The sequence below is a fragment of the Benincasa hispida genome, chromosome 9 (genome assembly GCF_009727055.1).
Source record: "Benincasa hispida cultivar B227 chromosome 9, ASM972705v1, whole genome shotgun sequence".
Lineage (NCBI taxonomy): Eukaryota > Viridiplantae > Streptophyta > Magnoliopsida > Cucurbitales > Cucurbitaceae > Benincasa > Benincasa hispida.
This window is the reverse complement of record NC_052357.1, coordinates 51,015,575-51,079,480: the sequence shown is the minus strand read 5'-3', so window position 1 is coordinate 51,079,480 and position 63,906 is coordinate 51,015,575. Positions and strand designations below refer to the sequence as shown.

The window sequence follows — 63,906 nt, the reverse complement described above, 5'->3', positions numbered from 1 at the left end:
ATTAATTTTTTTAATTAATTAATATCAAATTATTTTTTTAATTTAATTCAAGGTAAGAAATTGAATTTTGAAATTATAATTTAAATTAATTTTGAATTAATTGAAATTAAAATTATATTTGAAATTCAGAGTGGAAAAATCCAATGTTCCACCAACTAGTAGGTGGAACTCTACAATTCATACATCTATCCCAATTTATCTTCAAGCTTGAGGTGTCTTTGACTGAATTCAATGATGCCTACATGTAGTTGAAGAATAAAACCACTCTAATTTGTGTGAATCCGAGAGATAGAAGATGGAAGAACTAGGGAAAAAGGTTCCAGCTGAGTTTTTTTCCTTGATCTGAAAACTCATCTCTTTTCCTTCACAAATTCAATCTATTTGTGAGTTCCACCACTCAAATTCAAGGCTTAGTAGTAAAGAAGATCTCATAGTGGTTCACTGAAGATTTTGAGCTGAGGATTCATAAGGAACAGCTTGCATTAGAGGGTTATCAAAGGTATGTGTTGAAACCTTCTTAATTACTTATGAACATGCTTATTTTGATGTCAAAATTATGGAATTAGAATGCTTAATAATCCTGTTTTCTTCCGCTGCTTGTTTCTGTATTCCAATAATTCATTTTGACATTTGGGGTCTTGCTCCTACTACTACTGTTAGTGGTTATCTATTTGGTTCTATTTAGTGATGACTACTCCTTTTCTACCTGAATATACTTTCTTAAAAATTATTCTTCCATACCTCAAATTTATATTGAATTTGCCAATATGGTTCATATTTAATTTTTTGGAACCATCAAAATTCTTCACACAGATAATGCAATGGAGTACAAAGACTCCCATCTTTTTTCTTTTCTCACATAATAGGGCACACTTGTTCAACATCTATGCCCTCACACTTCTTAACAAAATGGTCGAGCATAATAAAAACATCATCATATTTTGGATTCTATTCGTGCTCAAATTCTTTTTGCTTCTTGTCTTAAGAAGTTTTGGGGTGCAACTACCCTCATGTTTGTGTATGTTATCAATCGTCTTCCTTTCTTAGGTATCCACAACTTATCCCATTATGAATGATTGTACGATACTACTCCCCCTTACTCCCATCTTGAAGTATTTAGTTGTGCATGTTTTGTTTTACTGCATCATCATAAACATACCAAACTTGAACCTCGTGTCTGCTATGTTACTTTCTTAGTTATGGTACTGAAATTAAAGGTTTTTGTTGAAAATAGGGTTTTACCCTAGGGGTATTATTGTAATTGTCTCTTACCCTACGGCTCTCTACTGTCTATTTATTCACCTTGTTCTCTTGTATTCAGTGTATCAATTAAAATAATAAGAAAAAGATCTGTATCGTGGTTTTTCTCCCTGTTCTAGGGTTTCCACGTAAACTTTATGTTGGTCTCTCTCTTTTCTTATTTTTCATCATGGTATCAGAGCTTGGGGACAAAACCCTAGCCGTTATGGAAGAGAACCATCCACAAATGTCTTCTACTGATAGATCTTCGAGTTTTGACATGAAAACTGCTATTGAGCAGTTGTGAAAGAGTGCTTTCAAGCTGCCTTACCGAAATTACTTTCTGCCATCCAGTTGCAGTCAACGGAGAGCTTCCGTCAGTAAAAGCCACCTCACCCAATAGAATCCAGCCGATCTCATGAAGATCAGACCGACGGATCTGATCCCTCCCGACTTGCACTGCCGTCAACAGATCTGATTTCGATCGGGTACATTCGAAGCCCTTCCGACTCGCGTGCCATCGCCATCAATTCGCAAGCCCTCAAAAGAAAAATGGGTCCTGCGCCATTGCAACCCTCTCGTTTCGTGTCGATTTTCTTTGCGTCGGCTTGCCCTAGAAGATTCGCTTCAGATCCAAGAACCCATCCGTTCTGCAAGGGGTTGCGCTGCTTCCTGCACCGGGTGATTTGAGATCTGCTTCAGATCTGGCCCATTCCTTTTTTGCCCTAGGAACTTTTGACCAGCGACAGACCAGCGGCCACCTCGAGTAGCCCAGCCGGCTGGGATTCTCATATATGCCGGCGACCTCTCAGCCGCGACGTCTGTTTAGTCAACAGTGGCAGCCCAATTTTCAGCCGCTTGTAGTTTGGTCCATTACCCAGACGATGTGAGACAACAGTTGGCCTCTTTGCAACAGCAGATCTCAGATTTGGATACAATGTTTGGCGCAAATCCCCAACTAGTTCAACCAGTTTGTTCAGAGAATCCAGTAAACTTGTTCTCTATTTTGCCCAATACAACTTACCTAACTGGCTCAATGGGAAATTCTGAAGGATTTTTGGTTGGAGAGAAACTAAATGGGGAGAATTATTTCTCCTGGTCCCAGTCGATTAGAATGGCCCTAGAAGGAAGGCACAAATTCGGATATCTGACAGGAGAAATTCTGAAACCTATCCCAGGCGATCCTCAAGAAAGAATCTGGAAAGGGGAGGATTCTCTATTACGATCTGTTCTCATCAATAGTATGGAGCCATAGATTGGCCGACCCTTACTGTATGCAGCAACTGCTAAAGATATCTAGGAGGCAGCCAGGGACCTATACTTGAAGCGACAGAACGCATCCTGGTTGTACACGTTACACAAATAGGTCCATGAGTGTAAACAAGGGACCATGGATGTTAATTCCTACTTTAATACTATCAGTGTTTTAGCAAGAGATGGATTTTTGCTGAGAGATTGTCTGGAACTGCGCATAAGATAGGGCGCAAAACTTGAAGCTTAAAGAGGCAGATCAAGTATATGTGTTTTTGGCTGGATTGAACCCAAAATTTGATAGTGTTCGGAGTCACATATTGGGTCAACGACCTAACCCTTCTCTCAGAGAAGTTTGTTCAGAGGTTTGAATGGAAGAGGATCGATCATATGCTATGAACAATCCTATGGTCGTTTCCACTGATGCATCAACCTTTGTTACAAAGGCGTCCAGTTTCGACAGTGATAAAATGCCCACACCTATCTGTGAGCATTGTAAGAAGCAGTGGCATACAAAGGACCAATGTTGGAAGCTGCACGGCAGGCCTCCAAACAGTAGGAAATGACAGTCAGATGACAAATCAAACTCTGGGAATACACAGCATCAGTCCTCAGCCAATAGTGAGTCCAATTTGAGTGCTATCGGGGTGAGTGCCATTGTGCAATTAGGTACATTTCCATCTTTTGGCCTTATTAGCATTAATGGCAAGAAACCCTGGATTGTAGATTCAGAGGCCACAGATGATCTCACTAGTTCTTCAGAATTGTTTATTTCATACTGTTCGAGTGCGAAAAATGAACGTATTAGAATTGCAGACGGATCTTTTGCCCCGGTTGCAGGGAAAGGAAATACCTCTCCTTTTGATGGTTTAGTATTATGTGATACACTTCATATGCCTAAAATCTCATATAATCTTTTATCAGTCATTAACATTACAAGAGATCTAAACTGTAAGGCTATTTTCTCACCCGATTTTTTTGTGTTTCAGGATCAGAAATTGGGGATGACGATTGGCACTTCCCGGCACGATAGGGGGCTCTACTTCCTTTCTGACGATGCTTCTTCTAGGGAGGATCATAGAACTGGTTTTATGTCTTTAAAGTTTTCGACTTTCGAAAATGACTTTATGTTATGACATTATCATTTAGGACATCCAAACTTTCAGTATATAAAATATTTATTTCCGCATTTATTCCGCAATATTAATATAGCATCTTTAAATTGTGATGTATGTATTTGTGCCAAAAAAAAGTCGTATTCCTTTTTATTCTCAACCTTATAAGCCGTCCAGTCCCTTCTCCCTCATTCATAGTGATGTCTGGGGACCCTCACCTATTACTACCTCCACGGGTAAACATTGGTTCGTCACCTTCATAGACGACCACACACGCCTCACTTGGGTGTCTTACTTGCTGATAAATCTGAGGTGTCTTCTATCTTTAAACAATTTTATACCATGGTTGAAACCCAATTCTATGCCAAGATTGGGATTTTAAGGAGTAATAATGGACGAGAGTTCTTTAACACCTCTGTCCATAACTTTCTTGTGTCTAAAGGAATTGTCCACCAGAGCTCGTGTGCTTATACCTCCCAACAAAATGGAGTAACCGAGCGTAAAAATGCCATCTAGTGGAAGTTTCTCGGTCTTTAATGTTGTCTGCCACACTTTCGTCCTACCTGTGGGGGGATGCCATTCTTACAACGGCTCACCTCATCAATCGTATGCCCTATTGTGTACTTGACTTTCATAATCCCTTGAACCTATTCAAAGAATCCTTTCCGACTACTTGACTTTCATAATCCCTTGAACATAATCCCTTGAACCTATTCATTGAATCAGGCGATTTCTGATGTCCCCCTCCGTGTCTTCGGTTGTGTCGCGTTTGTCCATTCCCATGGTCCAAATCGCCCAAAATTCTCCCCTCGTGCTCATAAATGTGTTTTTGTTGGGTACCCTCTATACCAACGTGGGTATAAATCCTATCGTCCATCCTCTCGTAAGTATTTTGTCTCCATGGACATTACTTTCATTGAAGATCAACCCTTCTTCCTCGTTAATCATCTTCAGGGGGAGAGCTTGAGTGAAGAGCCTAACTGGTCCTCCTATGATATCCCCTTAGGGGAATCTGCTCTAATTCCTTCTCCTAGTTCTGAAAAAGTCTGTCCTGTCCTCCCTACCAACCAGATTCCTTGGATAACCTACTATAGGAAGAATCTTAGAAAGAAAGGATTGCCACCTGTTGAACAGCCGACTCCGGTCCATGAATCAGACCTTGCATCTGGTTCAGGTACGTGTATTCCTAAAACTAATGATGTTGATATATGTATAGAGATTGACAAGTGCAGGGAAGATAAAGATGAAGGAGGGGGCAATACTAAATATGTGACAGATGAGGAAACAACTAAGAATGAAGGGAAAAGTTCAGTTTGTGACAAGAAAGTGGAAGATACTACTAAAATCCTTGATATACAGGTGACCGATCATGCTGAGAAACCTAGAGAGTTGAAAAATCATGATGTCTCTCTTGATCTTCCAATAGCACTAAGGAAAGGTACGCATTCATGCGCAAAGTATTCTATGCACAACTACATGACATATAGCAATCTGTCTCCCGAATTTAAAGCTCTCTCTACCAGCTTGGGCACTATCATAATCCCAAGCAGTATTCGTGAAGCAATGGAGAACTCTGAATGGAAAATGGCTGTTATGGAAGAAATGAAGGCATTTGAAAAAAATGGTACATGGGAACAGGTGCCTTTACCTAAAGGGCACAAGATAGTTGGATGAAAATGAGTGTTCACTGTAAAATACAAATCAGATAGGACAGTTGACCGATATAAGGCCAGACTGGTTACTAAAGGTTTCACCCAGACTTACGGAGTTTATTACTCTGAAACGTTCTCTCCCGTGGCTAAACTCAACACTATTCGGGTTTTGTTGTTAATTGCTGTAAACAAAGATTGGCCATTGCATCAGTTAGATGTTAAAAATGCATTCCTGAATGGAGAACTTGAAGAGTAAGTCTATATGAGCCCTCCTCCTGGATTCGAGAGTCAGTTCAAGCACAGAGTTTGCAGACTGAGAAAATCATTATATGGACTGAAACAGTCCCCAAGGGCTTGGTTTGATAGGTTCACCACATTTGTTAAAGCACAAGGATACAACCAAGGGTACTCAGATCATACACTGTTTATGAAACGGTTTAGCTGTGGGAATTGTATGTTGATGATATTGTTCTGTCTGGCGATGATGAGGGTGAAATTACGAGGCTTAAAACGAGAATGGCCAAAGAATTTGAGATTAAAGATCTTGGTAAGTTGAGATACTTCCTTGGAATGGAGATGGCCCGATCAAGAGAAGGTATTTCAGTATCGTAAAGAAAATATACACTGGACATGCTCAAAGAAACAGGTATGATTGTGCGTAAACCTGCTAACACACCCGTGGAGTATAATGCAAAACTTGGTGTTATAAACAATAAAGTTCCTGTTAGCAAGGAAAGATACTAGAGGTTAGTTTGGAAGTTGATCTACCTGTCTCATACAAGACCAGATATTTCATATGCAGTAAGCGTAATAAGCCAGTTTATGCAAGCTCCCTATGAGGAACATATGAATGTGGTTGAGCGTATTCTTCGGTACTTGAAGGGGACTTCTGGTAAGGGTCTGATGTTCAGGAAGTCTGGAAAAAGGACTATTGAAGCATATACAGATTCTGATCGGGCAGGCTCTGTCGTTGATAGAAAGCCGACCACTGGGTATTGCACCTTTGTCTGGGGTAACCTTGTCACCTAGCGAAGTAAGAAACAGGAGTGGTGGCTAGGAGTAGTGCTGAAGCGGAGTACAGGGCAATGAGCTTAGGGATATGTGAAGAAATCTAGTTGAATAAGGTGCTATCTGATCTTTACCAGACAGTGAGCTTCCAACGAAGTTGTTTTGTGATAATAAAGCAGCAAATAAGCATCGCAAACAACCCAATCTAGCATGACAGAACCAAACATGTAGAGATCGACAGACACTTCATTAAAGAAAGACTAGATAATGGGAGCATTTGCATCCCCTATATTCCCTCAAGTCAACAAGTGGCAGATGTTCTCACCAAGGGGTTACTGAGACCAAATTTTGACTACTGTCTTAGAAAGTTGGGTCTTATTGATATTTATGCACCAACTTGAGGGGGAGTGTTGAAAATAGGGCTTTACTCTAGGGGTATTATTGTAATTGCCTCTTACCCTAGGGCTCTCTATTTTCTATTTATTCACCATGTTCTCTTGTATTCAGTGAATCAATTAAAATAATAAGAAAAAGATCTTTATCGTGGTTTTTCTCCCTGTTCTAGGGTTTCCACATAAACTGTGTGTTTGTCTTTCTCTTTTCTTATTTTTCATCAGTTTTTGGTGTTGAAATCCTATCTCTAATCGATTTTTTATCTCTCGTCATGTCATGTTTTGGGAACATCGCATGTTTTCTAGTCTTTCTCCATTTCGTTTGTCCTTATATAACCCACATTCGTTCTTCACTGATCTTTCTAATGATCTATTTCTTGCTTGTGATTCTTTACCCAACATCGAGTCTTTCCCATTATCCATCTTTGAGGTTAATCAATCTGCTTTTGCTGATGTGATTCTGAACCTACCATCTACCCTCAGTGTTGAAACTGAACTTGCAACTATTCGTCGATCAACCTGGGTAAGAGAAACTCTCATTCATCTCAAAGATTATCATTGTTTCACTATTATCATGTCTTTAGTTGAATCTTCACCCTATCATAAGGCTTGTACTAACCCTCTTTGGCAACAAGAAACGAATGAAGAACTTCAGGCTTTAGAAAAGACTCATACTTGGGATTTGTAGATCTACACTTGACAAGAAACCTATTAGTTGTAAGTGGATCTATAAAATAAAAACTCACTCTAATGGATCTATTAAAAGTTATAGAGCTCATTGACTACCAAAGGTAGTCAAGAATATGGTATTGATTATGAGGAGACATTTTCTCATGTTGCTTGTATGACTTCTGTTCGCAGTCTTTTGACCGTAGTTGCTGCCAAATAGTGGCCTCTTCTTCAGATGGATGTAAAAAATATCTTTCTCAATGACACTTTAACTGAAGAGGTATATATGAAGTCACTACCTGACAACTTTATTCCACCTTTAAAAGTGGGTATTCTTCGTTATGCACTATATGGGCTCAAACAAGCTCCACGAGCTTGGTTTGCAACCTTTAGTTCAACCATCATTCGACTAGGGTTCACCTTCAGTTCTCATGGTTCAACACTATTTTCTCACTAGACTCTTCATGGTCTTGTTCTTCTTCTTCTATATGTTGATGACATGATTATTACAGGTAATGATTCCCAAGCCATATCTGATTTGTACTATTTGGGCAAACACTTTGAAATGAAAAATTTGGGACCACTCAGTTATTTCCTTGGTCTTTAAGTTGCATCCTGTTCTGCTGGATACAACTTATCTCAAGCAAAATATACCTCTAATCTTCTGGCTTGATATAATATTACTGAGCTTGTCACATCATCAACACCGTTGAATTCAAATGTTTGCTGACTCCTTTTGATAGTGTTTCTCTCGAAGAACCCACCCTATATCAACAACTTATTGGCAGTCTTATTTGTTTAACCGTGACTCGTCCAAATATTGCATATGCAGTTCATATTGTCAGTCAATTCATGGTAGCTCCTCACACTATACTTTCACTACAATGCTTCACATTTTACGCTGTATTAAAGGCACTCTAGGCCATAGTCTTTAGTTCTCTTCACAGTCATCCTTGGTTCTATCTGAATACTCTGACACAGACATGGCTGGAGATCCTACTGATAGACAATCTAACACAGGTTAATACTTTTATTTAGGTGATTCTCTCATCTCCTGGCGTAGTAAGAAACAATTTGTTGTTTTTGTTCCAGCATAGAGTCTGAATATCGTGTGCCATCTGATGCTACTTCAGAGTTATTATGGCTTCATTGGCTCTTTGTAGATATGGGAGCTCCTCAACACTCTGCCACTATTCTTCATTGTCACAATTGTACTACTATTCAAATTGCTCGTAATGATGTTTTTCATAAACGAAAAAAGCATATCGAGAATGACTGCCACTTTGTATGACACCACCATCTTTATAGCTCCACCCTTAGTCTACAACCTATATCCAGTACTGAGCAACCCACAGATATCTTCACCAAAGCGCTATCTCCTGCGTATTTCACTCAGTTACATTGGCAACTCAAGTTGGTCTCAACTATACCATCTTGAGTTTGAGGGAGGGTGTTAATATATTTATGTATTTTAGCTTAATCTTAGGCTAATTAATTTTATTGTTTCTTACTTCCTATTTTGTTAGGATTTACTTCCTATTTTTTGGATGTTTCTATGTATATCAAGGTGTCACCTTTGTTTTTTTTTTCAAGTTAATACATGAAATACAATAAATCTCATAAGGCTATTGTTTGTAACTTTGCTAAAATTGAAATATCTTGTATAGCTTCTCCAATATCATTATTGTGAAAATGTTTATTGTGAATAGATTAAGGGTGTGTTTAGACTACGTTTTCAATTGTTTAATTTAAAAAATAAGTCATTTGGAAAAAAATTTGAGTATTTGACAACCACTCAAAATAGTTTTGCATATGTATTTTAATCCGTTTTTATTAAAAAAATATTTAAATAAAAATGATTTTTTTAAAAACACGTTTTTCAAGTCAATCAAAAGGGTCCTAATATTAAAATGAAATGAAAAATCGTGTTCTAAATTTTTGTTTGGTGATCTATGTTGTTCAAGCACGATTATGTTGGGTTCCTTGGTGTTTAATTTATGTTTAGGCTTTCATTTATTATGTAGGTTCGTGCTTTCTATGTTTTTGCTTGTCTGGGGTTAGTGTGTTTCGGCTCTTTGTTTTGCTTTGGCCCAAGTTTGAAGTCCTTCTAGCTTTATCATACTTTAATATATTTCTGTTTGGCACGAGATTTCAAGAGATTTTAATATATTATTGGACCCAATCAATTAGATTTATGTCTTATTTGACATTTGGGTCAAATTAAGTATATTTTTCTTAGTTCAACTGGACTTTTAACCCAAATAATAATATTGGATCAAATTAATCTTATTTGATTCAAGTAAAATCACGTGACAGTTGTGATTGGTCCAAAATTTCTCATTCAACAATAACCTTTGAAAAAAAAAAAAAACCTCTATCACTAATAAATAATTTATTTTGTTTCTCTCACGTATGATCCTTTTACATTTATTATTTATAGATGTCTATTACTTATTAACTATTTTTATGTCGAAGGATGATGAATAATATAAAAAAGTAATTATAAAAAATTGGGGAAAAAACCTTACATTCTTTGGTTGCTTTTAGTGTAGTTATAAAACAATGTAATCAAATTCTTTTCCTAAATTTATGTATAAAAATGTAATTACAACCAAAATGGGAAAGTTTTAAACTTTGTTTTTTTTTAAAAAAAAAAAAGTTTTAGTACCGCTATAAATAATGAAGCATAAAAACAAATAATAAAATTCTTTTTTCAAGTTAAAAGTATAAAAAATGTAATTACGAAAAAAAATTGAAAATATAGTTTAAAAAACCTCAACAGTGACTATAATAACCTATAATCCTTAAATTAGCAATTACCAATAAACTTATTTCTTGAAAAAAAAAAATATTTAAGCTATTGAATTATATTTAATTTTTAGTATCATAATTGAAAAATCAATTCAATTAAAGAGTATATGTGTTTCTTAAAAAAAATGTATATGAAAATTTTGAAATTTTTAAAATTTTCAATACTCAAATGCTATTGTTAATTACCTATAAATTTATCATGGTTGTTTATTAATTATTTATCTATATTCATAAGTCTAGTTTATTGTTTATAATTAATAATTGTAAATGGTATATTTTGAAAACATATAAATTAAGGAAGGGACATAATTGTCTAAAAAAGATTGAAACCTTTAATATATTATAAATAATAGATTTAAAATATATAAAAATTTGATACCTTCAACAATTGATGAGATTTATGTGACTTTGAACTTACATTATTAATTATAATTAATGTGAAATAATAATTTTTTTTAAAATTTGTCTCTATATATAAGTATGCAAAACTTCTCACATTTTCTTCATATTCTTCGAATTTGGCATTCTGTAAACCAAAGTAATTAAAAATTGAAAATTATATGCTTGGTATATATAATAAAAAAACATAATGATTTAAAAATATTTTTTATGTAGTTGTTTTTTAGGTTGTTTTCATATAATATTTTAGTATATATTACCACTCCTTTACATAAAAAATACAAGATTCTTACAAATGAGTGCATCCAAATGTATGTTGATGCTCTTATTAAAAACTATATATATATATATATATATGAATGTTGATGCTATACATTTGTGACTAAAATTTTTTTCTTCTATTCACTTTTTTTGAAAAAATGCAACAGCCATTTTTTTAGTTCGACGTTGTGCAATGTGAAATTTAAACTTTTAATTTCTTCGTATCAAGAGAACATGTCTTGTGACTAGTTTTATTTAGTGAAAAAATTGAATTATGTATATTGGTAGTGAAAGAATTCACATTACAATTTCTAATACAATTTAAGTCTAAGAAAGTTGATAATCTAACATAATTCAATTAGTCATAATAAATTATAAAAGTGTAAAAGAGACGTCAACTAAATATATAGTTCAACTAGTTAACAAAATAAACTTCGATCCAAAAGTTAAAAGGCGAGAATTCCACCTATATACATTTGAACGAAACTCAATTTAAGCAGAAAATATTTGAAAAAGACAACTAAAAGAAATTTACAAAAATCTTGTCCAATTTAATAAGAGTAATTGTTTTAAATGCTAAAACTATTGGAAATTACAAATATAATAAAATAGCACTATCTGTCAGTGATAGATGTTAATAGACATAAATAGACATCTATCGCTGTATATCACTGACACTGATAAATATTTATCCGTGTCTATTAACATCGACAGATACTGATAGATATCTATTAACATCTATCATTGATAGAGAGACATTTTACTATATTTGTAAACAAGTTGGCTCATTTTCCTATATTTGAAAATAGCCAATCTAATAATGGTGGAGCTAAGTGTAAAAAAAAAAATCAGTAGTCCTTTATTAATTTTTTAAAAGAAAAAGGTATATAATGGAAATTGCTCTTCTTCTAACGATTCCACGATGATCATGAATCAACATAGGAATTTTAATCAACCCATGGTTCATTAACAATATGTTAGCTACATTCATGGAGCAGAGAGAGAGAACAATTTTACTAGTGACAATTATTTAGAATATAGAATAGAGGTGTGTCTCTAGAATTAGAGAATTTATATAGTACACTTCCCTAGAGAGTTTGTATAGTACACTTCATTAAACCCTAGGATCATAAGTGTAAATAATGCAAATATGACAAATACATAAATAATTTAGGTTTTTGGGGGCATTGCCCCCGTATTTTGGTCATTTGAAGTGCCACATGTCATATTCAAAGTATTCCAACATGGACTTTTAAGGCCAAATCATCGCACGGCTATCATAAGATGTATGATTGTAGAAAACAAAAATCTGAAAAGGTTGATAATCTATCAAATTGGAAAATGGCTAAAAATCATTTTTAGTTCTAGATTTTCATAGAAGTAACGATTTGGTCCCCAAACTTTGGTTTATAATAATTTAGTCCCTATCTTTTAAATTTTGTAACATTTTAGTCACTAAAATTTACTATGTAACAATTTCGTCCATGTATTTTAAAATTTGTAAAATTTAGTCCTTATTGTAGAAATTAATGATAAGATTTAATGAGATTCATACACAAATAAACCTTTAAATTGATTAGAGACTCAATATTTTTGCAAAATATAAAGTTTGCACCATAAAAATATTAAAAATTGACATCAAATTTTGATTAATTTTTTTATGTGAAGGACTACATTGTTACAATTTTGAAAATATAATGACTAAATTGTTATATACTAAAGTTTAAGGACCAAATCTTTACAAAATTAAAAGTATAGGGAATAAATCATTATATACTAAAATTCAGGGACCAAACTGTTACTCTAAAAAATGTTCATTGAATATAAGTGATTTTAGTTCAATAATATGACATTTTTCATTTAAAAAAAATGAAAACAACCATCTTACTTTGTAGAGAATTTATCTAATATATTTTTTACCCTTATATAACACAAATATACGTATACGTATACATATACATGTACATGTACATATACGTATACATGTACTTATGTATATATATACATGTACATATGTATATATCTACATGTACATATATATATATATATTCTCCAAATGTTCAATAATATAGGAGGTTTGATATTTTGGTGGAATATGTTGAGATATACTCTTGTGTTGCTTTTTGTTAAAGAATCTAATACTAGTTAGTTATGGCCTTGCCTATTACGTTGGCTTTATATTCTGCTCTCTTTTCCTTTAATGAATTAGTGGACATTATTATTCCTCATTTTGGTTCTCTACCTAGGGTTGGTAAAATTTTTCGGAGGGTCGGGCCTCCACCTTAATTGAGGTGGAGAATCTCCAATTTGATCGAAGATGGGGTCAAATTGGAGACCTCTTTAGGGTCCCTAAACCGGGGACGGCCCGGGCGGGGATGGGGAGGGTATCCCCAACCATCCCCGACCTTGACTCCGACCCCACCCCGATTAGATTTTTTAAATATATATTAGTTATTTAACTTTTTACATTTAGCCTAGTTTTTAATTCAATCTAATCTAAGCTCAACTAAAGTGTCCAAGCCCAAATTTAAAAAAAAAATAGGAAAAGAAAATTAAAAAAAAAAAAAGTCTCTATAGGGAAACAAAAGGGAAATGGGAAATGAGGGGAACCCGTTTCTCCAACGGGGATGGGATAAAATCCCCAATCAAGGACGAGGACGGGGAACCCTCCCCTACCCCGATCTGATCCTGTTGCCAACCCTGTATCTATGGATTGTCTCCCTCTTCTTTTACAAATCATATTAGTGATAAGAGCAAACATATTTACAAAATGTGCATGAGAAAAATCTACTAGTAGAGAAAGAAAAGGTTTAATATCATTTGTATGAGCATGAAAACAATAATATGAAGTGAAGCATCATTGATAAATACCACTTTTTAATCTATTAAAATCTTGGGGGCAGATTGGATTGATTAGGGAAAAAAAACCTATTTTGAGTAGTTGTCAAAACGCTCTCATTTCTTTTCTTTTTTTTTCAAAGTGACTTATTTCCAAAGTTAAACACTTGAAAACTTAAGCCAAATACACCCTTAATTAGTTGATTTTAGATAAATATGAGTTGGTTTTATCTCAAAACTAATTCGCAATGAGCGAGAGGTAATTCATGAATCTTATAAAGATTGTGATATCTCCTCATCTTTTTAATGTGTGATCCGAAACATGTCTTTTCAAGATGATGAATTTTTAAGTTCACCATTCTTTGATCGGACACTTTTTTTTTTTTTTTTTGGACAAATCATGTATTTGGGTTTCATTAGGTAAATATGTAGTTCAATCTTAAAATTAAATCAATTGACTATGAAAAGAGTAAACTTGTAAATCTTCCAAAGTTGATGAGATCTATATTTTAATATGAAATTCTCACACAATTGAGTGAATCATATTTGATTGAACTAGCTCTAAACCTATAATCAAAAAGAAAGAGAAAAGAAAACCCCAAATAAGAGACAATATTACTCATAGCATGCATGGATAAAACTTTTATTTTATTCTCTCATTAATAGATCATAAAAGGAAACACAACCAAAATATTAGACATAAAGATAGCTTTTATTTTATTGGTCTCCCTTTATTATTTCATAGATAATGCAAGAAGAGAAGCAATAAGTAGATCAGTTCTTGAGGAGAGGTACAAAATATATGAGCTTCCACTTCTTCTCCCATGGCCTATCATTCACCATAGCCTCATAAGTCCAAACCAAATTCATTTCATTCCTTGCTTCAATCCTAAGCCTATAATTTATTCCAGCCACAACTTGTTTCTCACCATTTACCACACGAATGAACTTTAGGTTTGCCCCTGTTTGCTTGTTGTGCTCCATCACTGAAAACCTTCCCATCTCTTGCACGTATGGATCTTCGATGTTCTCGATCGGTTCCCACCGGCCGAGTTCGACATCCTTTGGACCTTGGATCAAGGCTTCGTTTTGTCCCGGGGCAACCTCCACATATGAACTCATCGTAACGTCTGATGAATAGTTTGAAAAAGACTTTGTAATGAGTATTGGTGGTTTGATTTTGATATCGAGTAAGAGTTCGATATTTATAGTTGTAAGTTGATATCATGGAATAACTTGTGGACCTCATCAAAGAGAGTAGAGATAGCTACGAATCCAATTATACAATTATTTGAGACCATTGGTTGATGGGGGAATATCTTTTGCGTAGAAATTAGCATGTCTTCATTTAATATAGACACGTATTAGATAATATGGGTTTTATCTCAACACTAATCGACAATAAGAGAAGTAACTTTTATATATATATATATCTTATAAAAATTACGAATATCTCTTGATTATTTTTTCAATGTGGGATCCTCAACACGTAACTTTATTAGTTAAATATGTGCTTTTCATCTAAAACCTAATTAATTTTGAGATGAAATTCATGTTGATCTAATATAGTATAAAGATCCATTAAACTCAAACGAGTATTCAATTCAAAATTGTGACCTGCTCAAGAAAGGTGAATTTAAAAAGGTACCACTTTGTGGGACTTGTTGAGGATCTCAGTTGAAGAGTCGTCACAATTGATATAAAGATTTTGCACGTGTTACTCCTCTCATTTCTAATTAATTTTGAGATGAATCTCTTGTTATCAAATAAACCTAACTTTCGAATCATCCCCTATCTCACCTAACTTTCTGCTTATATAAATAAATCATCCCTGATTGATTTTGACATGAATTTTGTAGCAGGACTAAACAAGGTATATAATTTTGTTGTACTATTCTACCTTTCTTTTTCAATATTTTTAGTTGTTTGAGTCATTATTTTTAAAGATTTTGCTGAAAAAAAATCCAAACATGTTGATTGATTATTTATTAACTCTGCTCATATAAATTAAATTATTAAGGTATCGTTTGGTAACCATTTCGTTTTTTGTTTTTATTTTTGAAAATTAAGCCTATTTTCTTCTCATTTCTTACAATGATTTGCAACTTTATCAAGTACAATGGTAAAATTCTTAGCCAAGTTCTAAAACAAACAAGTTTTTAAAAGCTACTTCTTTTTAGTTTTCAAATTTTGGTTTGACTTTTTAAACTACTGGTAAAAAGTAGATAACTAAATAAGAATTTTGGAGATGGAAGTAATGTCTATATGCTTAATTTAAAAAAAAAAAAAAAAAAAAAAACTAAATGGTTATCAAACGGGACCAGTAATAAAAGAGTTGTTAAATGATATTTATTTTACATTAACTAAGAATCCAATGTCTTGGACAATTAACTTCCTATACAATTTTTTAGCAGAAAAATTTACTAGAGCTATTATGTAAATTGAAATTAAAAGTGATATATTTCATGACCTAATTGAACAAAAACTAGTTTCAGAATAAGACCCACAATCTAACTCTCACCATATGCATATTATCTATGAAGCACAAATATGTGAGGTAAAGAATCCATATCAGACATGTATCAGATATCAGTACTTCTAGATACTTTTCATATATGCTTCTGATACACGATTTGACATATCTATTTTTACGATTATTTTTTATCAAGAAAAAAGATAAGCAACTCATCTAATCTTTCACAATCAACTCATCTAATTTTTTTCAATTTAAAACTAGACAACCTATTTTAAAAGCTCACTACTTGAGTCCAAAACTAAAAGAAAAAAAAAATAAAAATAAAAGACACAATCCTAGAATCATCTAATCTTCATTTTCATATTTGAGTCCCCACAAAATCCACCAAAATATAACTCACTTTGATATCTTTAACAATTCAACGAGGAAGTTTTCTGTTAATCTGCATACTTCTCCCTCTAATCTTCTTCTTCTTTTTTGATCAATATGAGTCACTTTTCTATTGCATTTTATTGACTATTGGACTTTACATCTTAGATGTTGCTCTTTGTATTGTACTTCAATGTTTGTATTGTACTTTGTACTATTGTCATTAGCTTGTATGCTAAATTTATATATATCCTAGACTCTTAAGAAAACGTATTTTCAACGTATCAGTATCTTAATTTATTAAAAATTGGCATATCGCCGTATTTTATCGTATCCATATCTCGTATTTATATTCGTGTTTGTGCTTCATAATATACTATTATTCCCTTTACAAAATTTTCTCTATAGTCTCTCTTAGTTCTCTTGCTAATCTATATTTACTAAATATGCATCGTTTTTTCTCTTTTTAAATAGAGTTGTTTACAAATATAGGAAGATGAACTAATATGTTTACAAATATAGCCAAATTTCACTGTCTGTCAGTGATAAACCGTAAATAAAATTTAGTCTATCACAGTCGATCATGGATAAACTGTGATATTTTCCTATTGTTTGTATACCTTCAACAATTTTTTTCATTTAAAATAATTTCTCTTCTAAATATGATATGTATACAAAATATGAAGTATACTCATACTAAATTAAAATGAATATGATATATCATCATAATCCTATCATAAGTTGGAAAATAGAACAAATTAACTAACTTACTTTGTATTTGGTATATAAATTGCACAATTAGTGCAAATAAGATATACCATCAAAATTATTTAAAAAATATAACGCATCAAAATCAAATTAATCGAATGAAAATTTCATATCAAAACGAGATAAGAAAAAAGTGATTCACTATAATCGAACAAATATCATCCACTATAATACTATTGAAGTGATGATATACCAATCGTATAAATGATATAGTTTATGCTTAGTATATTACTCGATTTTATATTTGATATATATTAATCGAAATTCAAAATTTTTACTACATTTGCAACTCTAGAAAATGATTACTAGATCTCCAAATACATTAAGAAAAAAATCTTGAAAGATTATATGGCCATGAAATTAGAATTCCACCTGCCCCCCCACTACATATGGGAATAAAGATTTTTCTTTCTTTTTGGAAAGCATCCAAATGCTTTTTGATGTAAAGATTTGAGACTTCATTCTTATTTTATCTTGACATGAAAGCTTTTTCAAGATTTTTTTTTAAAAAATGAATATGTGCCTTTAAATGAGCATATTTAGATATGGATATGTTGGCCACCCAAGGAATCCACATGGCAACTTCTAATACATTTATGTCTAAGAAAGATTCCAACTAATTAAGCATCCAAGCAAGTATAATTTTATGATTAGAAAACAATTTACTTCCTATACTTTTAATTTTATTAATCATTATACTCTCAAAATTGTAATAATTTAATTTGAAAAATTTCTAAACTTTTTTTTTTATTTTTTCCTAAGAGTGATTTTATTTAATAATCTTGTTTGATTCCATTGAATGTAACTCCAACCTAAACCTTATTGGTCCTCGAGAAAGGAATTTGGTCCTTATACTTTAAAATTTCTTATGATTTAGTCACTAACGTAGAAGCTGGTTAAAGCTGGTTAAAGTTTGTGGAACTTAGCTACAGTTCTTAGAATGCATGCTTCAACATGAGATATCTTTTATGCAATAAGGCCATCATATCACCTTGGCATGTGATCAACCAAGCACATACTTGAGGAAGATGCTACACAATCACATGTAGCTTATTTGCTTGAGACCTATGAACTTATCAATAATTATCAAAGAATGACATAGTTTATCCCTCCTCGTAGTCCTTGCTAATATAGAGCCAACTCAATGCATAACATTCTTCGTTAATAAGTTTTACTGAAACTTGACTTCATCTCTTGGAATGTGGATCCTCTATCCATCACCTTCCTAGTCATACTTACCCTAAATGTACGAAGCTAGGGTTCTATCATCAACTGTCTCTAAGCTCGGTTACCACTCCGAGGTATTGAGCTAAACATACTTTACTAGGAGTCCTTCACCTAGACCTCCCACTTAGCTTGTCTTATAGACCCAATCTTCTCTAGTAGCGTACGCTAACCATTCAGATTCTGTCTAGGGCAACATACCTCATAAGCACTAGACATTAGTTACTTAAGAACATCATGCCAAAACCATAACTATTCGTACTCTATAAGTTATTAATCTGCCAAGCATTCGTAAACATCTGCAAGGTAAATAGCTAGGTAAACGTTTAGAGCTGGCTAGCAATAAGTGACTTTTTATAAAAGCATGACTTGTTAAATCATTCATAACCTTTGTAAGCATTAGAGTCACTCACAGCCTTTGAGAAAACCCTTTAAGATTGATGAGCTTCTCTTACTAATGTCAACCCTGTGAACACATAAAAAATTACTTTAATTACTAGTCATGGTTTCCCTTTTTAGACTCGCTTTCAGAATTAAACTCACACTCATACAATTCACTTTCAAATCTTCTTAACTTACCTTAGGGTGTCGCATACCTAGTCAAATTTAAAATGGCCTAAACTTCAGCAGGTCGCCTCTTTTCTGACGCCCACACCCAACACATAGTAGGGATTTTAGGGTGCCAAGCCCACATTTAGCAAGTAGTTGCCTGTTCGCCCAATAAATTTCAGATTCAGTTTCTAATGTCAATAGCTCAAAATCCATAACTCGTATTAAGAAAATTCCTTCTGCTCAAAATCTTGTTGACAATGTTACCTCAAAGTTTTAGTGTAAAACTCTTCATGGTTTGATCTAGAGCTTTAAATTTTCCCCAGTGACCCTAGACCGCAAAGCTGTCTGCTTGTTCAACACTTTCTAAGTTTAGTTTCTAAAACATGTAACTCAAACTTAGGCCTTAATATGCAAAATTTCCTTCTACAAAGTTACTCATAAGGGGGATAACAATGTAACCTAAAATTTTCAGCTTGAAATTCCATGTGGTTCGGTCTAGATCTACATTTCTTCGTTGAGTGCCCGGATCGCCTGAAAAATGAACCTTCGATTCTTTCTTCCTTCTTCGGCCCTTCTTCTGATGAGATCTCCCTTCCAAAGGCTCGATTTCAGAAACTAGACTCATAAAGCTTTCCAATGTTACTAAGTTCGTCCAATTTTCTCGAGAAAATCGCCCCAAATTGAGCCATAGAAGTTCTCATTCCTTTTATACTACCGTCAAGTTCTTTGCTTGAAATCTCTTTAAGCCACCTTACCCATTAGTGGAGATCAAGGGTTGAGATTAAGTTATCTATCCAGATAACTAAAAGAGGAGTCTAAAACTAAGCATTTAAATCTGAGTGTTTCGAACAACTCGTTTCTCGCTGAGGAAACTCGATGGGGAGAGGTTCTTACTCGACAGACATTTCCAAGACTCTACTAAATACTCGTTGGGAGAACTCGCTACTTGATGGGGAACTCAATGCTGGGAGCTCGCTCAACACACACTCCTTACTCGATGCTCGAACTCAACACATGAGTCTTTCTCACTCATCCTCGACACTGGCCTCCTTCCTCGCTCATATATACTCGACACTCGGCAGCCTCTACTCGATGCTCTGCAGCCTTTACTCGATGCTTGCTTAGCGCTCACTCAATGCTCAAACACCCTTCAGCACGACCAACACTTAGCCAAAATTTTTCTTTGTAAGGCTAGATCAGTAAGTAACCGAGAGTTAAGTTCCCATACTTAAACATTTAACCCAACTTGTGCTTACTTAAACCATAGATATCATGAAAAATGGGAAGTTGACGTGTGGGTCTTACAACACCCACCTTCCAATGTGTGCAGAACATCAATTAGTTGGAGGTCATCTATGTTAATTGAAAAGCACTTGATAAGTGCCTTCTTGGCCTTGTATTTAGAGTTCTTTTTACAGTATATTATTAGATTTGATGTTTTTTTCTAGTGATTTTCAAGATTTGATGGAACTCACAAGAACAAAACCAAGTTAAACCTCTAAAAAGAAGGATGAAGATGCCAAAAATTAGGAGGGGCTTGGGGGTTGCGCTCGACGCCCTTTATAGAAAGCAATAGTAGGAGAGCACTATGATGCTACACTACAGCACATGTCTTCGTCTGTGCGTGTCTATAGCCATTGAACCGCAGAGCTGCGAAAGAACGCTTGATGGCACCTTAATGCCAGTCTATTGTAGGAATATGTTGTGCAATTTTTAGATATCTTTTTTGTAAGATATAGGGTTCCTCAGCCAATTTAGACACTAAATTTTGAAACCTTATGGTGATTTTTGCTGCAGAAAATAGTTGAGAGTGAAAAAATTTATTTAGAGGTCGTTCAAGGACCAAGGTACAAATCAAGGTGAGATTGATGGGCTTCAATACGAGGAATCATTCCAACAGTAGTTTTTCCTTAATCTTCTCACTATCTTTACTGTTTTTGTTTGTCAAATTTTATGAGAATATGTTGTTGACAATCATGAGTAGTTAGACTCGTTTGTTCTAGGGTGTTGATGAATTTATTTATGGATATGAGTTCATGCAAGATGTTTTTATGGATTTATCGTGGAATTGAATGTTTTTAATTATTATTGTGCTTATTTTTATATTGGTTGGCCATCAATATATGTTTGGTTGAATGTTCAATTTGATATATTGCATTTTTAACTGTACTTATAGTATTGAATCATTGTTAATCTCTCATGAAAATAATTAGGTTAATAATGAAAGTTGTTTATGATTTTACTCAATATCAAGTTTCTTATTCTGGTTTCTAGATATTAGTAATCAATTAAGTTTGCATGAGAAGTTTATTGTTGAAAAATAATAAATCGAAATTTAATTTCTAGACTTAAACATATTAATAAGACAAGATTACATAGAACCTTTGCATGACTTAATGAAGTAAATAATGAAATGAACACCCTAGGATACTTTTTCTCCAAAAGACCAATCTTTTATTTTTCTAAGCTTACTTTTATTTTGAAACCTCAAATATTTCATCTAATTTTCATCCTGTAGATAAAATTGACACAATTCTAGAATAGGTAAACAAAAATCTATAACATTGATCCATGGGGACGATTCTTGGTCCTTCAAGAACATTTTACTATATCACTTAGCGCATGCACTTACATTCACATCAAGTTTTGGGCGTTGTTGCTGAGGATCAAAATATCGGATTAGTTTAATATTTAAGATTTAGATATATTTTAATTTAAGGTGTATTCTATTTATTTTTGTTTTCCTTTGAGATTGATTGATTATATTCTAGTGCATGCACCTTGTTAGAGATTCTAATCTTTTGCCTTTTGTTCTAGAGATTGATAGGATTTTTAGGAAAAAATTTAAAAGTAGAAAATAATCAACCAGTGAGTTGGTAGAGGAAGCACAAAAGGCAATAAAAGAGTATTTCCAACTATCCCTCCCCACGGTGGTAAAATCAACATCATAATTAACTTCAAAATTCATATATTTGAACTTTCTTAGTGGAACTTTGAACAGAATTAACACCGAGATTCTACATATATCCCAAAGCTTACTCAAAATTTCGAAATTTTTTTATCTTTTCCAAAATTTGAAAATATTGAATCAATTTGGAAAGTCTAATTTGATAATTGTTAAACACATTTGAAAATTTGAAAATTCATAAAATTGTGAAAACACAAATTATGCTAAAGATTTGAAAATTTTCGTAATAATTTAATATAATATTTGGTAAACTTAACCGAACTTAGAGAAAATTTGAAATAATATAAGATTTGGGAAGATTACCAAAAAAAAAAAAATAGCAAATCTTGGTGTGTAATCAAGCGAGATGTATCGAGAAGGCCGAAAACAATGATAAGTTGAATTTTTTTTTATTTTTTAACTAAAATCTCGATGGTCGATCTTATGCGAGATGAACCGAGAAAAACTATTTTTACGAATTTTCAAAAAACGTGCTAGTTTTATAAGGTGAAAACCTAAACATGTTATTTTTCACAATTTTCTCATAAATTTAGGTTAAAAATAGTGTACATAGACTTAATTTTAAAAAATAAAATAGTTACCAGATGGGATTTAAACATTTTAAATTGGTGTGATAATTAAAACCAACATTATACCATAATAAAGGGTATTTTGATAATTTAGCCCATCTTTTAATAAAGCCAATAGTGGGTTTAGTTCATCAAGAAAAAGAAAAATAGTGTTTTTATATTCAAAAGAGGATCACGTGTTTTGTGAAAATATTTTAAAATCTACACGTGATTTCATATCGTTGGGGCCCACCGAATGGAGAAAACAATTTTTCTTTTTTTTTTTTCGAAAAAAAGAATAAATAATGGAGAAAATGACGAGAAGATATGATTCGTGACACGTCTCTATTTATGAGCATCCCTCTATTTTATCTATAAATAAATTAAAAAATGATTTAGATATGTTTAAAAATATTACCACATGACACGTTTCTATTCTACCATTATCAATTATTTGAATTGTACAAAAATAAATGTGGTAACACACAAATATTCTTTCAAAATAATTGTTTAGATAGTAAAACTATTAAAAATATTTATAAATATAACAAAATGTTATTAATAGACACTGATAAATATTTATAAAGGATTAAAATGTAACTATTAATGATAGACACTATAGATAAAATATTATGTCTATCACTTATAAATAGTGACATTCTGCTATATTTATAAATAGATGAATTCATTTTCTTATATTTTGTAAACAAATTTTATTTATTTATTTTTACTTTTTTAACAAAATTAAAATTTTCTTTCAAAAATAAATAAATAAAGTTGAATTAATAATAAACTTGAACTCCAAATTTAAAATATACACTTAAAATCGCCCTTTAAAATAGAATTTATATGCTTCTTTTCCAATATGGTCGAATTTATTGTAAAAAAAATTGTCACACTATCTTCTCAAATTGTCTTTGAATAAATTAAATATGAAATTAAAAGCTTGAACTTATCGATTAGTTTATTTTGTGTGCGCGCTTTGTTTTGTTAACAAATAAAAACAATTTGGCTTAAAAAAATGTCACATTTTGATCTACTTGACAAAAAGTAAAGACAATCATTGCACTAATGCAGGCCTTGTATATTATTTTATTAAGTCCAAAATGTTATCTATTTTTTATTATTGTTTTAAAAGATCAAGTCAAATTTTGAAAATTAAAAAATATATAAAAATTATTTTTTTCTTATGAAATTTGGTGGAAAATTCAACTTTTATACTTCAGAAATGTACAAATCAATTTAAGAAATAGAGAGAAAATATATTTAATATTCAAAAATTAAAAACATAAAATGAAATGGTTACTAAATTTGATTGTAATTTTTTGATACAATTAAATGACACAACTTAACTCAAAGAAAAATTTTCACAGATAGAAAAAATATCAAATTATCCAACAAAAATATTGATAGATATTGATTGACTTCTACCAACATCTATCAATGATAGATTTCTATTAGTTTTTATTATTGATAGACACTGATAGACTTCTATCAGTCTCTATCAAATAAAATTAAAATTTTACGTATGGATAATTTTCCTTATATTTCTATTTTTGAAAATCATCTTAAGTGAATTTAAAATAAAATAACAAAAAAATCATAACAATTTACTAAAAAAGGGATGATTATTGGCTAAGTAACAAGCCTCTTACATTACATATGCACAAACTATTTATGGGCAATAAAAAATGAGTCTATAATATATCATTCAATTTTTTGGAACGGACAAAGATTAAGCTTTTGCATCTTTATGGGCAATAAAAAATGAGTCTATAATATATCATTCAATTTTTTGGAACGGACAAAGATTAAGCTTTTGCATCTTTATGGGCAATAAAAAATGAGTCTATAATATATCATTTAATTAATCATTTTATTTTATTTTTGAAGTAGAGACAATTTAGAGTTTGTTCGATATAGAGTCAGAAAAGAGAAATTTAAAAACAATCAATTAAATGAAAATAGAGTTGTTTTATGTTTTCATATATGGTTTAGTAGTAGAATTTAGAAATTTAATTCTAATCTAAATAATTGTAAACTAGTTATAGTTATCCACTAAATATTAGTTGACAATAAGTTATTGTTAATTTATTTACAAACATGTTTTATATTTTAAAAAAATTGTATAACTATTGTTTAGTAATATTATATATTTTATAGGAAAAATTCAAATCCTATGATTCAAAGTAAGTTAAATTTTAAGTCTTATGGCTTATAATTATACCTTCTATATTTAATAAAAGCTTCATAGTGAGTAGTCCCTATGCTGGGGTTATTTAAGAGAATTAAACAAATTATATGGATTATCAAACCATACGAACTAAATTTTAGATTTTAAAATCATATGAACTAACTTTTAACTTTATCCAAACCATAGAGACCAAACTTGAAATTTAACTCAATTTAATTTATATTACATTATATAATATATATTTTAATTTTAAAAAAATTGAGCTGGATTTATAACATGATATACTATATTTCTAAATATTTTTATCCTTATTTAATATAATTATGCATTTTAAATTTTAAAATTAAAATTTTGGATACAAATGAAACATAAAAATCTAGTTTTTAGAATTTGTACGGTTTGAATCACAAAATATGGAAAACAGTTTCTAGAAACAGTTAGATTGTTTGTCAAATATATTCGCTGAACTTAGTGAATCTGAAAACATGAAACAGAATTAAAAGTACTTTAGACAAAATAATCTAAAAATAATGTCTTCTGAGCCCTTTTTAATGTAGGGAGATGAGATAAAATATGACAAAATTCTCATAATTATCTATACATGTGATTAGAGATGTCCATGGGATGAAACGGGGCCGGGGATGCCATTCCCCATCCCCGTCCCTTTTCCCATTTCATTCCCCATGTCGGTAAAAATTTCTACGAGGATCGGGACGGGGATTCCTTGCGAGGAATGCACGGGGATCGGGTTCCCCGCGGAGAATTTTTTCCCGTTACTTTCTTTTCTTTTCTTTTGTTTAAAAAAAAATCAATTAATTTAAATTAGTAATGTGAGAAAATTTTAATTAAATAATTAATTTTATAACTAAATTGTTTATTATGGTTAGTTTTGAATGACAATTTGAATTTAAAGATAAATTACTCAAAATTTGGTCTAAAAAAGCTAATTAATTTTTTTAGTAGAAAGAAATAAATATAAATCAAATTATAAACATATATAATCTAAATTTAAACGTATTCATTATCTTTTCCAATAAATAATCAAATTTGAAATTTAAATATAATATTTATATAATAATAATAATAACATATCATTAGATAACTATACTAAATAAATATGTAAAATCTAATTGGGGCGGGGAAGGGGAATGGGGAATGCATTTTCCGTTCCTGTTTAGCTCACGGAGAATTTTTTCCCCCACTCCCTCCCCATTCCCCGCTTAATCGGAGGTCCCTATCTCGTTCGAGGTGAGACCCGTCCCATGGAGAAATTGGACATCTCTACATGTGACAAAATTGAAATCTTAACATTTTTATCTTAAACATTAAAACATATATTATCATCATTTACCTTTTTTTGTTTCTTTCACAAAACATACATGTAGGATTGACAACTTGAAAACCTATGGTTAACTTATTGTAAAGAACAACGATTAAATAATATCCTTTTATTTATACACTAAAAATAAAATAAAATGATTAAATTTTTTTAAAAAAAAACTATCACCTGTGACATTATTATCGAGTGCGATCTATTTAAAAAATGTCACGTTCCAATATTTTTTTTCTATCATAAATTTGTAAAAGTGAGCTAAGTAAATTGAAATCATAAGTTTAATCTTTCCTTAAACTTTACTACAAAGTAACCCACAAAGATAATAATTGAATTTCGTGTTAAAAAATAAAGGAAAGAGAATGATATCCTTCTCAAAAAAGACAAAAAAGGAAAAAAGGAAAAAAGGAAAAAAGAAAAAAAGAAAAGAGAATGATATCATTGAATTCATCTATAAATTAATATACGTGAGCGATAATTCACAGGCGAAGCTCATCAACACTCTCACAACCTACAGGCTTTTCTTCTTCTCCGTCGCTCCATAGTCGCCGGCGACTGAGCTCTAAAACGACGAATATGACGACTGGAGCCAAACTCCGAAATGCGTTCTCCATCTCCATGCTGCTTCTTATCTCACTTTCTGTCCTCCTCCTCCCTGTTTCTTCCGCCGGCCAAACCTCCTCCATCAACCACCGGAAGATATCCGCCATTGGAACTTCCTCTTCTTCCACTTCAAACTCCACCTACGCCGTCATCTTCGACGCCGGAAGCTCCGGCAGCCGCGTCCACGTCTTCCATTTCGATCAGAACCTAGATCTCCTCTTCATCAGTTCAGAGATTGAGGTTTTCTCACAGGTACTTATCTATTCACATTTCTCTCAAAGTCTAATCTCTAATGTCCTCGATTAATCCATCTCCATTGCCCTTCAGATAAAACCAGGACTGAGTTCATACGCCGACGATCCTCAGAAAGCCGAAAGCCGCGGATTCTCTAATTCCTTTACTGGAGAAAGCAAAAAACACAGTTCCTCAAAAACTGCAATCTGTGACGCCGGTTCACCTCGGGGTTCGTAAATCCTCTGTTCTTAAGTTCCTCTGCTCGAAATTGATCGAAACTGTTGTGTTAATCAAATCTTCGTGGTTTTAGGCGACGGCGGGGCTGAGGTTTTTGGAAGGTGACAAATCTGAGAGGATTTTGGAAGCGGTAATTGGTGATTCGATTCGATTCGGTTTGGTTGGCAATGAAAATTGATGGTGAGTTTGATTTTGATGTTGTTTTTCATTTCAGGTTAGGGTTCTTCTAAAAACGAAGAGCGGATTCAAGTACGAAAAGGATTCAGTTTCGATTCTTGATGGAAATCAAGAAGGCTCTTATCAATGGGTACGTTTTTCTGTTCGTTTTCAAGTCATTGTCATTCTGATTTTTCCTCAAATGAATTTGAGGCATGAGTTTCCAATGTCTATTTTAGGCCGTTTTTTGCTTGCATTATCACAAGTGAAATTATGGAATCCATCCATCTCAGTACTCATTAAACTTTCTTTTCTTCTTTTTATTTGACATTTTTTCAAATCTCAAAATTTTAAAAAGGATGAGGATTAATTTAATGAATCACAAAAAGAGACTATAATTGAAAGTAAGGATTGGGTATAGGCCATGTACAAAATGGGGTCGATTTCATAATTTTAGTTCACAATGACGTAAGTAAAATGTTATAAAATTTATATTATAAAAAATTGGTTAGATTTCATTTAGACGGTAAAAATTGGATTTTTTTTTTCTATTATTAAAGAGTTCAAAAAGTTCTTTTTTTCATTACCAAGGAAGTAACAATTTAGTCTCTCAAATTTAAGTCATAATATTTACTGGTGTACTTTACAATTTAATGGTTTATTAGAGAGAAGGTCAAACACTATAATGATCAAATTGTAATAATTTTAACCTTAAACTTTCAATTTCATTAAATTTGACTATAAATTATAAGTGTTGCAATTTTTACTCTAGATTCATTTTTTACTAATTCACCCACTAGTTTTTAATAGAAAATAGTGTAAAACTTCTCATATACTCAATGATTTCAATAAATAAGTCTGACTAATACACAAATTAACCATCGGTAAACTTAACCAAAATTCATAAATTTCAACAAAAGAAAAAGTTTGTCATTTTTCTCAATTTTTTTTAAATTTTATATCATAGGTATGTTTTATAATTTAATCAATAAATAAGAGTTTTTTTTTTTTAACGATATTTAGAGTAAGAACTTATTAGATGGTTGAAATTGTAACTCATTTAAAATTTAGATTTAAAATTACAACAAGTTTGGAAGTTTGAGGTGCAACGTAATGAAATTTAAATTTTGGGGTTAAAATCAATACAACTCAATGAGTACAAGATCAAATTTGATTATTTCTCCAAAATATTACTAAGAGTTAATGAAATTCTAAATCAATAAACTTTCTTATGGACCAAATATATTTATAAACTAAGTAGTTACATAGTAAAAAAATGATTTTTTAACGAGATTTTTGTATAGATTTATTGTTGCCAATTTGGTTAATTTTAAAGAAAAATTGTTATGAACTAAATTATTACAAATTTGAAATGAAAAATTAAATTGTTACAAACTAAAAGTACGATTAAATTACTATAAATTTTAAAAAAAAATTGTTATGAACTAAGTTTAAAAGCTAAGATCCCGTTTGGTTTTTTTTTTTCTTTTTTTCTTTTTGAAAATTATATAAACGTTACTCTCATCTCTAAATTTCTTCTTTTGTTATCTTATTTTTACTAATGGTTTAAAAAATCAGGCCAAATTTTAAAAACTAAACAATAACTTTTAGAAACTTGTTTATGTTTTTTGAATTTGACTAAAAACTCAACTATTATATTTAAAATAGATACAAAAAGGGTAAGAAATGAAGAGGAAATACGCTTGATTTTCAAAAATCAAAACTAAAAACTAAAATAATTATCAAACCGACTTAAATTATTAGATTATGCAAATTTAGAGATTAAAAAGAAAAAGAATTCACACAACCATCTTTCAATAATGGAACCTAATGTGAGCAATTTCTAAAACTTCCCTAATACTACAAATGTTGCTTTTTAAAGAGAGAGATATCAAATCGAAACTTATGATAATTCCAAATGTTGCTTTTTAAACAGAGAGATATCAAATTATTATTATTATTTTTGGAAATACTGTTTTTATTGGAAAAAGGATTCTATTAGTAATTTTGGCAAAAAAAAAAAAAAGTAATGAATTATTTCTTACAAAAGAAAATTGAGATGTTTTTAGGATGAGTTCCGATTCTTCTGAATTACTTGTTAAACTGTTAAATTATAAAAGTAATAAATTACTCTTCTTAATTTGGATTTAGTTTCAATTTGATCTCAAAGATTTAAAAATTTTGAGGAAAAAAATACATTTTTAGTCTCCGAATTTTTTAGAATATGTGCATTTTGTTCCTCTGGTTTCAATTTGACCATTATAGTCTTTGAATTTTACAAAATAGGTTTAAAAAGTTATTATTCTCATTTTCTAAATTTATCGGATGTTTTTTATATTTTTTTAAATTTTGATATGACATTTTTAAATAAAAAAATATTTTCTCTCTCCTCTCTCATCCCATCCACTCTCCATTTCTTTTTCCTCCTCCCTTCTCCAATGAACACATTCCCTTTGGCCTCTCATTTTCTTTTATTCTTTAAACCTTTTAAACTTTCATGAGATAGACCATGTTGTCAAGTAGAGAAAGATTAAACTTCAACAACGTTTAAGTTTCATGAGAATGTTTGTGCCTATATTAATTATTTCAACAAGCCACTGATAATTTCGATTATCATATTTGCACTCTATAATATAAAGATGAGTAGAGCTTGATACAAATGGAGATTATGAAATTGTACAGACTCTTTGAAATGTTCTATTTTTTTTCTGTCCATGCCAATGTACTGAATAAAAAACAAGTTCTCGCCAAGTTGGTGTTATCGAATTCAATTGTGGTGGTTTGCAAGATCTCTAATATTCCTTCCTTCTAGATCAACTTCTTTGCATAAACGCTTTGCTGTTGAAGAAAATGGATCGATAAAGAGAGAAGAATGGTGAAGGGAGGGAAAGAAGGAGAGATAAGAATGAGGGGAGGGGAGAGGAGAGGAGTGAGAAAGTTGAGTGAATGGGAAGAGAGAGGAGAGAGGAGTGAGAAAAGTGAGTGAATGGGAAGAGAGAGGAGAGAGAAAATATATTTAATGAGCCTAAAACGACCAAATTGAAATTTGATCAAATGCACATATTCTTAAAAATTCGGGGACTAAAACCAAAAAAATGTTAATTTGTTCAATGTGCAGTGAGTGTGCATCGAATACGCAACCTTCATATCTTCAGTCTGACACTCTCCCAACTGAACTACCCTGCAACCATGACAATTTAATTAACTAAATACTATATCACTATATTATATTTTATAACATTTTTTTACCGAAATAATAAGAAAAAAATTAAAAGCAGCTTTTACTTGGTAATTATAAAATTAACTTCATGAAACTTTAGAGCAATGAAATCCAAACTTTGAGGTTGTGATTTATTTAAGGAATTTTGTTTTCAAGTGTTTTAAAAGGGTGGATTTGGATTTTGCAATAGTTTTTTCTTTTTTAAAAGTTAAGACTCTATTTGGTAATCATTTCATTTTTTTTCTTTTAAGTTTTAAAAACTAAGCTATTTTTTACCATTCCTTACAATAATTTGTATCTTTCTTAAATGTAATGATTGAATTCTTAGCTAAATTTTAAAAATAAAAATAAATTTTTAAAAGTTATTTTTTTAGCTTTCAAAAATGGCTTATTTTTTTAAACTATTGTTAAAAAGTAGATAACAAATGAAGAAATTTCGAGATGGAAGTGACATTTATAAGTTTAATTTTCAAAAACAAAAAACGAAATGGTTACTAAACGAGATCTAAATTATAAAATTAATTTTTATGCTTTCACCAAAGTTTTAGATCATTAGTCTTCATGGTTTGAGTTTAACTTTGATATGGTTGCTAGGATTTTAAAATATTCAAATAGGTCTAATTTTGTTAAAGTTTAAATATTGTCCTAAAATTATGTTTAAAAATCTTCATATTTTCTTTTACTTTTTACTCCGTTTTTAATACAATCAACTGATATGGGTTAAAAAAAAAAAAACTAGTACATTAAAAAAAATATAATAGAAGTTGACTATATATGATAATGACAAAGACAAATGTGAAATTTGACTTGATTCCATTTGGTAATTATTTGATTTGTTGTTTATATTTTTTAAAATTAAGTTATAGACACTAGTTTCACCTCTAAATTTCTTCATTTATTATTTGCTTTTTATCAATAGTTTAAAAAAAACCAAGCCAAAATTTAAAAACTACAAAAAAAAAAGGCTCCGTTTGATAACCATTTAAGTGCAATTGTTAACCATTTTGTTCTTTGTTTTTGTTTTTGAAAATTAAGTATATAAACATTACTTCCACATTTAAGTTTCTCTTTTTCTTATCTACTTTTTACTAATGGTTTAAAAAACCAAGTCAAATTTTGAGGGAAAAAAGTAGCTTTCAATTTTTTTTTTTTTTTTTGGAATTTGACTAAGAATTCAACCATGGTACTTAAAAAAGATGCAATCCATTGTAAGAAATATAAATGAAATAGGCTTAATTATAAAAAATTAAAAACAAAAAACAAACCCATTACAAAACAGGGCTCTTGTTTTTTATTTTTTGTTTTTGAAAATTATGTCTATAAACACTAGACTCACTTCCAAATTTCTTCATTTGTTACCTTCTTTTTAGTAATGGTTTTAAAAAGCCTTGAAAGCCGAAAAAAGTAACTTTTAAAAATTTGTTTATGTTTTTGGAATTTTGCTAACAGTTCATCCACTATACTTAAGAAAGATACAAATCATTGTAAGAAATTAGGAGAAAATAGACTTAATTTTAAAAAACTAAAAACAAAATGGTTACCAAATGGGATCGTAGTTTTTAAAAACCTAGTTTTATTTTTAGAATTTAGTTAAGAATTCAGCTATTGTACTTAAATTAAATCAAATTATATAACTATAAAGAGCAACCTGACCTGATCGAACCGGTATTTTTTAAAACCAACCTGACCTGATCCACTTATACCCCTATAAAGAGCAATAACAACCACCGTATCACTACATGTATTATATTTCATAATCATATTTAAAGAAAGAAAAAATCGTTAACTTTTATTTAAAAGCATTATATATGTTAAAACTTTGGCAACTGAAACTAAAGTTTGACTTTTTTAAAAATTGAAAAATTGAATGTTTAATGTATTTTAACAGATTTTTTTTAAGCTTTGGCATTTTTAAACATTAATATACTTAATTTCATCCTTTTACGTTTGTTTAAAATTATTTTTTAAATGATCGTAATTTTTTTTATATAAAATGGGTAAAATTAATTTAATGCATTTAATATTAATTTCATAAAATTTCATAAAGTAATTATTTTAAATCTTGATAGAAAAATAATGAAATAAATCAAGAAACTCCCGTACTTTTTGAAAACTAAACACTTCAACTTTAAAACATTTTTTTTTTTTTTTTTAAATTTTAACGTTTTTTTTTGTTAATTTTAGTGTCTATTAATTTATTTTACTTTTAAAATCAATGAAAGAATCCAAAGTACCAACTTTTTTTTTTTTTTCATTCAAAGGATTTTTTTTAGGAGAATCAAATCTCTAAACTTTGAGATTGATAGTACAAATACTATATCCGTTGAACTATACTCATTTTTGATAATTCATTCTGAATATTAACACGAACAAACCTAATATATATATATATATATATATATATATATATATATATAAACCCTAATATTGTGTTTGGAGATGCAGTTGACAATAAACTATTTGTTGGAGAATTTGGGGAAGAGATATTCAAAAACAGTGGGAGTAATTGATCTTGGAGGTGGCTCTGTTCAAATGGCATATGCAATTTCTGATGAAGATGCAGCTAAGGCACCCATTGCTTCTGATGGAAACACCAAATTTGTTCAAAATTATCATCTCAAAGGTTCCAATTATAACCTCTACGTCCACAGGTAAAACTCCAACTTTCGTAAATGTATCAATTTATTTCTTCTATTACGTTCTCTGTTTGAATAAACATTTTGTGAAACTTATAACTTCGTCAATTAAATCCCTAAACTTTCATAAGTGAATCAATTTTAACTCTCAATTAATATATATTTTTTAAGAAATTATCCATGTATCTATTCGAATTGTCCATTTTATTAATATGATTTTTAAAGAAATCTATACACGTGTAAGAACTAAATTTATTGATGATTTTCAAATATGATTTAAAAAGAGTCTAAATTGGTCCACCCATAATAATTTAGAAGTTTAATTGAAACAATTGCATGTTTTACACAATATTTTTGAAAGAAATGAGAAGAAGGATGTAAATTGATTTGTTTATGAAAGTTTATAGTTTTAAATTGATACCATTATTAGTTCACGATTTAAAATTTATACTACCCAAAATTTATGAGGCATATTAGATGATATATAATTAAATTTACCTTCACCCATCAATTTAAACTTTTGGGTCACTTTGTGATTTAAGATGGTATAAAGCAGATGATGAAGGGAGCATCGTTATTTCCTTCCCGATGAACATTGATTTCCACTTGTTTGACTCTTCTATATATTTTAAGCCTACAAATGAGGGGGAGTGTTTGATATTATAACTAAAATTAAAATTTTCCTAAATTCTCTTACCATTTGCTTTTTTTTTTTTTTTCTTTCTTTCAAGTTTAGTATTTCTAATTCAACCTAAATTTATTTTAAATAATTTACGGAAAATATTGATAATTGCTATCAAAAGTGAGGTCTTTTTTAAATATATATATATATCTTTGGAATGTAAAACATTAATGTAAAAGTGGAATTGAAAATTTGGTAATTGTGTTGTGAATCAGTTACTTGCGTTACAGTTTACAAGCTGGCCGAGTAGAGATCTTGAAGGTGACCAAAGAACTTGGCAACCCTTGTATTTTAGCTGGTTATAAAGGTATTCATAAACTCATCCCTTTCATTTTTTTAGATTATGGATTACTTTTTGAAAGAAATAAACGTGATCTAAATTCAAATACCAGGGACATATGCCTACGGTGGGGAGGAGTACAAAGTGTCATCCCCATGGTCGGGGTCGAGCTTCGCCCGTTGCCGGAAGGTAATTCTAGAGGCTTTGAAAATCAACAAATCATGCGGCTACAACGAATGCACTTTTGATGGCATATGGAGTGGCGGCGGAGGAGCCGGCGTCAACAATCTCTATGTTGCTTCCTTTTTCTTTGACAAGGCAGCTCAGGTGATACATCAAATCCCTCATTGGCTACTTCATATATATAGGCACCAAAACCCAAAAATTTACTATTTAGGGTTGGATCTATTGTCTAACTCTTTCATTTTAGGTCAATATTAACAGCTAATTATTTTAAATGACAAAATTTTTCGAAATATTTTTAAATATAGTAAAATATCATTGTCTATCAATATCTATCATTGACTATGAAGCACAGATACAGATATGACTACACGATACGGATACGATCGGATATGGCAATTCGTCAACTTCTAAAAAACTAAGACACGGATATGTCTAAGAATACGTCACTTTTTTATATATATTTCTAAAAAATGAGGATACTGAAACGTTGAAGATACATTTTTTTTCTTTAAAAAAACCTAGGATATAGATAAATTTAGCATACAAGTTAATAACAATATCACAAAATAGAATACAAATACTGAAATACAATAAGAAAAAAACAACATCTAAGATGTTGAAGTACAATAGTTAATAAAATGCAATAGAAAAGTGACTCATATTACAAAGAAGAAGAAGAAGATTAGAGAGAGAATTATGAAGATAAACGAATAACTTATTGTTGAAGACATCAAAATGATTTATATTTTGGTGGACTTTGTGGGGACTCAAATGTGAAATGGAGATTAGATGATTCTAGTCTATGGTTTGGTCCATTATTTATTTATTTATTTTTAGTTTTGGACTTGAGTAATGAGCTTTTTAAATAGGTTGCCTAATTTTATATTGGAAAAAATTAGATGAGTTACTTGTCTTTTTTCTTAAAAAAAAAAAAGTACGCATAGAAATAGATACGTCAAATCGCGTGTCAGATACGTATCTGAAAAGTATCTGAAAGTATAGATACGTCAAATCACGTGTTAAATACATATCTGTGAAGTATCTGGAAGTATCGGTATTCGATACGTGTCTGATACTGATTCTTTACCTCACATAAAGTATCTGTGCATCATAGATCATTGATACTGACAAATGTCCATTAGTGTCTATCATTGATAGACACTGACATTTTGTTATATTTGTAAATAAGTTGGTTTATTTTCCTATATTTGAAAACAAGTCAATAAAATGTACTTTTGATTCATTTATTTTCATTGAATTAAAAGTAAAGATTTAGGGGATGTTCAAGGTAAGGAGTAAAGTTGTTAAGTTTAGGAAGTTGTTTAGTGGTGGAGCTAATAATGTATGAAGTTAATTAATAAGTCATAGAATGGATGTGTTTTAGTCGTAGGGACTATAGTGGATTTAAAAACTCCTTGGACCAAATAAGGAGCGGAAGAGTTAACAAATCTCCATATAGATGCAACTATCCCTGTCCGATATTAAATTAATTAAATTAGTAATTTTTACTCAAGTGAAGCCCTTGAGGGAAAAAAACATTTAAAATTTTAGCACATGAGACTTCAAATAGTGACATGTCCCATTTGAACAGGCTGGTTTCATAGATTCTAACAAACCAGATGCCATAGTGAAGCCCTTTGATTTCAAGAGAGTAGTAAGGATTGCTTGTCAAACTAACTTTGTTGATGCAAAGGCCAAATACACTAATGTTTACTCAAGTGACTTGCAATTTGCGTGCTTGGACCTCGTTTACGAGTACGCCCTACTTGTCGATGGATTCGGTATGTTCCTTCCCAACTATATCTATTAACATAGGTCTTGAATGATAATGTTACAACGTTGAACCTAAAAACTTAAGCTTAATTAAGTTTTTGGGTTCAAGTTTTGATATAACATGCTATGATCAAAGTAAAAAACAATTTACTTGAGATCCTAAAAAAGTCATTTTTTAAATTTATTATAACTCATTAACTTAGATTTGGGGGTTTAAGTAGTAATTTACATACAATCATTTTTTATATAAAAAAAAAAGTTATTTTGTCATTTTCAATGACTCTTTAAATCAATTTTCAAAATCAAATGTCCCGTTTGATAACCATTTTGTTTTTAAAAATTAAGCTTATTTCCTCCCTGTTTCTTACAATGATTTGCATATTTCTTAAGTACAGTGATCGAATTCTTAGCCAAATTTCAAAAACAAAACAAGTTTTTAAAACCTACTTTTTTTAGGTTTCAAATTTTGGCTTGGTTTGTAAACCATTGGTAAAAAGTAGATAACAAATGAAGAAATTTGGAGATGGTAGGAGTGTCTAAAGATTTAATTTTCAAAATCAAATAACAAAATTGGTTGCCAAATGGAGCCAAAATGAACTTGTTTTTATTTCAAAATTTAATTTAAAAATGTATTTTTAAGGATGATATGAAAAAACAACCCTAACTTTTAAAATTCAAAATAGAAAATATAATTTGGTTAAAAATAGGGTCACACCTAAACACGATGAATTATAAATATGGCATTAAATTTTGTATAATATGAAACAATAATCCTAAAAGTAATTAAAATAGTACATTTATGTGAATAAGTAATTAACTATTTGTAAATTATATTTGTGGTAGGTATTGATTCTAGAAAAAAGATCACATTGGTGAAGCAAGTGGCATATCATGGTCCTCTTGTAGAGGCAGCATGGCCATTGGGCAATGCTGTAACAATCATCTCATCATCAAAGTACTCAACTGAAAATTATTGATGGAGCTAAAGAGGAGCTTTGTTTCCATTTTATTTCTTAAGTAACAATTGTAGGGTTGAGTTGAATAAAGATGGGACTTGATAGAGCCAGAGAGTTGTCAACTTCAACATGGGAACTTCGGTTTAAATATCGAAGAAGATAAACGAAAAGCCTGTTAGAATTATCTAGTTTTTCTGAATACGATGATCGTGTCATGAAATGACTGCCACCTTGAAAGCAATTTCGACATGATCTTGGAGCTAATCATCTCACACTGATTGCTCTATAAATTAACACAACGTTCTTAATAAACGAGTAGTAGTGAAAAAAGAGTTGGAACAAAAAACAACTTTACTTGGAGAAGTTGGAAACAAAACATAAAAAAGGAGGAAGGAAAATAAGTGTAGTTGAAGAACTCATTCAACCCTTTTTAAGGAAGACCAAAGAGAAACATTTTTGGATCTTACCAAATTAGATCCACAAAAAATGTTTAAAAATGATCCACAAATTCAGTGTAATTAAAACAAAAACAGTAATAGAAAACAATGATAGTTAATCGTATCGATTTGTTGTCGCCTACAAACCTCCAAAAATCAAATAAAATTTATAATCACTGACCACTACTACCTATACTACTATATAGTACAAGTGGCAAGACCGAGTCGATCTTTAGGGAAATGCGAATGTAGTTTCAAGCTAATTAGGATTTCTAGTTAAAGTGGTAACAGGGGGAGTTGGTGTAATGACCCCAAATTTTAATACTAAACTAGGGATCATTACCAAAATTTAACCTAAACTAACTTTCACTAACTCTTATATTTTAGAAAAAAAATTGGCAGCATAATGACACTACCTCAACGAAACCAAAATCTTCCTTCGACACCTGTTTTTCAAAAATAGCACTCTCAATAACATTCAAAACGTCAACTTCTTCTCAACAAATTTTCTAGAGTTTCTAGGACACTAATACTCAGATAGCTACTTAATCATATTCGATAAAACTTACCAAACTAAACAAAATTAAACTAATATGGGTCTCCAAACATAATAAGCCGATAAAAATTTAATACAAGTCCTCAACTCAAACAACTTAAAATAACTTGAAACTACAATAGGATCCACCATTCAGAAACAAACTCATATCGAAAAGAAACTAAAAGTTAATCCTAGTCTTTCTCAGGCTTCCTCCTTAGTATCACCAAGCTTACCATGCCCGTCGACACATACAAAATCTAATGGTGGTCAATACACACTTGTACTAATAATAAGTATCCCACACTTGAAGGGCCACCAAACAATATATACATATAGAAAAATATACAACCAAAGTAATGTCGATCATACCATGCCACACACAACAAAAGGACATTCTTAGTTTAAAGCAGAATAATCTCATTTAAACATGCTAACACATGGTTTGATTCACCATGCTATGCAACAACGCACAACACATGATTTGCATGTCATGCTCTGCCACTCTCATGATTTACGCGTCATGCTCCGCTACCCACACATGATTTACGCGTCATGCTCTATAACCTTCACACATGTTATGTTCAAAATGCAACATGCTAATTGTAATAAACTACAAATCATGCACAACCATCACAACGAACATTAAGACATGCTTAACTACTTAAATATGCTCATTTTAGATCCAAAATCGCAAGGCTTATACACGGATACAAATCCATATATATTTAGCAGAAGTAGGCCATAAACATGCTTATATTTGCATCAAACATGCTCAACCAATTCATAATCAGATCATAGGAGTCAAACATACATTTATATATAACAGACATAAATAAAATAACAAGCAACAAATAGTAACCAAGCCCATCACGTAGGAATCTACTTACCTACGCATCCTAAAGCGTTTCTAAATGAATTTGAAGGCTCGTGACCTAGTAACACATGATTCCAAATGTTAGAATTTAAGTCGTAACCTTATTTAGAGTCTTAACAATTATTTAGGATAAGAAATCTTACCTAAAATTGTTTTAAACCTCAAGTTAAGTACCTCGAATCAAGTCTAACTACAATTAAAGAACAACCATGAGTCAGAAACTAAATTACTACACCTAAAATCAGATCGAAATGGTCAAAACTGAGTTCTAAAACCTAAAACTCACCAAGATAGCTTTAGATTCTTGTTGAAAAGTGTTCGGCTAGTTCTGAAACTAGATGTTACTTTTAGTTTCTTTTCGATATGAGTTTATTTTTTAATGGTGGATCCTACTGTAGTTTCAAGTTATTTTAAGTTGTTTGAGTCGAGAACTTGTATTAAGTATTAGTCGGCTTATTATGTTTGAGTCCCATATTAGTTTAATTTTGTTTAGTTTGGTAAGTTTTGTCAAATCTGATTAAGAAGTTATCTGAGTATTAGTATTATAGAAACTCTGGAAAATTTGTTGAGGAGAATTTGATGCGAGGAAAATAAAATGCAAAATTTTGAATTGCCGAAAAGTAAAGTGCAAGAAAAGTAAAAACGCCAAGCTCAGAATTTAGGATCCACCTAATGTTTGATTGATCATAGAATTACTAAGGAACATTTCTCTTGAATTAATTGTTGGAGTTAATGTTCTAAATCAGTGTATTCTGTAGTTTGTAAAGACAAATTATATATCTAACAAAATAAAAGGTATTTTATTAATGTTTAGACTGCATTAACTCAATCCAATAAACTAAAATCCAAGGTTATTTTATGAAACTTAAACATGTATATAGAGACATATATGTACATCATATTTAAGTAATAACCTAAATGGTCTGTAGTAGATGGATAAGGTTGAGTATCTTATCCTCGTGATACTATGAATACGGTCTGCTTTGTAGATGTTACAATTGTTGTAAAGTGCTACAAATGATCTGATCCTAGTCGTTCATTTGGAGACATACGAACAAGGGTATTCTATACATAGAGTTTGTATAAGATCGGACTTGCAAAATGAATAATCTCTATATATAACACCGTTGCTAGAAGAGATTTACATTTCACTAGGATGACCATAGGTAACTTGACCTTAATCTTGAGTGAGTTGTGAACTTCTATCTGTGAAGACAATCCTTTAATTTGTATGGGTGAGAGTGACCTTGTTAGCCTACTCAACAAGCCTACTATTTTGGGGTTTGTCCGAGTAGGGAGCTGGGAACACAACTATACAAAATGGAATCACTCCTTTCTCAACCTTAGGGAAAGTAGATAAATTGCTCTCTTAATAGCTTATTATGAGTCTTAAACATTGATGTCTCAAACTCTCACTGGCCTGATAGGTGTTGTTTATAGTTGGACTGTAAATTGTTTGTTCATTAGAGGGATTAGTGGTATTTAAGGAGTTAGATATAATTACAGAGGTAAAACAGTATTTTGACCCAGCTATAGTTATAAGCAATTTATGAAGAGTCGACTCACTATTGATTGGTTATATCCGTGGACACAGAAATAAATCTACAGTGCGAAGAGTGCAACTATCAGTCTTTATTGGAGTGATCGATTGTTAATGAAAATTGATTAATTTAATTAAAGAGTTTAATTAATTAATCTTATATTATCGGAGCTTCGAATCTGTAGGTCCATAAGGTCCTCTGGTTAGCTCACTAAAGGATATATAAGATGAATGGTTTGAATTGTTCAATTCAATTGCATATTAATGAGATTAATATAGTATGGTTAATTATAGATGTGATCTATAATTAAGAGGAAAAAATATTTGAATAAGATTCAAATATTAAAGAGATGCATATATATGTGTGTGTGTAATAACTATATGTTGATTAATTCTATATTAAATATGATTTAATATAGTTGTTTAATTGATTAATTAATTAATTAACTTTTGAGAAGTAGAAATAAATAAATACGTGATGTTTATTTAATTATTAATTAATTATATATATTAAATTGGATTTAATATGTATAGTTATTTAATTATTGGACTAATTAATTAAATAAAAATTATTTAATTAAATTAGAACTAGAGTAGGAATAGGAAAGACTAGGAGAAGGGGGTCACCTATGAAGCACAGATACTTCATGTGAGGCAAAGAATCAGTATCAGACACGTATCGCATACCGATACTTCCAGATACTTCCCAGATACGTATCTGACACGTAATTTGACGTATCTATATTTTCAGATACTTTTCAGATATGTATCTGGCACACGATTTCACGTATCTATTTCTATGCGTACTTTTTTTTAAAGAAAAAAGACAAGTAACTCATCTAATCTTTCCCAATTTAAAATTAGACAACCTATTTAAAAAGCTCACTTCTCGAGTCCAAAATTAAAATAAAAAAATTAATAAATAACGGACCAAACCCTAGACTAGAATTATATATTCTCCATCTTCACATTTGAGTTCCCACAAAGTCTACCAAAATATAAACCATTTGGATATCTTCAACAATTCAATGAAGAAGTTATTCGTTTATCTTCATACTTCTCCCTCTAATCTTCTTCTTCTTCTTCTTTGTAATATGAGTCACTTTTCTATTGCATTTTATTAACTATTGTACTTCAACATCTTAGATGTTGCTTTTTTTGTATTGTATTTCAGTGTTTGTATTCTATTTTGTGCTATTGTTATTAACTTGTATGCTAAATTTATCTATATCCTATTTTTTTTTAAAGAAAAAAAATGTATCTTCAACATATCAGTATCCTCATTTTTTAGAAATATATATATTTAAAAAATATATAAAAAAATGGCATATCCTTAGACGTATCCATATCTTAGTTTTTTAGAAATTGATGAATCACCGTATCCGATCGTATCCGTATCATGTAGCCGTATCTGTGTCTGTGCTTCATAGGGGGTCACTCCTCCTATCTATAAATAGGTCTTCATGACCCGTGTTTGTGACATACTTGAATTAGGAATTCTCAATCTTAGTCTCCTACTACTTCTCTTAAAATCTCTCTTCTTTTCTCTACTACTTCTTCATCCTCTTCCAAGTCTTGGAGACCCCATATCCAATTCTTGGGATTCTAGAGAATAACAAGGTTTCACTTACGATGGTGTCCGTTGATCATGGAAGAGATGTTTCGGAGAAGACGCAAAGGGAATCGTGAAGAATTTGGGAATCTACAAAGGTAAGGTTTAGCTCTTCCATATTTTCTTCTTTTAACTGCATGCTAATCTTGATTGTTTATCTATTATGTCATTATTTTTATACCGTATTTTGTTTATGTAAAATAAAAAACCAAATTACAAGGCAATCACACGTTTCCGCTTGGGATTTCATCCCTTCATTAATGTGTTGAATCAACTTGCCCAAAAAGTCTAGGCAAGTACCCTAATTACTAATTAATTATTTCATTAAAATATATGCTTGATTAACTAGGTTCAATAGTGTCCATGAAAATCTTACATCAACTCTAATTAATTCTTAATTAGACTAATTGCTTAGTTGTTTGGATTCGATAGCATCCATAACAAATAAACAATTACATTAGGTTCAATGGGTTCAACTAAGACAATTAATAACATGGACAGTCTAGGTTACTAACCGATTTCATTCTTGAATCACCCAATCATGCAATGTTGTAAAAGAGTTGTCATAAACAACCTAGAATTTACAAACAAGCATGCTTTGGACTTTGCCCTAATAAGATAATTCATACACAAAGATGCATTTATCTCTAGCCTAACAAAAATATGATGGATGATCAATCCAATCATAAATCTAAGCATAGAAATTAACATACATTCAAGAATCATAAAAATATGAAAAAGAAATGTAGATTAAGAACACAAATCCTCATAATGGATCCACAGGTTTCTGTAGGATTGTATCAGCAACAACGGAAGTACAAGGATCATCTAAGCACTCTAATTTATTGATTTTGGCAAAATCTAAAGCATGTTCTTGCAGAAAACAAGTGAGTTTCAAGACATACCTCTTGTAGAACTTCTTCAAAGCTCCATTTTCAACTGCTATCTTCTCCGAATCTTGTTGCAGACCACCTCAAGATCTTCCCCACTATTCTCTTGGTACTCTAGATTGAGTTGTGAAACTCAAAACAAGCTTGAATCAAGGGATGAAGAAGAAAAGCTCACAGTAACAATCTTGGTGAAGAACCCTTTCTTCAACTCGAATTTTCTCTAAAATTCTCTATAGATTGCATGCCCGAATTTCACTCCAATCTCTTCATTATATTGCAGATCAACATGCAAAGGAGAGAGTTGAATGAGTTACAGCTCATGCTTGGAGAAGACAAGGCAAAGATGAAAGCTTTTGTGTGAGCAAGTTGAAAGATGGATAATGGAAAATCAACTTTTTCCATTTGTGTTTTGTTTTTCTCTTTTTCAATTTTATCTTAAAAATCAAAACCTGATTTTAAAACTAAAAAATAAAATTAATTTCATAAATTAATTTTAAATAAAACTCAATTAATTTAATATCAAATATTAAATTAATTTTTACACAAATTCATTCTTATATATTTAAATCATATTTAAATATATAAATTCTCCTATTCCGTTTAATTCTCAAATTAAACACGTAATTATATCTCATATAATTACTAATTCCCTTAATTCTAATTTGAATGTTTCAAATTAACTTATCATGCTATTCTAGAGCTAGCCCGTTACGAGCTAGTAAGGGGACCTAGCGGACCTATAGATCATGGGCTTCCAACGATCCGAGATTAATTGGCTAAACTCATTAGACCAGATTAATCCACATTCGTTAACTAATGGGTCACTCTATTAAAGCCCATAGTTGCACTCCCCTCACGGTAGATATATTATGTCCACATGATTTAACCATAATCAGCAAGTCGACCCTTCACAGGTTGTTCGTAATAACGGTTGGATCAAATATCTGTTTTACCCCCGAGATTACATCTTATTCCTCAAGTTCCTACTGAACCTCTAATGAACAACTGGTTTGTGATCCAATCACTAAACCAAACTCTCTCAACCTAGTGAGAGAGTAAGGCCCCTTGTTCAAGACCTGGATTCAGTACTTGAAAGAACAACCTTTCTCCTATCCCTAAATCGTGTAGGCGTGAACTCCGTCATGCACTTTATGTCCCTAGCTATCTATCCAGTCTTACCCCTGAAATGGGAGTCTTATTAAGCCGACGCTGTTGGGTCAACCCTCATTTATGCAAATCTTAGGACAATCACGAATATACAGAAGTTCATAGTTAGCTCAGGATAAGATCGAGTTACCTAGGTCATCTAGGTGAAATAGTCAGTCTTATACAGTAAACAACGTTATAAAATAAGAGTGACTTATTTCTTGGTCCAATCTTATGCAAACTCATTGCATAGGACGCCCCCACTCCTCATGTCATAACATATACAAATTAGGTTCACTTCGTATGTAGCACTTTACAACTCTTTGTAACAACTACATAGTAGACCGCATCCAATGGTGTTACCATAATAAGGTACCTAACCTTATTCATGTACCATAGATCATTTTGACTATTTACTCGAACCTGATCTACTCTTATGTCTCCACATAAAGTTCAAGTACTCATACAATAGTCATGGGTCTTAGTTTATTGGGTTTAAACTTTCATACAATTTATGAAATCAATAATAAGTTTATTGATTATAGAAAATGTTTATCATTCTACAAACTGCGAGTTTTAGGACATAAAACCCAACAATACTACCACTTGGACTAAAACTCCAGTGGATCAATATATACAAATATATACAATGTTGAGTTTACACAGAGAGAATAAAATGTACAAATACAATAAACTATGGCATTACAATACCCATAAATTCTCCCACTTGCCTTAGTGATACAAAACTCGTAGACCTAGTCCTACTAGGTGACCCTTGAACACTTTAGCCGAGGGGGCCTTCGTAAATAGATCAGCTAAGTTGTCTTGGGAAGCAATCTGGGTGACGATTACTTCTCATTTGTGTACTATCTCCCTAATGAGATGGTACTTTCGTTTGATATGCTTTCCCCTTTTATGGTTTCGTGGTTCATTTGAAATTGCAACTGTTCCACTATTGTCACAATAAAGAGTGACAGGCAAGTGCATATTTGGAACTATTTCTAGATTTGTCAGGAATTTTCTGAACCATACTGCTTCTTTTACTGCTTCACTTGTAGCTACATACTCAGCTTCCATTGTGGAGTCAGCAATACAACTCTGCTTAATGCTTCTCCACACAACTGCTCCTCCGTTTAAAGTGAATACGGACCCCGAAGTTGATTTCCTCGAATTAATATCAGTCTGATAGTTAGAATCAGTGTATCTAGTAAGGATCAGGTCCTTAGCACCATACACGAGCATGTAATCTCTCGTTCTCCGAAGATACTTGAGAATGTTTTTAACATCAATCCAATGATCATGACCAGGATTGGACTAAAATTTGCTGACAATTCCTACGGCCTAGCATATATCAGGACGAGTACACAACATTGCATACATCAAACTCCTAACTGCAGATGCATATGGAATTTGATTCATCTCCTCAAGCTCTTGAGGTGTCTTAGGACTCTGTTCCTTAGACAGGTGAATTCCATGCCTGAAAGGTAAAAAAAAACCTTTCTTGAAATTTTGCATTTTATACCTAGACAACATCTTGTCTATATAAGATTCTTGAGATAAAGCCAATGTTCAGTTCGGAATATCCGAACTATTTAGATTCCAAAAACATACTGTGCTTCTCCCAAATCTTTCATTTGGAATTGTGAAGCGAGCAATTTATTAACGTCAGCTAGATATTCTACCTCATTCTCAATTAGTAGAATATCATTAACATACAACACCAGAAAAGCGACAATTTTGTTGACGATTTTCTTGTTACACAGGGTTCGTCAACATTTTGTTCAAAGCCATAAGATTTGATTACAGCGTCAAATCTCATATTCCAGGATCTAGAAGCTTTTTTTAATCCATAAATGGATGGATTAAGCTTGCAAACCTTTTGCCCTTGACCCTGCAGTATAAGCTCTTCTGGTTGAGATATATAAATATTCTCTTCAAGTTAGTCATTCAGAAAAGCTGTCTTGACATCCATTTGCCATATTTCATAATCATAAAATGTGGCTATGGACAAGAGTGTTCTAATAGACTTTATCATGGTAACTGGAGAGAAGGTTTCTTCAAAATCTACCCTCTCTCTTTGGGTAAACCCTTTTGCCACAAGTCTAGCTTTGTAGGTCTGTACCTTACCAGCTTGGTCTCCTTTTCTCCTGTAGATCCATTTGCAACCGATGGATTTTACCCCTTCAGGTTGATCTACAAGATCCCAGACATAATTGAAATACATAGATTCCATTTCAAGGTCCATGGCTTTAATCCATTGGTCTTTGTCTACATCGTTCATTGCTTGGTTAAAAGACAATGGATCCTCTAAACCATCATCTGGTATGATGCGTTGAGTTTCAGTTAAACTCATGTATTGATCAGGCTGTTGCACAACCCTCCTACTACGACGAGGCATTCTCAACTCTTGATAAGGATGTGAAATCTCAGTTTCATCAATAACTCTTGTTGAAGGACCTACTCTATCAACAACTCTTGTTGATACTTTTGTCATTTCTCTGGACATTTCTTCTATTACTAGCTTACTACGAGGTTGATGATTCTTTATATAATCTTCCTCCAAGAAGTTTGCATCTATCGATAAAAATATCTTATCTTCTTGAGGATCATAAAAGAAACCACCTTTTGCTTCTTTTGGGTAGCCTACAAAATCACACAAGCCTCTTGTTGTCGTTTGACATGTTCCTCGCCCACGCTTAGACAACCCTTTCATGTCATCGCTCGGCCAACCTACACCATGCACCCAATAACCTCAAAAGGACTTGGTTGTCGCACACCTTATCAACGCATCATAAAAAATTCATCAACTCATGTGTTCATACTTAGCTCCAACGCATAGTTTGTGGGGCTTCAACACTTAGCCTCACACAACCTCTATAAGCCTTGGTTACCACACACACAATGTCTCATGCGTCAATGCTTCCTAATTACCAATGCATGCCTACTCTTGGCTTTTATACTTAGCCTATTTTTCACTTACTAAGGCCAACACAAAGCCACCCAAGAGTCTTATTTCCACACTTCAGAATTTCTTCTTCCTTTTTCTCTAACCTTCTTCCTACAACATAAAATTAACTTATACCTTTTTATTTCCCTAATTACTCAACTAAGTAGGGAAAATAGGATTCGGGTTTCACAGCAAGCCAAAACAAAGGTAGTGTGTCATGAGAGGTTCTTCTATTCTTTAAAACAAGAGAAAGAATAAATGTCAATCTAGTGATCTTTTTGCTACATGGATGATAAAGAAAATTTTGATAAGTTTCACCGAACCAAAGTAGGGGAAAAACTAAAAAGGTTCATTTAAAATCATGAAAAATTAGGACTTAAATAAAAAGGCTTGCACACACACGTGAGGGATGATTAGATTTGGCCTTAATATTTCTCTAACAAGAGATGTGCTTGAACTGTTTTTGCTAATGGATCTAATGTGTTTATTTTGTATAATGAGGTTTTAAGTCATCTACATGCTTACTCGAATTTTCCTATAGCCTTATTCATTCTTTGCTCGGCACTAGCAAAGTTTTAAATTTGGGGTGGTGCAATGCATCCCAAAAGTGTGTTTTCTAGGCTTAGAATTTAGCTAGTTTTATGTTTGATTTGTGATCATTGATCTTTTTATGTTTAATTATAGAAAAACAAGCAATTGGACCGGAACAAACAATTTCAAGGATAAAATGACCAAAATTCCCCCAAGGAAGATCAAAATTTTGATCTGAGGCAAGGAGAAAAGTGAAAGAAATCGTAAAGTGTCAAAAATAGGGCAGTGTAACGCATAGCATAGCTACACTACCCCGTTATACTATAAGGTAGTAGCTGAAAAAAATAGGGGAGCATAGCTACGCTATTAAGAGCATCACGACGCTCCGAAAAGAAAGACGTCCATCTTAATAGGTAGTGTAGCTATGCATTAAACAATATTTAGAAATCCTTTCTTCTTTTAAACAATGTTTATGTGGTTCTGGGTTTGAAATGGAACCCAATTTCTGTAAAATCTTTGCTTAAACAAAACTATACTATTTCTTTTCCTTTAAATGAAGCATTTATTTATAAGAATGTTGTAAAGAATGACACAATGCAAACTGTCACACCCCCTTCCTAGCCTTAACCCAAGACTTAGAAGAGAGCATGAAGACATATTAATATAATTCTAAGACAATATTTTTATTAATTTAACATTTACCCTTTATCTATTAAAACCTTAATATGTTTACAATAACCACACAAATTTCATACATGTAGTCAAATTTTCCTATATCCTTCTATTACACAATCTTATAAATATTTTTGAAAAATATTTGGAAAAGTGTGAGCTAATAAGCCTAGTGAGTGGTGGTGCCTTTTAAAATAACAATAGCTTTAATTACAAAAACATATTTTTGGGAAATCAATCACATAATCAACAACTTCATTATAACTTATGCATGTTTACGTGTAATCCTAATCAATCATTTTCCTCCAACCACATGCTATACTTGGCATGTTCATATGATGAATATAATAACAATAATAATAGCTTTTCATGGAAACTTTTCTATATCCTGTTGTCCCGCCAATGTGCACATCGACAGCTATTTCCCGCTAGTCATGCTTAGGTATCTTGACTATATTTCCCACCAGTCATCACCGACTATCATTTCTCGCCGACAGAAGCCGACTACATTTTCCCGCCAAGTACCCTTTTTAAGCATGCTAACTATGTATTTCGGGCATAATCTTAGTTTCCATAATAATTACACAGACAATATCATGGCAAGCAAAATAACATTTCAATCATGCATCTTGTACATACCTATGCATTTATTCATACAGCAATGTATAAATCTTAATAACCACTCACCTCTTGTAAGATTTTTCTACTGGAACTTACTTTGAGAGTATCTCCCTGAGATTTCCACCATTTCAATGAAAATTCCCAATTAATATTGTTATATCACTAAATAATGCTAAAATAGTCAAAATACCTTTATATGTTAAAAGTACCAGCTTACCCTACTCAAAACTTAGTCAAAACCTCAAAATCAGCCCTTTAGAGGTTATTTTAACCATGGTGCACGCAAGAATGCTGACAGGCAGCTGAGGCGTCCAGCCTTGTGCAAGAGGCGTGCGTGCTGCGTCATACGGTTGGCTGCAGCGTTGGGTTGGCATGCGCTGTGCTGCACGGATGGGCGCAGCATCACAGTCGACGCGTTGGCTGGTGCGAGGTTCGCGCTATGTTGCGATGGATGCATTGGCTGGGCGAGTCTTATGCGTCCGTGTGAGCCTCTAAGTCCATCAACGCAATTTTAACTCCTCCGTACTCTAATTATTTTGGCAGCCTCAGTACCCAAACTTAATACTCTAAATAGACTCTTAACACTGAGATTTTGGTAATGGCATGAATGAACTGTTCTCGCCCGACCCCTCTATTTATAGCTACCTCAAGCTCACCCCCTTGTGACAACTCAACCTACAAATGTCTCTTTTAAAGGCTACCAACACTAAACCCCTTCCAGCAATGCCATAAGTTGTATTAACCTTAATTTGCCAACAAAATTACTTACATTGCATGTAACCTCCTTCTTCCACCTCCTACTTAGAGTGATAAGAGTTACTTTTGCATGAAGCCTCCTTCTTCCACCTTCTACTTAGAGTGATAAGAGTCACTTTTGCATGAAACCTCCTTTCGCCACCTCATTTACTTAGTGCCTAAGGATGTTTATCCATATAACTTAGTATGCCTATGGACGCATCTCTTGGATTGGTGTCATCCTCTCTTGAGGTTCTTGTCAACGTAACTTTTGAGTTACAATGCATCCATAGCCTCCATCAGTCAGCTTCCTTTTGTCCATGCGCCCATACATCTATTAACTATCGCATAGGGTGGTTATAACCATCGCATGTTCAATGCCATCGATGCATAGCCTTTGTCATATACTATAGCTTTTTCGTGCATCTTAGACGCTTGCTTTCGACCAACGGCGCTATTTTCTTGCTATAAACCCCTTCACCACACGCCTTGACACATAAGCGCTTGGCCGCATCGACTTACCATGGCCGCATCATAGGCGCATGTCACCGATGTATGGGCGTGTGGCATGAGCGCTGGGCGCATGAGTGCTCGGCAGAGTGCTCGACGCATGGACTGGGTGCTTGCAGAGGCACTCGATGCATGGATGCTCAGCAGGGCGCTCGACGCATAGCTGGGCGCTTGGCAAAGGCGCTCGACGCATGGGCTCTAGGCAGGAAGCTGTGCATCGATGCATGCCACCTCCAGCGCATGCCTTTCCCGCGTCCTCGCCTACCCTTGCGTCCAATGATTAGTGCAACATAGAGCCAGCCTCCCACGCACCCTTAGGCCAGCCATCCACGCATCCCTTACATTTAGTGTGCTTAGGCCCTCCACATGCACTGGGCATAGTCCAACACATTTTTTTCTTGGCCACCTTTTGATCCTCTCCATTTCCACAGAACTTAGTACTAACGCATTCGCCATTTTTGTTCTGCTCCAATAAACATTAATTTTTATCATTTGACTTACTAATTTTTTCCCTTCTCTTAGTAACCTTTCACCATAGATTTTAATTTGGGTCTTACATTTACCACCCCTTATAAAATTATATAATTTCGTCCCGAAATTTAATAACTAATTTTTTATATGTTGTTAACACAAAACTTTTTTTTAATTAATTTTCAATAACAGTTTTATTATCAATAAAACTTTCTAGTCCTAGTCCTTAGAATTTTCTCTTTTCCTTTTCCCACATCTGGTACATCTTCCTCCCTAGCTTGAGCTAATCCATATAATTGTCCCAACATCATTTTCCTGTATCCTCTTTTCTTCTTCCCACAGTCGTTGATTTCATTCCTGGGCTGTTTGGTAATGGTTATTTCCAGCATCCATCAACTGGGTCATTCACATTTAAGTGTTCCCGGGTTACCACACTTAAAACATGTATGTGCTCGTCCTTGGGTTTGTTCCCAACATTTTTTCCAGTGATATTTATTACAGATCGGGCATCTCAGTTTTTGGTTTACACTTGCCATAGTCTCCTTTATCTGGCTTTCTTGTTCAGGGTCTGCTTTAGTATTTGCAATTTCTCTTCTTTTCCACACACTTCTATTTTCTATCCTATGAGTAAAATTTCTTGGTTCTTCCCTCTGCCACCTACTCATTGATGAATCCTTTTCTGGCCTTAATTCTTCCGCCGTTAAACTTTTTTCTACTCTCATTGCGATTTCTACTAGTTTTGAGAATTCTCCCCATTTCGCGGTTGCTATGACAGGAGTTCGAATCTCTTGTCTTAATTCTGATTCAAACCTCCGATAGTGCTTCTTTTCATCCACAACTATGTTTAAAGCATACTTGGATAGCTCCGTATACTTTAATTCATATTCCTCTACAGTCATGTTTCCTTGCATGAGCTGTAGGAACTCATCTTGTTTCATATCTCTGAACGATCGAGGGTAGAATCTCTCGAAGAATGCTTCTCGAAATTCTTCCCAACACATTTCTTCTTGGTCTCTTCTTCTATTCTTCAGTAATTTCCACCAGTCTTCCGCCTGTTTTTGTAGTAAGAATGTTGCAAGACTTACCTTTCTGTTTTCAAGGCATCTCAATACCCCAAAATATTTTTCTAACTGATTCATCCAAACTTCTGCATCTGCAGGGTCTTTTGTTCCTTCAAAGTTTGTGGCTCTCAATGATTTCAGTCGTTCTATCCCATATTTTTTCTCGAGATCAGGTTGTATATTCCCCAAACTCTCTTGGAGTCTTTGGGTGAATTTATCCATTTGTTCTTCTTCCTTTGTCTTTTCTCTCGGATGACTTGAGGCACTTTCACTTTCATTTTCACAGGGTTGACCAGTTCTACGTTTCCCACTTCTCAGCATTTTATCTACAACCAACCACATATAAATTAAACATGCATTTTCAACAAAACATACTACTTTTATTTATATACACAGTTTCTATTTACATTACTAGCTAATTTCAGTCTTCAGAGTTTTCTATTTACTCTCTATCATGTAGATATAGGTTTTCAAAATTAATATGCATTCGCTCATCTCTCCACTGGCATCTTTCCTGGACATGGCCAATCTCTTTGTAGAAAATACAAAACTTGTAAGATTCTGCATTATTGGATTCATGTGCAGGTTATTCCTCGAATTCTATCACTATACGCCGAGGAATATCTTTCTTAGCCGTTCGTGCCCATTCTTGATCTACCATCAGTTCTGGTAATACATTGTTGCTTCCGGAGCTTGAACCTCCAGCCATCTCCTACTGGAATTGCTTCTGGATTTCTCTCGTTCTCTTCTGAAAAACATAACAATTCTTGCGGATATGGTCGTATCTACCACATCCGTAACAGATTCTGGTCCCCCTCAAGCATGGGCCACTATGATTCTTGTCGCATTTTGAACATCCCTTATTATTTTGGGATTCCACTAAGTTTGTATTAGTCAAGGTAGTAGGGTGTTCGATATTATTATTCACACTATGTTCAGACATNGTTCAGACATCTCAAGGATTTCCCCTGAGTTAGCGCCGCGGTTTTCTTCTTGCTTCCAAGAGTCGTACCACCACCAGGTCTTTTTGCTCGGATCCCTTATTATTTTGGGATTCCACTAAGTTTGTATTAGTCAAGGTAGTAGGGTGTTCGATATTATTATTCACACTATGTTCAGACATCTCAAGGATTTCCCCTGAGTTAGTGCCGCGGTTTTCTTCTCGTGTCCAGGAGTCGTTCCACCACCAGGTCTGCTTGCTCGGATTCATTTCCTATAGTGGACATTATTCAAGTTACTATTTATCAATCTCTTTATTCCTTTTTCCCTTCCTCGAAATTTCCTACGTCCACCTATTATCCTTTACTTCTTTTCCTAACCTTTCCCAATATTTTGTTATTCATTTCAGATTTTTCCTAATGTACATCATTATATCTATCGGTTCCGACATAGACCAGTTTCCAGTACTACCCGGCTTCCATACCCTAGGTTTAACCTACCCCTTTTTCCTTTTTCTTTTCTCTAGTTTCGATTTATACTTATGCTAGACTCAACTTCCCAGGTTTTACGTAAACCTTGGCCCTGATACCAATTTGTCACACCCCCTTCCTAGCCTTAACCCAAGACTGAGAAGAGAGCATGAAGACACACTAATATAATTCTAAGACAATATTTTTATTAATTTAACATTTACCCTTTATCTATTAAAACTATAATATGTTTACAATAACCACACAAATTTCATACATGTAGTCAAATTTTCCTATATCCTTCTATTACACAATTCGAGCCATGCCTTTAAAGATTACCAAGTCCTGGTGTTTGGTGGTTGAAGACTCTTCTCTGAACACTCTACTTTGTAACCTTGGAAGGGGGGGGAATAGAAAAAAAACATTTGGAAAAGTATGAGCTAATAAGCCCAGTGAGTGGTGCCTTTTAAAATAACAATAGCTTTAATTACAAAAACATATTTTTGGGAAATCAATCACATAATCAACAATTTCATCATAACTTATGCATGTTTACGTGTAATCCTAATCAATCATTTTCCTCCAACCACATGCTATATTTGGCATGTTCATATTATGAATATAATAACAATAATAACAACTTTTCATGGAAACTTTCCTATATCCTGTTTTCCCGCTAATGTGCACATCGACAACTATTTCCCGCTAGCCATACTTAGGTATCTTGACTATATTTCCCGCCGTCGTCACCGACTATCATTTTTCCACCGACAGAAGCCGACTATATTTTCCCGCTAAGTACCCTTTTTAAACATGCTAACTATGTATTTCGGGCATAATCTTAGTTTCCATAATAATTACACAGACAATATCATGGCAAGCAAAATAACATTTCAATCATGCATATTGTACATACCTATGCATTTATTCATACAACAATGTATAAATCTTAATAAACACTCACCTCTTGCAAGATTTTCTACTAGAACTTACTTTGAGAGTATCTCCCTGAGATATTCTCTATTTCAATGAAAATTCCAAATTAATACTGTTATATCACTAAATAATTCTAAAATAGTCAAAATACTTTTATATGTTAAAAGTACCCGCTTACCCTACTTAAAACTTAGTCAAAACCTCAAAATCAGCCCTTTAGAGGTTATTTTAACCGTGGTGCGCGCAAGAATGCTGGCAGGCAGCTAAGGCGTCCGGCCTTGTGCAAGAGGCACACGTGCTGTGTCACACGATTGGCTGTAACATTGGGCTAGCACATGCTGTGCTGCACGGGTGGGCGCAGCGTCACGATCGACGCGTTGGCTGGTACGAGGCACGCACTACGTTGCGATGGATGTGTTGGCTGGGCGAGTCTTATGCGTCCATGCGAGCCTCCAAGTCCATCAACACAATTTTAACTCCTTCGTACTTGAATTATTTTTGCAGCCTCAATACCCAAACTTAATACTCTAAATAGACTCTTAACACTGAGATTTTGGTAATGGCATGAATGAACTGTTCTCGCCCGACCCCTCTATTTATAGCTATCTCAAGCTCACCCCCTTATGACAACTCAACCTACAAATGTCTCTTTTAAAGGCTACCAACACTAAACCCCTTCCAACAATGCCATGAGTTGTATTAACCTTAATTTGCCATCAAAATTACTTACATTGCATGTAACCTCCTTCTTCCACCTCCTACTTAGAGTGATAAGAGTGACTTTTGCATGAAGCCTCCTTCTTCCACCTTCTACTTAGAGTGATAAGAGTCACTTTTGCATGAAACCTCCTTTCGCCACCTCATTTACTTAGTGCCTAAGGATGTTTATCCATATAACTTAGTATGCCTATGGACGCATCTCTTGGATGGTGCCATCCTCTCTTGAGGTTCTTGTCAATGCAACTTTTGAGTTACAGTGCATCCATAGCCTCCATCGGTCAGTCTTCCTTTTGTCCATGCGCTCATACATCTACTAACAATCGCATAGGGTGGCTATAACCATCGCATGTTCAATGCCATTGACGCATAGCCTTTGTCATATACTCTAGCTTTGTCGTGCATCTTAGACGCTTTCCTTCGACCAACGGTGCATACTTCCTTTGCCGCACGCCTTGACACATAAGCGCTTAGCCGCATCGACTTACCATAGTCGCATCATAGGCGCATGCCACCGACGCATGGGCATGTGGCATGAGCGTTGGGCGCATGGGCGCTCGGCAGAGTGCTCGACGCATGGACTGGGCGCTTGATAAAGGAGCTTGATGTATGGATGCTCGACAGGGCGCTCGACGCATGGCTGGGCGCTTGGCAGAGGCGCTCAACGCATGGGCGCTAGGCAGGATGTTGTGCATCGACGCATGCCACCCTCCAGTGCATGCATTTTCCGCATCCTCGCCTACCCTTGCGTCCAACGATTAGCGCAACATAGAGTCAGCCTCCCACACACCCTTAGGCCAGCCATCTACGCATCTCTTGTTTTCAGTGCGCTTTGGCCCTCCACATGCACTGGCCATAGTCCAAATACTTGTTTCTCTTGGCCACCTTTTGATCCTCACCATTTTTGTCTTGCTCCAATACATAATATTTTTAACATTTTACTACTTAGAATTTTTTTTCCTTCTCTTAGTAACCTTCCACCCTAGATTTAATGTTAGGGTCTTACACAAACTGTCACACCCCGCTTCAGATTACCCTCTTAACCTGGATAGAGTGGTGACTGCAACAGTTACCAACCCTCTTACTGGTACTTATTGCCTATCTAACCTGTTAAATTTGCTTAAACCCGGAATACGTACATTTCATTAATATACTAAACTAATTAACTCAAAACTTAACACATTTACATTACAGGATTTCATAGCACTGTTTTACATGAATATTACAACTTAGTTAGCCCCTCTAGAATACTAGTCCCTATCTGACAAACACATGTGTACTACTAATACAGGTCTTCAATTAAGCTTCCTTCAACCTGACTCTTTGAGTGGCAGAGTAACAGCAGAGAAGTCTTTTGCGAACTGACCACTACCTGAAAGGAAAACATTTGAAAACATGTGTTAGAAACCCAGTGAGTGACTAGCATTTAAAGCATAACGTTCATACATAAATTTGATATTAAAACTGAAAGTTTTAACTGACAACATAAACTTGGCAACTATTATGCATGTCATCATCAACATCATATAGCACTATTTTATGTTTTGTTGGACTATGCCTTAGTCTATCGATCTAGAATGGCCCTCTTGCTCACTCTTTATTATCCTTTATTGCATTACTACTTAACTAGGAAGGAACCCTTTTGTTCTCTTCCTAAAAACATAATTTACAACCTTAGTGGAGAGAGAACCTTTACTCAATTCCTCAACGTCAATCCAAAGTTAGTGTGGAGTGATCTTTACACTACCAATAACAACTTTCCTTACATTCATGTGATTCTAGTTTAAGTACCATCATACCTTAGGTATTACTGCTCAGATACCTTCTCCGTGTATTTCATATCGAGCTGCTCGGATACCTTCTCCATGTCCTTCAGTATCGAGCTATTTAAATTCTAGGACAAAGCTTCAGTACCTTCTCATCTAGTCCTTCAGTACTGAGCTATTCATATTGTAAGACAAAGCTTCAGTACCTTCTCATCTAGTCCTTCAGTACTGATCTATTCAAATTCTAAGACAAAGCTTCAGTACCTTCTCATCTAGTCCTTCAGTACTGAGCTACTCACACTGAACTTGCTTATTCTTATCTCTTAATGACTTAATTGCCCAAAAGCTTTCTATACTAACGTCTCCTCTTGTTCATTGAAAAGCATAGCATAACATATCATTAATGTGAGATGCGTTGCCTGGTAACTATTTGAGAATAGTTGTCATAAATAGCTTTCAATAAACATATATTGCTGGACATTCATAAGACTTAGCAATTTACTTAAAACATTTAAAGCATTTAGAGTCACTCACAGCTCGCAGGGATCTTAATGGTTTATATGCCTCTTCTAGATCCTCTTGGCCACTTCCAGCAAGATTTGTGACTTTCCAGCGAGAATTGTGACTTTCCAGCGAGATTTGTGACTTCTAGCGAGATTCAGCGCAAAACCAGCGAGATCTTCATCCTTAACGAGATCCTCCTCTTCCTTACCTCACTCTCGCTCTCGCTCATTTTCTTATCTCACTCTCGTTCTCGCTGATAATGGTGAGTTTCCTGCTTAATCTTTCCAAGCAGCTGCCTACTTACGCACCGATTCCCTGTTTCAACTTAAAAAATTCATAACTCAAAATCCAGGACTCTTTTAAGAAACTTTCTTCTATAAACTTGTTTAGAATTGAGTTAACTTTCCTTAAAATCTCGACCCCAAATTCCTTGAAATTTGGCTTGGAGTTTCCAATCTTCACTTTAGGCCTTGATTAATCCCATGAGATCTTTCTCTAGAAAAACAACCTCAAAATCTAGGTTCTCCCAGCTTTCAAATGGCACCAATCTCACTTCAAGTCGTTTGCGAAAACCTAGCTTTTGAAGTTCCTCTTCCTTTTATACTTCCTTCCGCCTCCCTTGTTCAAGGGTCAAACTGCTACCTCATCCAGCACTTAGTGCTTTCGGCCAATTACCCTTAGTGAGTTTCTTCAACTAATTTGTTTTTCCTTCCCTTCCTTCATAACCCACGTTAGGCCTTCACCTCATAATATAAATTTAGCGTGCATCACATATTCCATCGTCTAACGCCCAGCGCCTATCGTCTAGCACCCAATGCCTATCGTCTAGCACCCAATGTCTATTGTCTAGTTCCCAATGTCTATCGTCTAGCACCCAACGTCCATCATCAAGTGCCCAACGACTATCGTCTAGCACCCAACGTCCATCGTCTAGTGCTCAATGTCTATCGTCTAGCGCCCAACATCTATCGTCTAGCGCCCAATGTCTATCGTCTAGTGCGGTTCCTCCGTTTCCTCCGTTTCTGAGGTTTCTTTCAGTTTCTTAGTAAAAATGGGTGACGTATTTCTGCCTAAATAGTAAAGACAATAGGTAATAAATAAGAGAATACTAAAGATTCGGCCATAGAATTTCTCAATTCTGACACAAGGTACTTATTAGATCTAATAAGTACATTAGATCTAATAGAATTATTTTTGCTGTATCCAAACTAATATCAATCCAATGATGTATCGTCTAGCACCAACATTCTATCGTCTAGTACCAATGTCAATCGTCTGAGCAGCCCAACGTCTATCGGCTAGCGCCCAATGTCTATCGTTTAGCACCCAACGTCTATCGGCTAGCGCATCGTTCAGCTCCGCACAATTACCACACGATCGACCAACGCCTGCCTACACAATCACCTACCTCATCGTGTAGTGTCGTTCACTTACTAGACGATCGCATTACCCAATCGTATAGTGCCGCTCATCTGCTACACGATCGTCCAGCGCCTTTGCTTGCACACACTTGAGGCTACCGCAAGCCTTATCAACGCATCATGCCTTTCAACCCATGCATTCATCCTTAGTACCAACGCATAGTATATCCTTGCCTTCAACACTTAACCTCTACAAGCCTTGGTTGCTACACATACAACCCCATGCGTCCACAATTCTCCATCAATGCATGCCTACACTTTGCTTCCATACTTAGCCAATTTTCACTTGTTATATTATCTAAAACTCGTCTTTGACTAAGTATTTCTAACACTTAGAATTTTCTTCCTCCATCTGCCTATTTTCTTTACCTCCTTTCATAATTTTACTTAACACGCTTGTTACTCACTTATGTAAGAAAAATAGAGTACGGGGTTGACACAAACAAAGTTTTAGAGAGACAAATATTTAGTAAGAAAACAGGAAAGTATGTAGTGAGAGAAACACGATGAGAGAAAGAGAACAAACTTAGAGAGAAAATAAGTTAGAATGATACAAAAATTTTAACGAAAAAATATTTGTGAGAGTAACAAAAAGAATTTGAAATAATAAAAATAATTTTTGAAATTTTATAGAGGAAAGTTAGTGACATGAAACACAAAATTTTATGATAGATAAAAGGTATATACAGACATATAGGATCAATTTTCATTCTGAAGTTATTTTTTTATAATAAAATATATTGATGTCTTCCATTTATATAGTTAAAATAATTTATTGTACTACTACTAAAGGCTTATGATAGTAAAAAAAAAAAGTTATTTCAAATATAATAAAAATGAGCCAATTTATGTTTAAATATAGCAAAATGACCGATAGACAGTGATAGATACTGAGACAGTAACATTTTGCTATATTTGAAAATATTTTCAAAAATTTTACCATTTTAAACAATTACTCTAAAAAAATAAGGTTGACTTTTCATTTACAAATATGTTAATAATTAAACATAATGCATTTAAAAACATAAATTTTAAAAGTTAAAAGTTCTCATAGTATACATCTATGACCGAAGACAAAAAGTGGAAAATTAGCAATTTTTAGGAAAATTCACAAAAATGGACTATTTGGAGTTTGATTTTGTATTTTTGACCTATTTTTGAAAAACAAGTTTTTTTTACCCCCTTGATGATGAAAATGATGTAAGCATGGAAAATATTGGTTGTACAATTACTGTTATGCCCCTTACTAAATTCTCACTTTCAATTTCAACAATTACCTACCAAATTAATTCACAAAAAAATCTCCACCTCAAAAATTTATTCACAAAAAATATTTTATCCAAAAATAATTCACAAAAAAAATTTCACATTCCAACACTAAAAATTCTCCGCCAAATTTAATTTGGATAAAAAATTATTTTATCCAAATTTAATAATTTATTCACTAAATTATTTCCATAATGATATTTATATAAAAAAAACATGAAAAAATAGTTAGACGATTATATAGCAATGTGAAGAAAATTTAAACGAATATTCACCGAAGCTTCCCATGAGAAGAAATAGTTAAGTGACATTTAGTTCTAGACGTTACACGATGTGAAGAAAAGTTTGACGATCATTTAGCTTTATCGTAGGAACTAAACAGTCATGTACCGCGGGAGCTTTGGTGTATGAGTAGGTGGCGCCCAGTCCCGGCTCGGTCGAGTATTGGACCGGGTAGGGGGAGGGCACCAGGTAGAGAGGAGGCGCGATACGTTGCTTTGGCATATGAGGAACTAAATAATATGTTGGATTTGTTCAACGATGGCACTACACGATTATTTAGTTACAAAGCGTGCTAAGCGATGTGATGAAGTGCTACGCGATAGAGCTGAGCGATTGTTTAGATGTAGAGTTAAACGATCGTGGCGTAGGAACTAAACGATATGTTGGATTTTCTAAATGATAGCACTACACGATAGTTTAGCTATGACGGGTGCTAAGCGATGTGATGAAGTGCTACACGATAGTGCTGAGCAATCGTTTAGATGTAGAGCTAAGCAATTGTGGCATGGGAACTAAACGATACGTTAGATTTTCTAAACGATAGCACCACATGATCGTTTAGCTATGACGCGTGCTAAACGATGCGATGAAGTGCTACGTGATAGCGCTGAGCGATCGTTTAGATGTAAAGCTAACCGATCATGGTGTGGGAACTAAACGATATGTTGGATTTTCTAAACGATAGCAATAAATTTTAACTAGCAAACCACTCCCAACTATGAACTCCTGTTTGTTCGGAATTATCCTTTGATCTGCAAACGGTGAGAGTAAACAAATTGCCTTTGCTCAATAAGCTTACCATTTTGGGGATAAGACCAAATGAATAGCTGGGAACATAGGGTGCAAGAGGGAATTCACTCCTACCCGATTAGGGTTGGTAGAGAGGTTGTTCCCTTCAAGTGTTGATTCTGGGTCTTGAATAAGAGGTTTTACCCTCTCATTGGCCTAAAAGGGATTCAATTTGTTGATTGGATCACAAATTAATTGTTCATTAGGGGATCAGTGGAATTTAAGGAATAAGAGGTAATTTCGGAGGTAAAACAAAGATTCGACTCAGCCGTTATTACGAGCAACCTGTGAAGGGTTAACTTACTAATCATGGATATATCGAGTGGACATAATATATCTACAGTGAGGGGAGTTCAGTTATGGGCTTTAGTGATAAGCAAATAAGTGGCAATGATAAAAAGCTGACCATCATAGGATAACATGAAGTGATGCGATGGGAATTGCCTCTACTCAATAAGTCACCAAGCTCAAACTAGCTCAATTGGATCTCAAGCTAAAAAAATCCATGGGAGAACTTTCCAAGTCAATCCAATCATGAGGCAATCATTATGCCTCAAGGACCAATGACAAGAGCTAGAGCTAAAAGATTTGAAGAGGGATTAAATGCTTGCTTCCAAGCTAAATTTCCAGCCCATCATGAAGAGTTGCAACCCTTCAAGCTCCAAGAGTTACTTGGGCACCTAAAAGTCCTAATGAATCTGGAAATTCAGATTCATCCCCATGTTTAATGTTTGATGTATTAATCATTGCCACTTAATGATAAAGGGAACTACCTCAATCATGTATGAGAACCCCCCTTTATTCTAGGTGAACCCCCACAACGATAATAAGCATAACCCTAATTAATTATTTAGTAAGCAACCCCAAGAAAGCTAAACAGATTTGGCTTGGAAGATTGATCGATGATCAAGAAGAAATGAGAACTTGTTCCTAACTTCAGGATTTCAAACTCTCCACAATCTAATTGATCAAACTAGATTGAAAGTTCTAATACATACATTCTAAACACAAGAATACAAATAAAAAGCATAAAGCTTGAGAGAATAAACTCTAATGAAATTTCATTCAAATTCGAAGTCTTCTTCTAAATGTGGAGATTACAGCCCTATGATAAGCAAATAAGTGGCTATGGAAGAGCTTATTGAATTTAAATGAAATTACATTAGAGTTTATTCTCTCAAGCTTTATGCTTTTTCTTTGTATTCTTGTGTTTAGAATGCATGTATTAGAACTTTCAATCTAGTTTGATCAATTAGATTGTGGAGAGTTTGAAATCTTGAAGTTAGGAACAAGTTCTCCTTTCTTCTTGATCATCGATCAATCTTCCAAGTCAAATCTGTTTAGCTTTCTTGGGGTTGCTTACTAAATAGTTAATTGGAGTTATTCTTATTATCATTGTGGGGTTCACCTAGAATAAAGGGGGTTTCTCATACGTGATTGAGGAAGTTCCCTTTATCATTTAGTGGAATCACCCATTAGTTAACGAATGGGGGTTAGATTGGTCTAATGAGTTTAGCCGATTAATCTCGGATAATTGGAGCCCATGATTTGTAGGTCCGCGAGGTCCCCCTACTAGCTCGTAAATGGGTAAGCTTTAAGATAGCTTGAAAAATTAATTTGAAACGTTCAAATTAAACGGAACAAGAGAATAAATATTTAAATATGATTTAAATATATAAAGATGATTATTGTGCATAAATTAATTTAATATTTGATATTAAATTAATTTAAAAAATTAATTTAAGAAAATTAATTTTGAATAAAAATGATTTTAAATCATTTTTGTTTTAAAAAGAAAATAGAAAAACAATTTGCATGGTTGCACAAAATGGAAATTGGATTTTCTCCATTACCATCATCTTTATGCTCACACAAAAACCATTATCTTCTCTACTTTGATTCTCCAAGCATGAGCTGCAAGTCATGCACTCCATCACTTTGTGTTCATCTAAATATATAAATAGGATTGGAGTTGTTGGAGAAGAAGATGAATACAGAATTTTGGGAGAAAAATTTTGGTGAAGAAGAAACTGTCTTCTTCAATTTGTTACTGTGAGCTTTTCTTGTTTTTTCACATCTTTAAGTTGTTCTTGAGTCCCACAAATCTATCTAAAGCTCCAAGAGTATAGTAGGGAAGGCTTTGAGATGGTTCACGTTGATATCAAGTGAAGATAGCAGCTAAACAGACGTTTTCTTGGAGAGTTCATCAAAGGTATATTCTGAAAACCCATTTTTTATGAAGAGTAAGCTTTAGTTTTTGCCAAAATTAGTGAATTAGAATGCTTATGCATCCTTGATACTTCCGGTGCATGTTCTTTAACTCTTACAATTGGTATCAGAGCATCTTTTACGCTTTCAATTCGGTCTAATTTTGGCAAGGTGGGTGTTTTTTCATGAGATATATGAAATTGTTGCATTGCTATGGTTTTCTCTATTTGGCATCTTAATTCTCTTTAATTTCTCAACTAAATTTGTAATTGGCTCTTGTTTGATGAGTATTTATGTGTTAGCAAGAGTCTGTAATTTATTTGGAGTCATTAGAGTTGAAATAAAGATGTAATTGAAGAAACAAGCGAAGGAGGCCGAGCTACTATTCCAAAGTTTTTCAGCTTCTGCTTAAATTTGTTGCTGAGGTCCAGTTGCTAAACGATCGTTAGCTCCAGACGTTACATAATGAGAAGAAAAGCTAGACGATCATTTAGTAATATGTACTGGTCGTTGTGATGTTGAACGCTAAACGATTGTGTACCTGCAGTAGCTAAGCGATGCGTTCATTTGCTATACAATAGCATTACGTCATCGTTTAGCTTTAGTCGTGGGAACTAGACAATACGTTAATTTTGCTAAATGATGGCGCTATACAATCGTTTAGCGATGCATGCTAAGCGATGTGATGAAGTGCTACGCGATAGCACTGAGCGATCATTTGGTCGTGGAGCTAAGCGATCGTGTAGATAAATTCTATGAGACGCGATGATGTTCTATATGATGGAGCTATGCGATCGTTTAACTACGGCGGATACTAAATGATGACTTGAATGCACTGGCCGATGGTGTTATGCGATCGCTTAGTACTATGTGATGGAGCTAAACGATAACATTGTGATGGAACTAAACGATCGTCTAGTCTTATGCGATAGAGCTAAACGATCGTCTAGCTTTCAGAAAACACTATGCGATCATGTACTTCCTCTCAACCCA

At 33.3% G+C, this 63,906-nt stretch overlaps 2 protein-coding genes across 2 annotated transcripts; one reads left to right on the top strand and one right to left on the bottom strand.

Moving 5' to 3' along the window:
* Window positions 1-14,262: 14,262 nt before the first annotated feature.
* LOC120085224 (cysteine proteinase inhibitor 5-like) lies at window positions 14,263-14,833 on the bottom strand. Its single transcript, XM_039041121.1, has one exon. The coding sequence runs from the start codon at window positions 14,755-14,757 to the stop codon at window positions 14,410-14,412; it is 348 nt and encodes a 115-aa protein (XP_038897049.1). The 5' UTR covers window positions 14,758-14,833; the 3' UTR covers window positions 14,263-14,409.
* An 11,714-nt stretch (window positions 14,834-26,547) lies between these two features.
* LOC120085487 (apyrase 1-like) lies at window positions 26,548-37,272 on the top strand. Its single transcript, XM_039041475.1, is given in 10 exon segments — window positions 26,548-26,922; window positions 26,998-27,042; window positions 27,044-27,133; window positions 27,215-27,271; window positions 27,356-27,448; window positions 32,963-33,168; window positions 34,051-34,142; window positions 34,228-34,442; window positions 35,893-36,082; window positions 36,918-37,272. Coding segments are annotated over 10 exon segments (1,401 nt in total). The 5' UTR covers window positions 26,548-26,643; the 3' UTR covers window positions 37,052-37,272.
* The last annotated feature ends 26,634 nt before the right edge of the window (window positions 37,273-63,906 follow it).

Coding starts and splice junctions, on each gene's coding strand:
- LOC120085224 (XM_039041121.1), bottom strand. CDS start 14,757: ATGAGTTCATATGTGGAGGTTGCCCCGGGACAAAACGAAGCCTTGATC.